Raw genomic sequence first — 72,089 nt, 5'->3', positions numbered from 1 at the left:
CTCACGCTTGAGAATTTGGTTCATCCATCCTTTGGTGGAGGGGGCGGGGGATTTTCAGGGGGTATGTCTCCATTTGGCTCTTTTTTCTCAGGCTTGGTAGGGCTGATTTTGGGGATCTTCTCTGGGGGTGGTCTTCTGGGCCGTCTCCTCTTGGGCTTACGTGAGCGTGCAGAGATGGGCTGTGCTGAATCCAATAGGGGATCCAAATGTAATTTCCCACTCACTGCGTCTGAGGACTCATCAATGTATGCCAGATTCTCTCCAAAGTAGTCCAGAGGCTGGGAATACAGGGCTTCTGGGAAGGCGTTCTCCTTATCGACATCCTTCTCTTTACCCTCTACTACCTGCTCCGACTGTGTGGCCTCTGACCCTGTCTCAGACCCTGACCCCGACTCGGAATCGTTGGAGGAATAAGAGTATGATGACGATCCAGTCTCTGATTGGCTGTTCAGCTGGCCATTCCCCGTCACCCTGTCCCCCTCCCCAGGGGCCCTGGTCCCAGACACATGACCCGCCCCATGGCCCCGGCTGCGAGGACCATGGCGATGCTTTCGCCTCCGTCGTTTGAAGGGGTCGTCTGGCATGCGGAAGTCCACGGACATGTTCTGGATGTTCTGACCCCAGTCAGTGGTACGGGCTCTGAGCTCCTCCATCTGGGAAGAGAGAGAGGAAAGAGATCAAATCAAGTCACAATTAATTTAAAGTGCATTTAATAAAAGTCACAACAGAAAAAAAGAGAGTTGATGAGAGAGGAAGGGAAGATCATAGAAGAAAACAAGGTGGCTATAGGTGACATCAAATGTATGGTGCAGCCCATTTGCTTTAAGCTTGTACTCTCCCATTCCGGCCCCCCACCTCAGCCCTGGTCTTCTTGGACAGGACCCGAAGCCAGTTTGCAATCATGGACAGGATAGAGGCAAAGTAGGCCAGGCCCAGCAGGATCCAGAACCACACCAGAGGCTTGTACCAGTGGTCTTTCCCACCATCTCCGCTATCACCTGACAGAGATAAGCAAGAGGATAAGGATAGATAGGGGTTTACAAGTATAGACAATGGAGAATCAGCAACTTTACACGTCTACAGGTTAGTTTACACGTGGAAGGCGTGTTGTTAATCTCACAAGAATGAACATTGCAGACTACGTTGCCTGAAAACTCTAGGGGCAATGAAACCACACAGATGAGCCAATTAATAATTCAACTGTCGTAGGACGATTGTGAATAATTGAATAAAGGAAGTGGCCAGTTTGGTGACTGACTGTATTTTATCACTCCTGACCGGACTGTTTAGTGCCCTCGTTACGGATACAGTTATCCTGTGTGTGTGTATCCTGTGTGTGTGTTTCTTTTCTCTCCTTCTCCCCTCACAGGTGAAAATCATTACTCCCCAATCAGTCAACAATCAATCATCAATCAGAAGACACACCTCCTCCTATTTCCTGACCTATCACAGTTCCTTCCCCATGGTTTAAAAACCCCATCGTTTGTTCTAGAGCTCAGCTCAGCTCAATCTCTAGCTCAGCTCAATCTCTCTGTAAATGCCATGTCTGTAGGTCTCTGTGTTTCACTCTCGCTTTGTATCTTAACCTCTCTTTTGTTTAAAGCACCTCCATAGCACTTTGTCATCACCTGTGAGTATTGTTTTTGGTTATGGTGTTTGTTTGTTTGCAGGTGGGAAAAGGGGAAACCAAGACAAGTCGCCCATGGGCATACACTACCCGTAGGTGAACTTTGTTAAATACACTAGGTAGAACTGGGCGGACCACCCACTGTATTTTTGGTTAGTTAGTTAGCTGTTAAAGTAGGCTAGTCTAGCTTAGGGGTGTGTTTTTGTATATTTATTGTTTCTTTCCTTGGGTCCAGCTCAGCCCCTTTTCCTGCTCCCCCCATTACCGTGTGTTTATAAATAAACCTAGAGTTTGACGGTAGATTTCTGTTGTCGTGGTTATTTCGTTCACACTTTTACTTTGTCACAATAATAATTTGCATGAGTTATGTTACGGATCTCATTACCATCCCCCTAGACTGTCGGGCCAAAAGGGATTCGTAACAGCCCTAACACTGACTTGCCTCGTTAAATAAAGGTTCAATACTAATTAAAAGCACAGTGGGAACTACATCTGGAGAAGCAGACGTGTATGTGTCTGTGAAATGAAAAGAGGTTTAACAATGAAAGAGTTTCAGCAATGAAAAGAGAGTTTCAGCAATGAAAAGAGAGTTTCAGCAATGAAAAGAGAGTTTCAGCAATGAAAAGAGAGTTTCAGCAATGAAAAGAGAGTTTCAGCAATGAAAAGAGAGTTTCAGCAATGAAAAGAGAGTTTTGACCTTTTGAGACAGATTCCTTGACCCAATCCCAAAATGCAGTGGTGAAAGTACCTGCAACATAGTCTCCAAAGCCCACTGTAGTCAGAGTGATGACAACAAAGTAGGAAGCCTCCAGGAGAGTCCATTTCTCCACCTCCTGAAACACCAGCGTTGGCACAGCAACAAAAATGGCTACCCCCAACAGGATGGAGAGGACAGCTGAGATGACACGAACAATAGTAGGACTGACCTTCCATTTCTGAGGGAGAGAGAGGAAAACATGAAAAAGAGGAATGAAAGAAATGAAGAGACTGATAGACTGAAAAAGACAGAGGAAACACGTTCAGCCAAACAGCTACTGTTGAGTGTATCACCGCTAAGATGAACTCTATTTTGAGGATGGCCTTCCTCAGCCCAGTCCCCAGATGGTCTCCAACTCCAGCCAGCAGGATACCAAACAGAGGGATCCCCACCAGGGCATAGAAGATACAGAACAGCTGCCCCCATTCCGTCTTCGGGGAGATGTTCCCAAAACCTGAGGATGATGGGTTGTAGAGCTTTAGGATTGGGATAGGTAGAGTCAGTGTGTCACAATTGAGTAAACATAGGGGAGATCAGGCTGCTGACCTACCAATGGTGGTGATGATGGTCCCAGAGAAGAAGAAGGCACTAGCCAAGTCCCATTGGCTGGTGAAAGTAGAGGAGTTGCTGCTAGGATCCACCCCCGTTCCCACGGCATCTGCCACTTCCTGGGATGGGAGACATGTTCAGGTCAGGAAGTGAGTTAAAGTGAGAGAGAATGACAACCTGAAAGCCTGATATCCCCGTCATATGTATCTGTTTGTTCTCTTTATGTAATGTACCTCTATGAGAGCCTGCAGGATGTCTGGGCTGACGCAAGTGTAGTTCTCCAGGAACGATCTGCGTGTGTCCTGCAGCTGCGTGTGCTGGTCCTGCTCACGAGGAGCCTCCAGGGCCTGGAACACCACAGCCCCCAGCACTAGGTACAGCAGCACCCCCGCCAGGATACACAGGAGGGTGGAGCAGCGCATGCTCGCACCTTCGTTCAGCCCCAGAGAAGAACGCTTCTTCCCCCAGCTGCCAGTGCTGGTGCGCTCTGGAGCCCAGCTGCAGAACAAACAGACAACACAGCGACCTCATGGAAACAGATCCACATTAGCTTAACTGCAAGGTAATTATTAACCGGGAAACGAAACATAATGCAGACTGAATCCCCTACCATATTACTGACCGGAAACCTATAGAGATGTTGCTAATGGTTACACTACATGCATAGGCTACTGTATACTGTCTGATAAGCAGGAAGGAACCTGACAAACCTAGTGTTGTTTGGGTGGCATCAGGGATGTAGTATGCATTCAAACCAGGAATGGACATGAACTCTACCAGAGATGTGTCTGCGTTAATGATCATTACTATCCACCCCATTCCTCTTCACCCCTCGGTTACCTCTCTCGCTACTTGTCTTTCTCCCTCTTCCAGCTGCGCCTGATGATGGAGTCTCTGGACCCGTAGCTGCTGGGGGTGGCCGTCAAACTCAGAGCCTGGTGTCGAACAAAATAAACATTATGTAACTGGACTGACAGGCATGGAAGAGATTCCTAATTCATCCATGACAACATTACAAAGATCATATTAAAGATCATCAAACTACAAACACAACAATTGCCTGTTCAGAATAGTTCATTGTATGTTCTCCGTTGATGAAATATATTCCCTACATTACTGTTTGCCAATGAAAACATGTGGCTTCCACTGGTACATTGTGCTCTTCGTTGTGAACACAACGTTACCGACGACAGACAATGAGCTGCAACAAGACACCCGTGTAGGTGCTTGCTGTCAACCAAAACCCTGTATGGAAGATGCATCGGTTGTATGCTCTCTCTCTAATGGATCACATTGAGGAGAGAAAAGAACATCAAGCCGGTGTAAGGGTGTAAGGGGAAGATACACAAATGTACAAAATGCACATTCAATAAACATTAAAAAGACAAATAGAGGTGTACGTCAGCAGGGTGGCGTAGAGCATGAAGTAGGTGTGTGTGTGTGTGTGTGTGTGTGTGTGTGGGAGCTATGTCTGTCCATTAACACAGGGGAGAAATATTGTTCTCTACCAGGCATGCCACACTATTAGCAGACTGTGTGAAGAAGGAATACCCCATGACTCTTAGGACCCTGACGTGACAGAGCTGATTTAGTGTAATGTCCTTCCCAAGAGCACATTGGTATTTATTGTCATGAATCCTGCCCTGAAGGCGGCTCTGCAGTGGTCACTAGCTGGCACAGCCACAAAGTCATCAAATCTCATTTTAAACATAACCCTAACCTAAACTCAAATGAAAAAGCACATTTTTGTTTTTATTCGTTTTTACGATATAGCTGATTTTGAATTTGTAGCTGACCCATCTAGCGGAAAACACTAGGTTCTGTTTCCAGATTCATGACAATAAACTTCAACCTGATTCCCAAGCCGCCTCTAATGGTGAATGGTTGGGGAAATTGGTCATTTCGATTTCTAGTCAGCCCAGGTTAAAGACTCCCGGGGCACACTAATACTGTACAGTTAGTTACATGTAGGTGTCATTTAGTCGCAATATTTTTCCTCTGTCTGATTGTCTTTACTGAAATTGTGCAGTAGTAGGCCTTTACTTCAGTACGTATTGTATTTGTGTGACTGTAATATATTACATCTGTGCTATCTCTCCTTCTCATTTTAGATGTAACATTGCTTTTGCAGTCAGCAGCTCCTCTGGCCCTGATTCAACCTGAGACCGATAGGCTGTCACCCACACAGGGAAAGGTACACTACCCAACCAAACAAATTCAGCAGCTGCTCAGGATACACAAACAAATGCACAGACAGACAAGCCTGCATCCTTACGTGCAGCTATTTTGCACATGTACACCGATCAAAATAACTGCCCTTCAACCCTTTGGCCATGTGCATTAGCTGACATCTTCCTTATTAGGGTGACAGTCACATTTCTATACAATTACCAAAGTTGCCGAAAGGCCTTTCCAGTGCAGGCAAATAATCGTTTAGAAACTTTTAACAAGGTTTACTTTGAATTGTTCTTAGTTACAGTCTCGCCAGTTTAACATAACCGTACATGAACATATGTAGTACCTTACTCTCGTGTGAACATGTCATCCTTGAGATACTGAAGTTAAGTGGCTTTAATGCTCAACGTGTTATCAAGCAATGGCCCTTGTAAAAGGTATAGATACTTCACACACAATACAGTCAGAATGCCTGAGACTACATTCTTAAATCACACAGATTGCAGTTCAAATGGGGTAAATGATCTGTTCCAAGGAAACAATTGCAACCAATAGCAATTACAATGCTTAACACATATAAACAGCAAGTCCCCATCGGCCCATAATATCTATCAAACAATAAAACATGAATTATCTCATCCAAGGAACGCAGGATTCTGGGGTCTCTAACAAACGGGGCGAAGCCTGTGGTCATCTCTTACCTCGAAATGAACGATCTTAAAAATCCAGGGTATCAGCAGCTATAGGCAGGGTCTCTTTCACACACTCACACACTAGACACAAAACACTAGACACCGGACACTAGGATAGTAAGTGTGCATAAGCGTGTGGGATAGGCTGTTGCTGAGAACCAAAGAAATGAAAAGATACTCCATCAAACTGACGCCAAGAAAAGAGAGGGAGAGAGGTGAATTAAGAGGGAGAAGTGGAATGAGTGGGAGAAAGGGAGCGAGAGAGATGAAGGGAGGGGTCAATGCAGATACACTGAGCTAGAAAGGGATTTTTTTGTTTGTTTCCTCTACCCTGATTTGGATTGCTTGGTTTCTCCAAGGAAATAAGCATAGAGTAAAAAAGGATATAGAATATGCTAAGCAGCACCCACTAACCTGATTACCACATTGTGGTCCACATCGTGTGAGTGTGCTAGTAAGCATTTCCACTATTCAGACTTACAGTGTAACACTTATTCCTACTTGTGCAATATACTGTAGTAGTGTAGCTCTGTGACTCCATGTGCATGAGCAGTTATCAGTATCAGTGTCTCAGTCTGACAGTGCCAGGATGAATTCCTCTCGTGGAGTTTACAAGAGGTCTGCTAGCGGTACACTGCCAACTCTGCAATGGGCAGAAAGCTCCCCCTCTGCTACCCTCAGCAGACCCCCTCCAAAGAATCCAGCCACTCCCTGGAACTGCTGCTGCTGGGTTTGATATATGCGGTGTGCGTGTGTTTGCGTGGGTTTCTGTGTGTGGTGTGTGTGCAGCAGCAGGGTTGTGGTTATGCTTCCCAGGGGTATCCCGCTGATGGGACTGAGCTCCCAGAATTCCCCAATCAAATATTTCATTCTTACCCCTCTCCTATCTTTCCTGTATATCTTTCTTCCTCCATTCCACTGCTTTCCCCCTCCCTGTCCCGCCCCTCCTCTTTATCTTCCTCTGAAGCCCAATTGGAGGAGTGCCAGTCTATTTCTGCATCCACACCGTTAATGAAACCTTTGAAATACGTTTGTGAGGTATGCATTTTGTACTACATTTGGACTATCTACACACACAGGTGCCCGGTGGCACATTAAGTAGACTAGATTACCTTTTTATAGTTGTCTTGTTTTTTTCCCAGTGCTCTATCAAATAGATTTTATTGTCATTGCACTACCAAACAGAATGCTGAGCAAAAAGAATGGGTGAAAATTAATGGAATTTTCCAAACACAAGGAGGGGTGAAGCATCAGGAATGGGACTGACGCAATTTACCAAACTTACGCTTGATCAACATGAATAAACACCAAATATGTGATTACTATGCATCAATGCTGTTTCATTATTCATGAGAAAATCAGACTGCGGTGACAGAAAACAACACATCAACAATGACAAGCACTATAATCAACAGTAGCTCTCTCTCTCTCTCTCTCTCTCTCTTCTCTCTCTCTCTCTCTCTCTCTCTCTCTCTCTCTCTCTCTCTCTCTTTTATTTCTCTCTCTCTCTCTTTCTCCTTTATTTCTCTCTCTCTCTCTCTTTCTCTTTTATTTCTCTCTCTCTCACTCTCTCCTTTATTTCTCTCTCTCTCACTCTTTCTCCTTTATTTCTCTCTCACTCTTTCTCCTTTACTTCTCTCTCTGTCTCTCTTTTATTTCTCTCTCTCTCTTTTATTTCTCTCTGTCTCTTTTATTTCTCTCTCTCTCTCTCTCTCTTTCTCCTTTATTTCTCTCTCTCACTCTTTCTCCTTTATTTCTCTCTCTCTGTCTCTCTTTTATTTCTCTCTCTCTTTTATTTCTCTCTGTCTCTCTTTTATTTCTCTCTCTCTCTCTCTTTTATTTCTCTCTGTCTCTCTTTTATTTCTCTCTCTCTCTTTCTCCTTTATTTCTCTCTCTCACTCTTTCTCCTTTATTTCTCTCTCTCTGTCTCTCTTTTATTTCTCTTTCTCTTTTATTTCTCTCTGTCTCTCTTTTATTTCTCTCTCTCTCTCTCTTTTATTTCTCTCTGTCTCTCTTTTATTTCTCTCTCTCTCTCTCTCTCTCTCTCTCTCTCTCTCTCTCTCTCTCTCTTCTTTATTTCTCTCTCTCTCACTCTTTCTCCTGTATTTCTCTCTCTCCATCTCTCTTTTATTTCTCTCTCTCTTTTATTTCTCTGTCTCTCTTTTATTTCTCTCTCTCTCTCTCTTTCTCCTTTATTTCTCTCTCTCTCACTCCTTTATTTCTCTCTCTCTCTCTCTCTCTCTCTCTCTCTCTCTCTCTCTCTCTCTCTCTCTCTCTCTCTCTCTCTCTCTCTCTCACTCTTTCTCCTTTATTTCTCTCTCTCTCACTCTTTCTCCTTTATTTCTCTCTCTCTCTCTCTTATTGTACATCTCTCTCTCTTTCTCACTCTCTCTCTTTGTATTTTGTCTCTCTCAATCTCTTTCTCTTTTATGTAGTCTCAATCTCTTGTCTCTCTCTCTCGCTCTCTCTCTTATGTCTCTCAATTCAATTAAATTAAATTCAAGGGGCTTTATTGGCATGTGAAACATATGTTAACATTACCAAAGCAATTGTAGATAATATACAAAAGTAGATAATATACAAAAGTGAAATAAACAATAAAAATGGACAGTAAACATCACACTCACAGATGTTCCAAAATAATAAAGACATTGCAAATGTCATATTATTTATATATACAGTGTTGTAATGATGTACAAATGGTTAAAGTACAAAAGAGAAAATAAATAAGCATAAATATGGGTTGTATTTACAATGGTATTTGTGCTTCACTGGTTGACCTTTTATTGCGGCAACAGGTCACAAATCGTTCTGCTGTGATGGCACACTGTGGTATTTCACCCAGTAGATATGGGAGTTTATCCAAATCGGGTTTGTTTTCAAATTCTTTGTGGATCTGTGTAATCTGAGGGAAATATGTGTCTCTAATATGGTCATACATTGGGCAGGAGGTTAGGAAGTGCAGCTATGTTTCCACCTCATTTTCTGGGCAGTGTGCAGATAGCCTGTCTTCTCTTGAGAGCCAGGTCTGCCTACGGCGGCCTTTCACATAGTCAAAGCTTTCCTTAAGTTTGGGTCAGTCACAGTGGTCAGGTATTCTGCCACTGTGGACTCTCTGTTTGGGGTCAAATAGTATTCTAGTTTGCTCAGTTTTTTTGTAAATTCTTTCCAATGTGTCAAGTAATTATCTTTTTGTTTTGTCATGATTTGGTTGGGTCTAATTGTGTTGCTGTCCCGGGGCTCTCTAGGGTGTGTTTGTGAACAGAGTCCCAGGACCAGCTTGCGTAGGGTACTCTTCTCCAGGTTAATCTCTCTATAGCTGATGGCTTTGTTATGGAAGGTTTGGGAATCGCTTCCTTTTAGGTGGTTGTAGAATTTAACAGCTATTTTCTGGATTTTGATAATTAGCGGGTATCGGTCTAATTCTGCTCTGCATGCATTATTTGGTGTTCTACGTTGTACACTGGGGATATTTTTGCAGAATTCTGCATGCAGAGTCTCAATTTGGTGTTTGTCCCATTTTGTGAATTCTTGGTTGGTGAGCGGACCCCAGACCTCACAACCATAAAGGGCAATGGGTTCTATCACTGATTCAAGTATTTTTAGCCATCCTAATTGGTATTTCGAATTTTATGTTCCTTTTGATGGCATAGAATGACCTTCTTGCCTTGTCTCTCAGATCGTTCACAGCTTTGTGGAAGTTACCTGTGGTGCTGATGTTTAGGCCAAGGTATGTATAGTTTTTTGTGTGCTCTAGGGCAATGGTGTCTAGATGGAATTTGTATTTGTGGTCCTGGCGACTGGACCTTTTTTGGAACACCATTATTTTAGTCTTACTGAGATTTACTGTCATGGCCCATGTCCTGCAGAATCTGTGCAGAAGATCTAGGTGCTGCTGTAGGCCCTTCTTGGTCGGTGACAGAAGCACCAGATCATCAGCAAACAGTAGACATTTGACTTCAGATTCTAATAGGGTGAGGCCGGGTGCTGCAGACCTTACTAGTGCCCTCGCCAATTTGTTGATATATATGTTGAAGAGGGTGGGGCTTAAGCTGTATCCCTGTCTCACCCCATGGCCCTGTGGGAAGAAATGTGTGTTTTTTTGCCTATATTAACCGCACACTTGTTGCTTGTACACCATTTTCCATCAATTTGTATAGCAGACCCTCATGTCAAATTGAGTCGAAGGCTCAATCAACAAATCAACAAAGCATGAGAAGACTTTGCCTGTCACGTTCTGACCTTAGATCTTTTGTTATGTCTTTGTTTAGTATGGTCAGGGCGTGAGTTGGGTGGGTTGTCTATGTTCCTTTTTCTATGATTTGGGATTTCTGTGTTTGGCCTGGTATGGTTATCAATCAGAGGCAGCTGTCAATCGTTGTCCCTGATTGAGAACCATACTTAGGTAGCCTGGTTTCACTTTTGAGTTGTGGGTGATTGTTTTCCGTGTTAGTGTTTGTGCCACACGGGACTGTTTCGTTCTTTCACTTTGTTATTTTGTAGTTTAGTGTTCTTGCAAATAAAGTAAGGTTATGGACACTTACGACACTGCAAATTGGTCCGATCTCTCTTACTCCTGGTCAGAAGAAGAGGACGAGTGTTACAGAATCACCCACCACCAACGGACCAAGCAGCGTGGTAACGGGCAGCAGCAGCGATCTCAGGACTCCTGGACATGGGAGGAGACTCTGGACGGCAAGGAAACCAAATTGGTCCTCTCTCTCTTACTCCTCATCAGAAGAAGAGGATGAGCGTTACATTGCCTTTGTTTTGGTTTGTTTGTTTGTCAATTAGGGTGTGCAGGGTGAATACATGGTCTGTCATATGATAATTTGGTTAAAAGCCAATTTGACATTTGCTCAGTACATTGTTTTCACTGAGGAAGGCTGTTGGCTGTTAATGATAATGCAGAGGATTTTCCCAAGGTTGCTGTTGACGCATATCCCACAGTAGTTATTGGGGTCATATTTGTCTCCACTTTTGTGGATTGGGGTGATCAGTCCTTGGTTCCAAATATTGGGGAAGATGCCAGAGCTAAGGATGATTTTAAAGAGTTTTAGTATAGCCAATTGGAATTTGTTGTCTGTATATTTGATAATTTCATTGAGGATACCATCAACACCACAGGCCTTTTTGGGTTGGAGGGTTTTATTTTGTTCTGTAGTTCATTCAAGGTAATTGGAGAATCCAGTTGGTTCTGGTAGTCTTCAATAGTTGTTTGTAAGATTTGTATTTGATCATGAATATGTTTTTTTCTGTTTGTTCTTTGTTATAGAGCCAAAAAGATTGTAGAAGTGGTTTACCCATACATCTCCATTCTGGATAGATTAGTCTACGTGTTGTTGTTTTTTTAGTGTTTTCCAATTTTGCTAGAAGTGGTTTGTCTATGGATTCTTCAATTACATGATTTCTGACGTGCTGTTCCTTCTTTTTTCGTATTGTATTTCTGTATTTTTTTAGTGATTCACCATAGTGAAGGCGAAGACTCAGGTTTTCTGGGTCTCTCTGGGTTTTTGGTTAGACAGGTTTCTCAAATTCTTTCTTAGATTTTTGCATTCTCCATCAAACCATTTGTCATTGTTGTACATTTTCTTCTATTTTCTATTTGAGATTTTTAGATTTGATAGGGTCAAATATTCTGTTAAGAATTTCTACTGCCAAGTTTATACCTTCACTATTACAGTGGAACATTTTGTCCAGGAAGTTGTCTAAAAGGGATTTAATTTATTGTTGCCTAATTGTTTTTTGGTAGGTTTCCAAGCTACATTCCTTCCATCTATAGTATTTCTTAATATTACTCAGTTCCTTTGGCTTTGATGCCTCATGATTCAGTATTGCTCTGTTCAAGTATACTGTGATTTTGCTGTGGTCTGATAGGGGTGTCAGTGGACTGACTGTGAATGCTCTGAGAGACTCTGGGTTGAGGTCAGTGATAAAGTAGTCTACAGTACTACTGCCAAGAGATGAGCTATAGCTATAGATGTACCTACCATAGGAGTCCCCTTGAAGCCTACCATTGACTGTACATACCCAACGTCCGACAGAGCTGCAGGAGTTGTGACCCGTTTTTTTTGGTTATTGTGCTGCCATCCTGTTAGAAGATAACAGATTATTTTATTACAATGGTTAAATTGGATTTTCATTGTGTTCAATGGTGTTATTTGCCCCCTAGTGGCGCTTTCTGGTACTTAGAAAGACAACGCAAACGGGAAGTTCAGAATTTGTTTTGCACGCAAAGAAGCAGCTACAAACAAAGCTACGGTGCAGGTCTTTCAATGTAGTTATTTATTGTCACGCTTCAGCCTTTGAAAAATATTTGTTTGTAAGTTTGATTCAAGCATTTAGCTAATGATGATAATCTTGTTATTGATAGAGTTTCTTACATATCAATGTTGGTTGCATTTACTCACAAATTGCAATGCCTTTTGTGTATGTCGTTAGCTGTATTACTTTGCTCATTCGTCATGCAAACGAATTGTAAAATATACAATACTGTAGTTTTGTTACTGTTTTTAGTGTAATATGCTTTGTTATTCTACATAGATGGTTATACATTATTAGAGTAATGAAAGGAGCAATTACCATATGGTTAACAATTAGCTATATGGTTTGGCATCATGCCAGATGCATGGTATCTTAGCGCGTGCTTTGTATTTATGCAACTTCAAATGTTTAATGTACATCTACAGTATGTCGGTAGTATGTCGGTGTGAATTGAACACTAAAGTATATTCTTTTCTGTATTTTGCAGTTTCACAACATAAACGTTTTCAATATATTAATTCAAGAAAAGTCACGCCTTGGGAGTTTTATTGAAGACTTAGTTGTTAGCTATCTGTCTAGTTTTGCATGGGAACGCAACTCAAGGGCAGAATAGTGAAAAAACATCCTCACAGTGGGCTCAAGCACAAGAATAACTGCACACGGTGGTTATGTTTCTACGTTCATCAGCCAACAAAGCCTCTTATCCTAGGGAAGACCAGCAGTCTACGATGCAACAACCAGAGCCAGGTGTTCAACAGAGAGAGATGGAAGAGCCTCTTCAGCACATTGGGACCAAGACTCAATCTACAAGATCAAGGTCATCAAAACAGTCAAGCAGATCCTCAACGGCGAGTTCTGCAGCCGTCAAAGCACGCGCCAAGGCGGAGGCAGCACGCGCACAAGTCTCTTATGCTGAGAAGGAAGCTTCTGTGATGAAGCAAAAGGCCAGCTTGTTGAAGCAAAAGACAGAAATAGAGGCCAGCTTGTTGAAGCAAAAGGCAGAAACAGAGGCCAGCTTGTTGAAGCAAAAGGCAGAAACAGAGAAGCAAAAAGCTGACCTCGAGGCAAGTTTATATGTTCTCCAAGTTGAGAGAACAGCTGCTGCTGCATTGGCTGAAGCTGCAGCTTTTGAAGAAGTTGTAGGATCAGAACGCAGAGAGCTTCGCAAAGAACTAGACACCGGGACACAGCCCTTAAGTCCAGTCCAACGTACATGTGAGTACGTACAACAACATGCTAGGCCCTACTTTGCTGAACTTCCATTTGAAGTGGAGAAACAAGAGCTTAGTGTCGACCTAGCTACATGCCATAATCCAGAAAGTAGCAAACAACAGAACATGAGCAGAGACTCTCCGTTCAAAAGAAATGAACAGCAGCATGGTGGAAATGGAAAGCAAGCCCACTTCCAGTCACACACACATAACTTCCCTGAGTCACAAGTGGCACCAGACCTCACCAAGTACCTCCTACGACGTGAGATGGTGAGTTCAGGACTCCTGAAGTTTGATGATCGCCCTGAAAATTATTGGGCATGGAAAGCATCCTTTCTCAATGCGACCAGAGACTTGAATTTATCAGCCAGGGAAGAGTTAGATCTAATTACCAAGTGGCTAGGGGAAGAGTCGTCTGAGCAAGCAAACAGAATTAGATCTGTCCATATTTTCAACGCAACAGCAGGGCTTAACATGGTCTGGCAACGACTAGAAGAGTGCTATGGTACACCCGAAGTGATCGAGAATGCACTGTTGAAGAAAATGGATGATTTTCCAAAACTGGCTAACAAAGACAATCACAAACTAAGAGAACTAGGTGACATTCTTCTCGAACTGGAGTGTGCTAAAGTAGAAGGGTACCTTCCAGGCCTCGCTTATCTGGACACATCTCGGGGGGTAAACCCTATTGTAGAGAAACTTCCATTCAGTTTACAAGAAAAATGGATAGCACAGGGATCCAAATATAAGGAGGACTATTGGGTAGCATTCCCACCATTCTCGTTCTTCTCGAGATTCATCAGGAACCAGGCGAAAATTAGAAATGACCCCAGCTTCACCCTCTACACCTCAACTAACCAGGTGTCCATGAAAAGTGAGAAACCTGCCAGGTACAGCAGCAAGACACCTGTGACTGTATACAAGACAGATGTGTCATCTGAGGCTTCAGACCACCAAACCAAACCCAGTAAGACAAAGGTTGAAACCCTGACCGTCACTGCCCAATACATAACAAGCCTCATCCTCTTAAAAAGTGTTGTGGGTTTAGATACAAAACTCTAGATGAGCGCAAATCATATCTCAAAGACAATGGCATTTGTTTCCGATGTTGTGGGTCAACTCAGCACAGAGCTAAAGACTGTAAGGTTTCAATCAAGTGCTCTGAGTGCGACAGCGACAGGCATCTTGCTGCTCTGCATCCAGGCCCAGCCCCTACAAATACATACACCGCTACAGCAGAGACAGATAATGGCGGGGAGCAAGGTGACGATGCTCTTCTATCTGTCACCTCAAAGTGTACAGAGATCTGTGGTGAGGCAGTCAATCCAAGATCATGTTAAAAAATATGCTTAGTCAAAGCTTATCCGGCTGGGAAAAGAGAGAAAGCTGTCAAAATGTATGTAGTGCTTGATGAACAAAGTAACAAATCTCTGGCCAAGACAGAGTTTTTCAGTCTCTTCAACATCAATGACAACTCTGCTCCATACACCATGAAGACGTGTTCTGGGGTAACAGAGACTTCAGGCAGGAGAGCCGTCAACATCATGGTGGAGTCTATAGATGGACACATGCAGCTCACTCTCCCTACTCTGATAGAGTGTGATATGATGCCAGACGATAGGATGGAAATTCCCTCCCCCGACATTGCGTATCATCATCCCCATCTGCAACCAGTTATGGACAGAATTCCAGCTGTGGACCCAGACGCTCCCATCCTCCTGCTCTTAGGACGAGATATCTTAAGGGTACACAAGGTACGAGAGCAAATCAATGGGCCCCACGACACTCCTTATGCACAGCGACTCGACATCGGGTGGGTCATTGTGGGTGAGGTCTGTCTGGGAACGGCTCACCGACCAGCCAATGTTAACGTGTTCAGGACAAACATACTTCAAAATGGTCGCACATCCTATCTGAGCCCTTGCCCTGACATCATCCAGGTAAAAGAGAACTACAACAGCGTAGCTCAGAAACACATCTCTCCCTCTACAGTGCACTCGAGAGATCCAATCACAACTGTGAACACAGACAGCCTGGGATGTTCCGTGTTCGACAAAACACAAGACGATGATAAACCAGCACCATCAGTGGAGGACAAAGCCTTCTTGGACATTATGGACAAACAGGTTTTCCAGGATGATGGAAACAACTGGGTGGCTCCACTACCCTTTCACCCCAATAGACGTCGCCTTCCTAATAACAGGGAGCAGGCCATGAACCGTCTCACATCACTTCGCAGGACTTTAGACAAAAAGCCTGACATGAAGCGTCATTTTATTGACTTCATGCAAAAGCTGCTGGATAACGACCAAGCCGAACCTTCACAGCCACTAGAGGAAGACAAAGAACGTTGGTATCTGCCCATATTTGGTGTTTACCATCCACAAAAGCCTGAACAAATACGAGTAGTATTTGACTCCAGTGCTAAGTGTCAAGGCGTGTCACTTAACGATGTTCTGCTCAGTGGTCCAGACTTAAACAACACACTCTTGGGTGTCCTAATGCGTTTCCGCAAGGATTGCATTGATCACAGATCACAGGATCACAGAGATTACTTAAGGTTTCTCTGGTATGAAGACAACAACCCAGATAGAAACATAACTGAGTACAGGATGAAAGTCCATGTATTTGGGAACAGCCCTTCACCAGCCGTAGCCATCTACTGCATGAGACAAGCAGCGCTACAGGGTGAGAAGGAACACGGGTCAGAACCCAAGCAATATGTAGTGAGGAACTTCTACGTCGATGATGGTCTGACATCAGTAGCTACTACAGAAGAAGCTATCAATATTCTAAGAAAAACACAAGCAATGTTGGCGGAGTCCAAACATGAAACTACACAAGATTGCATCCAATAGCAAAACAGTTATGGAAGCCTTCCCTATGGAGGACCGTGCAAAAGATGTAAAAGATCTGGACCTAGGAGTGGATCCTCTCCCCTTTCAACGGAGCCTGGGATTTTCCTGGAACCTGGAAACAGACAGCTTCTCATTCCAGGTGTCCCACGGAGAGGCATCCTGTCCACAGTGAATAGTCTTTATGACCCCCTTGGGTTCGTGGCTCCAATAACAATGCAAGGTAAAGCCTTAATCAGAGAACTCTCTTCTGATCAGAGTGAGTGGGATGCCCCTCTTCCCACAGGAAAAGAAGAGGACTGGAAAATGTGGAAGGAATCTTTGATGGAGTTGGAACATATGAATATACAGCGGACCTACATCCCAGTCTCCTTGTCTACCACTCAAAGAAGAGAGCTACACATCTTCTCGGATGCCTCTACAGTAGCCATAGGAGCGGTAGCCTACCTGAGAGTTATTGACTCGAATCCATGTTGGATTTGTAATGGGGAAATCAAAATTGGCCCCTCGTCCGGCCCACACTATCCCACGCCTAGAACTGTGTGCGGCTTTGCTAGCTGTTGAGATGTATGAACTGATCAAAGACGAAATTGACATTGATATACATGCAGCCAAGTTCTACACAGACAGTAAGATAGTTCTCGGTTACATCCACAATGTCACCAAAAGATTCTATGTTTATGTTGCCAATAGGATAACTCGCATCAGGAAGTCTACCCATCCAGATCAGTGGTGCTATATAAACACTGGCAGCAATCCAGCAGACCATGCAACCAGGCCCATACTTGCTGTGCTCTTAAAACACACTAGTTGGTTCTCAGGTCCACCGTTCCTGACCCAAACAAACTCGAGTAAAGCCTGAGAACATCAGTTTTGACCTTGTAGAGCCTCACACAGATGCAGAGATTCGACCAGACGTCACTGTCTTTGCCTCTAAAGTTTCTGGAGCTCAACTCGGCTCTCATCGCTTTGAGAGGTTCTCAAGCTGGAAAACTCTCAATCGAGCCACAGCACGAATCATTCATGTTGCAAGATCCTTTCATGAAGGTGCAGACAACACCAGCTGCAGAGGCTGGCATGACTGTAATAAACCATGCGGTACAAGTGAGTTGTCACAAGCCAAAACAGCAATCATTCACTGTGTGCAACATGAAGCCTTCAGAGAGGAATTCAAATGCATTGAAAAAGGAAAAGAGTTCCCAAAGCAAAGTACACTCAAAAAGCTGAACCCAGTGATTGATGAGGATGGGTTGCTGAGGGTGGGAGGCCGCTTATCCTCCGCCGACATGTTACAAGATGAAAAACATCCTCTCATCATCCCACGGACACATCATGTTGCCACTCTGCTGGTAAGACATTATCACGAGCAAGTGGCTCACCAAGGCCGTCATTTTTCAGATGGAGCTATTCGAGCAGCAGGCTTCTGGATTTTTGGGAGCAAACGTCTGGTCTCTGGTGTCATTCACAAGTGTGTCACCTGCCGCAAGGTTAGAGGGAGGCTAGTTGACCAAAAAATGGCCGACTTGCCTGCAGACAGACTCACATCTGAACCACCATTCACCAGCGTTGGACTTGATGTGTTTGGACCATGGAATGTCATAACTCGTCGCACTAGAGGTGGTAGTGCAGACTCCAAGCGCTGGGCGGTGCTCTTTACATGTATGTCTACTAGAGCAGTCCATATCGAGCTTATCGAATCCATGTCCACATCCAGCTTCATCAACGCGCTGAGGCGTTTTTTCGCTATCCGTGGTCCAGCAAAAGTGCTAAGGTCTGATCGAGGTACAAACTTTATAGGTGCCTGCAGGGAACTGGGTATCGACACAAATGACTCAGAACTGACTAAATACCTCTCAGATAAGGGATGTACTTGGATATTTAATCCTCCACACTCGTCTCATATGGGTGGTTCTTGGGAGAGACTCATTGGGGTTGCCAGACGTATTCTTGATGCTATGCTGTTTCAGACGGGCTCCACTCATCTCACACATGAGGTCTTGAGCACTCTTATGTCTGAAGTTATGGCAATCAATGCGAGACCCTTAGTGTCAGTATCAACCGACCCTGACATGCCTACTATTCTCACACCCTCAATGTTACTTACACAAAAGACCAGCGCTACCTCAGCCCCTTCCGGATACTTCAGCATGAACGACCTTCATGGAAAACAGTGGAAGCAAGTCCAGTGTCTCGCTGACACCTTTTGGAAAAGGTGGAGACATGAGTACCTGACAACGCTGCAGAGACGCAAAAAATGGACAGCAGAAAAGCCAAATGTAAAAGTGGGAGATGTTGTCTTATTGAAAGACAGTCAGGCACACAGAAATGACTGACCAGTCGGGCTTGTGGTAAAAACCTTTCCCAGTACTGACAAAAAGGTTAGGAAAGTAGAACTAAAAATTGTCAAGCAAGGAGCTGCTAAGGTGTTTCTGAGACCAATCTCAGAGATTGTTGTTCTTCTTTCTGAAGCATCCTAGAGACAAAAGATAAAAATAGAAAGGACATTATTTGTTTCTTGATATGTTTTATTTAATAGTGGCACAATTTCATTATACCAGGCGGGGAGTGTGCTGCCATCCTGTTAGAAGATACCAGATTATTTTATTACAATGGTTAAATTGGATTTTCATTGTGTTCAATGGTGTTATTTGCCCCCTAGTGGCGCTTTCTGGTACTTAGAAAGACAACGCAAACGGGAAGTTCAGAATTTGTTTTGCACGCAAAGAAGCAGCTACAAACAAAGCTACGGTGCAGGTCTTTCAATGTAGTTATTTATTGTCACGCTTCAGCCTTGGAAAAATATTTGTTTGTAAGTTCGATTCAAGCATTTAGCTAATGATGATAATCTTGTTATTGATAGAGTTTCTTACATATCAATGTTGGTTGCATTTACTCACAAATTGCAATGCCTTTTGTGTATGTCGTTAGCTGTATTACTTTGCTCATGCGTCAGGCAAACGAATTGTAAAATATACAATACTGTAGTTTTGTTACTGTTTTTAGTGTAATATGCTTTGTTATTCTACATAGATGGTTATACATTATTAGAGTAATGAAAGGAGCAATTACCATATGGTTAACAATTAGCTATATGGTTTGGCATCATGCCAGATGCATGGTACCTTAGCGCGTGCTTTGTATTTATGCAACTTCAAATGTTTAATGTACATCTACAGTATGTCGGTAGTATGTCGGTGTGAATTGAACACTAAAGTATATTCTTTTCTGTATTTTGCAGTTTCACAACATAAACGTTTTCAATATATTAATTCAAGAAAAGTCACGCCTTGGGAGTTTTATTGAAGACTTAGTTGTTAGCTATCTGTCTAGTTTTGCATGGGAACGCAACTCAAGGGCAGAATAGTTATGTTGTTTTAGTTGTGTCTAGTGGGGCATATGGGGGGTGAAATGCTGTTACTTTCAGGCAGGTGTTTGTCCCCCTGTGTGCTAAGGGTTCTTGTCCAGTTCTGGCATTTAGGTCGCGAAAGACTAGTACATGTCACTGAGCCTGGAAATTGTTGATCTACTCCTCTAGTATGGCAAAGCTGTCATCCTTAAAGTATGGGGATTCTATTGGTGGGTATAGGTAGCACACATGAGGAAATGTTTCTCTGTTGAGATAATATCCTTATTAATTTTTAGCCGGATGTAAAATGTTCCTGTTTCGACTAATTTAATAGAGTGGGTTAGGTCTGCTCTATACAAAATTAGCATACGGCAGCGTAGCCTAGTGGTTAGAGCGTTGGACTAGTAACCGGAAGGTTGCTAGTTCAAACCCCCCGAGCTAACAAGGTACAAATCTGTCGTTCTGCCCCTGAACAGGCAGTTAACCCACTGTTCCCAGGCCGTCATTGAAAATAAGAATATGTTCTTAACTGACTTGCCTGGTTAAATAAAGGTAAAATTAAATTTAAAAAAAAAAAATACCCCGAGTCTATTCCCTGTTTCACACCTGGTAGTTTGGTGGATGGGACAACCAGCTATCTGTAACCTAGCGGGCAATCAGTGGGTGTGTCTTCTTTATACCATGTTTCTTGTAGGATGACAATGTCGGTATTTCCAATGTCTTTGATGAAGTCTGGGTTCCTGCTTTTTAGGAAGAAGGCAGATGACCTCAGACCTTGTATATTCCAGGGTGAGATAGTAAAAGCTTTTGTGGAACACTTTGTGTTCCATTTTGTGTGGTTTAGGCCCAGACCATCACAGTAGAGAAGATGTTGAGCATCTGATACATACCTCTTAGGTCGCAGGATGGGGCTTGGGCTGGTGTAATAGTGGGGTTTGGGCCTGTTGCTCTGCTCATGGCCTGGGCATATTGACAGCATGTGCTGTCATGTGGAGGTCCTTGTCGCAGGGGCATGGGGTGGGCAGAAGGGGTCTGATATGGTGGAGATGCTTTGGATTGGAGATGCTTTTTTATTTCATCTTTATTTAACTAGGTAAGTCAGTTAAGAACAAATTCTTATTTTCAATGATGGCCTAGGAACAGTGGGTTAACTGCCTTGTTCAGGGGCAGAGCAACAGATTTTTACCTTGTCAGCTCTGGGATTCAATCTTGCAACCTTTCGGTTACTAGTCCAACGCTCTAACCACTAGGCTACCTGCCGCCCCTAACTTAATGTGAGTCTGGAAGTAGAGTTTACAGTCTAACCAGAGACCTAGGTATTTGTAATTGTCCACATAGTCAGAAAGGCGGGCAGGTGCGGGCAGTGATCGGTTGAAGAGCATGCATTTAGTTTTACTTGCATTTAAGAGCAGTTGGAGGCCACGGAAGGAGAGTTGTATGGCATTGAAGCTCGTCTGGAGTTTAGTTAACACAGTGTCCAAAGAAGGGCCAGAAGTATACCGAATGGTGTTGTCTACGTAGAGGTGGATCAGAGAATCACCAGCAGCAAGAACCACATCATTGATGTATACAGAGAAAAGTGTCGGCCCGAGAATTGAACCCTGTGGCACCCCCATAGAGACTGCCAGAGGTCCGGACAACAGGCCCTCCGATTTGACACACTGAACTCTGTCTAAGAAGTAGTTGGTGAACTAGGCGAGGCAGTCATTTGAGAAACCAAGGCTGTTGAGTCTGCCGATAAGAATGTGGTGATTGACAGAGTCAAAAGCCTTTGCCAGGTCGATGAATACGACTGCACAGTATTGTCTTTTATCGATGGCGGTTATGATATTGTTTAGGACCTTGAGCGTGGCTGAGTTGCACCAATGACCAGCTCGGAAACCAGATTGCATAGCGGAGAAGGTACGGTGGGATTCGAAATAGTCGGTGATCTGTTTGTTAACTTGGCTTTCGAAGACCTTAGAAAGGCAGGGTAGGATAGATATAGGTCTGTAACAATTTGGGTCTAGAGTGTCTCCCCCTTTGAAGAGGGGGATGACCGCGCAGCTTTCTAATCTTTGGGGATCTCAGACGATACAAAAGAGAGGTTGAACAGGCTAGTAATAGGGGTCGCAACAATTGTGGTGGATAATTTTAGAAAGAGAGGGTCCAGATTGTCTAGCCCAGCTGATTTGTAAGGTTCCAGATTTTGCAACTCTTTCAGAACATCACATTTCTGGATTTGGGTGAAGGTGAAATGGGGGAGGTTTGGGCAAGTTGCTGTGGGGTTGCAGGGCTGTTGACCGGGGTAAGGGTAGCCAGGTGGAAAGCATGGCCAGCCATAGAAAAATGCTTATTGAAATTCTCAATTATCGTGGATTTATCTGTGGTGACAGTGTTTCCTAGCCTCAGTGCAGTGGGCAGCTGGGAGGAGGTGCTCTTATTCTCCATGGACTTGACAGTGTCCATTAACGTTTTGGAGTTTGTGCTACAGGATGCAAATTTCTGTTTGAGAAATCTAGCTAAATCTTTGCTTTCCTAACTGCCTGTGTATATTTGTTCCTAACTTCCCTGAAAAGTTGCATATCGCGGGGGCTGTTCAATGCTAATTTAGTATGCCACATGATGTTTTTGTGCTGGTCAAGGGCAGTCAGGTCTGGAGTGAACCAAGGGCTATATCTGTTCCTGGTTCTACATTTTTTGAATGGGGAATGCTTATTTAAGATATGAGGAAAGCACTTTTAAAGAATAACCAGGCATCCTCTACTGCCGGAATGACAATATCCTTCCAGGATACCCGGGCCAGGTCGATTAGAAAGGCCTGCTCACTGAAGTGTTTTAGGGAGCGTTTGAAAGCAATGAGGGGTGGTCGTTTGACCGCAGATCCATTACGGACGCAGGCAATGATCGCTGAGTTCCTGGTTGAAGACAGCAGAGGTGTATTTAGAAGGCAGGTTGGTGATTATGATATCTATGAGGGTGCCCGTGTTTACGGATTTGGGGTTGTACCTGGTAAATTCATTGATAATTTGTGAGAGATTGAGGGAATCTAGCATAGATTGTAGGACGGCTTGGGTGTTAAAACCTCTTGCTCCTACCTGACACGCAGGCGTCCCATCTAGACATCTGGAAATGCAAATGCACTACGCTAAATGCTAATAGTACTAGTTAAAACTCAAACGTTCATTAAAATACACATGCAGGGTATTGAATTAAAGCTACACTCGTTGTGAATCCAGGCAACAAGTCAGATTTTTAAAATGCTTTTCGGCGAAAGCATGAGAAGCTATTATCTGATAGCATGTAACACCCCAAAAGACCCGCAGGGGACGTAAACAAAATAATTAGCATAGTCGTCGCTACACAAACCGCACAAATAAAATATAAAACATTAATTACCTTTGACCATCTTCTTTGTTGGCACTCCTAGATGTCCCATAATCACTATTGGGTCTTTTTTCGATTAAATCGGTCCATATATAGCCTAGATATCGATCTATGAAGACTGTGTGATAAACGGAAAAAATAGCGTCTTATAACGTAACGTCATTTTTTAAAATTAAAAAAGTCGAAGATAAACTTTCACAAAACACTTCGAAATACTTTTGTAATGCAACTTTAGTTATTAGTACACGTTAATAAGCGACCAAAATGATCACGAGGCGATGTATATTCTTTAGCTGTCCGTCTGGAAATAATGTCCGGGTAAATCTCAACCAGAGACCGGAAGAAATGGCTTGTCTCTTCTTCGTTTGACCAAGAAACAAAGCCTAGGCAAATGACAAGACTGTTGACATCGTGTGGAAGCTGTAGGTATTGCAACCTCAGCCCCATTTATTGTGGTTCGCCTTTATCAATGGGTTGAAGTGGCGGATGGATATATATTTCCATTTTCAGTGATCAGATTTTCCTGCGCTTTTCGATGAAACGCACGTTCTGTTATAGTCACAGCCGTGATTTAACCAGTTTTATAAACTTCTGAGTGTTTTCTATCCACACATACTATTCATATGCATATACTATATTCCTGGCATGAGCAGCAGGGCGCTGAAATGATTCTCAATTTTTAACAGAATGTTCGAAAAAGTAGGGGGTAGGAGTAACGGGTTAAGGATGTCCCAGTTTAGGTCACCTTTAGGTCACATTTACATTTACATTTAAGTCATTTAGCAGACGCTCTTATCCAGAGCGACTTACAAATTGGTATGAGCTCTGAAGATAGATGGGGGGCAATCAATTCACATATGGTGTCCAGGGCACAGCTGGAGGCTGAAGGTGTTCTATAACAAGCGGCAACGGTGGGAGCTTTAACCAAGTTTATTCTTCCCAAGGGTTCTTGGCTTTATGGCTTCTGTACAGCTGAAATCAGGCAGCAAAAACATTTCAGACATCACAGTTTATATGCATCCTACTTAAGACACTCCTCCTCCTTACAGTTTCTGGCTCCACAGGAAAGAAGGTAACCAGATACCAACTCTGATTACTCTGTACAGCTGAAATCAGTCAGCAAAAACATTTCAGACATCACAGTTTATATGCATCCTACTTAAGACACTCCTCCTCCTTACAGTTTCTGGCTCCACAGGAAAGAAGGTAACCAGATACCAACCCTGATTACTCCCTTAAGGGGAACTGACCTCACCCCTCACCCCCTAATCCACAGATATCCATCTGTCTTCCCTATATCAACACATCGCTCTCCTCTCCTCCATCAAACACATTCCAAAGCCTCCTTGCTTTTTACAAACTCTTTCTTTTCAAGGCCTTGTCTCTATCATTTATTTCATATCTCAATGTTCAAAGTTAAGCCGATTCCAACACTGGAAATGTGGATTTTTAGAAGTAGAAGCTCAAATTATTTGGGCACAGACCTGGATAGTATGACAGAACTCTGCAGGCTATCTCTGCAGTAGATTGCAACTCCGCCTCCTTTGGCAGTTCTATCTTGTCGGAAAATTTTATAGTTAGGGATGGAAAGTTCAGGATTTTTGATGGTCTTCTTAAGCCAGGATTCAGACATGGCTAGGACATCTGGGTTGGCAGAGTGTGCTAAAGCGGTGAGTAAAATACACTTAGGGAGTTAATAAGGGAGTAGGATAAGGGTACGGCTAAAGGCTATAAGAACTGGTCGCCTAGTGCATTCGGAACAGAGAGTAAAAGGAGCAGATTTCTGGGTGCGGAAGAATAGATTCAAGGCATAATGTGCAAACAAGGGTATGGTAGGATGTGAATACAGTGGAGATTAACCTAGGCATTGAGTGACGATGAGAGAGGTTTTGTCTCTAGAGACATCATTTAGACCAGGTGTGGTCACCGCATGTATGGGAGGTGAAACAAAAGGGCTAGCTAATGCATATTGAGCAGGGCTGGAGGCTCTACAGTGAAATAAGACAGTAATCACTAACCAAAACAGCAATGGACAAGACATATTGACATTGGGGAGAGGCATGCGTAGCCGAGTAATCATAGGGACCAGTGGATAGCTAGGCGAGCTGGAGACACGGCGATTCAGACAGCTAGCGGGCCGGGGATAGCATGCTAGTAGAAGGGCCTTAGGGGGAAGTCGCAACGGAAGAAGTCTGTTATGTCAGCAGACCAGTCGTGTTGCATCGGCAGGGCTCCGTGTAGGCATTAAAAGGGTCCAGGCCAATTGGCAAAATAGGTATTGTAGCCCAAGAAATTGGCTGATGGTCCTCTTCAGCTAACAGTCCGATATACTCTAGACAGCTAGCGGGCCGTGGCCAGCAGGCTAGCGGATGGGCCTTCAGGGGACGTCGCGACGGAGAAGGCTGTTGAAACCCCTTGGCTGGATTACGTCGGTAGACCAGTCTTGATGGATTCGGTGGGGCTCCGTGTCAGCAGCAAAAGGGCTCCAGGCCATTTGGCAAAATATGTATTGTAGCCCCAGGAGTGGCTGATGGACCTCTTCAGCTAGCCAGGAGATGGGCAGTTCCAGGCTCACTGGTGCTTGCTTTGGGACAGAGACGTTAGCCAGGGGGTAGCCCCTCGGATAGCAGCTAGCTAGCTGTGATGATCCAGGTGAAAAGGTTCAGAGCTTATGGTAGGAAACTAGACATGTGGAGAAAAAGCAGTCCGGGATACGCTGGGTTGAATCGCGCTGTGCAGACTGGCAGGAGTTGACCGGGCTAAGGTTAGCTGATGACCGCTAGCAGTGACTAACTGACTACTAGCTAGTAACTAGTTAGCTGGCTAGCTTCTGTTGGGGGTTCCGGTTCTAAAGTACAGAAAATAGCAGATCCATACCACATTGGGTGAGGCGGGTTGCAGGAGTGTTTGTTGAAACTGAGCTTAAAAATATATACGAAATAAATACGAAGGAAAATATATATATACATGGGACATGACAAGACAAAGACGTCTGAACTGCTACGCCATCTTGGATTCGAAAAAGATGTGTGGGTGTTTGTCAAGAGGGCTATCAGGGGAGCTGACAGGAGGGCTGTTAGGAGGGGGTGGGGTCTGTTTGGTTGGTGGATCCTATGTTGTCTGTCCCATTGGGGTGTTGAAGTTGTGGACTGGGTCTGGATCTGAGGTGGGCTGTTCTGCTGGCTTGTCTCGGGGAGTGTCCTGCTCTCTGTCACACCTCAGCTTTCTGACCTCGTCCTTCAGTGCCACGTGTGCCTCTCTAAGTTCTCTCCCCTCAGTCCGTAGAGCAGCCAGCTCTCCCAGTCAGCCGTCCATCTCCACCTTCTGGGTCTTGTTGGGGGGGGGGTTGTTGTGCAGGTCTGTTTTGTGGGTTTGTTCTTGATTGTGTGGACTAGCTCTCTGAGCTCCACCATGTCTCCCTCCAGCTCTGTGAATTGATCCCTCTCAATGATGGAGGAGCAGTGCGGTTGTGGACCTGGGTGTGTTCAGTGCAGGACAGTTTGAAGAGCTTTTCCTGCTGTTCTCTCTCTTTATCCAGTAAAAGTCCAGCTGGAACTGCATGAGGATGCCCTGCACCATTACTGTCCCAGACTTGTAGAGGTTGTTTCCCCAATGTCTATTATTCTGAGTTTCCACCCTATGCCAATACCCTCTCTATCGACATAGGGGTAGTATGCTCTTATAGCACTGGGACGGTCTGTGTGGAAAATGAAGTGGTTTACATCCCCCTCTTTGTAACAGTCAGCAAATGGTGTCTCTGGGTTGTCCTTGATGAGCTTTTTTTGTACTTATTCCTTGCAGGGTTATTTTTAATAAACTGTATTGTAATGGACTCTAGACAGGGATACGCCATTGGGGCTTCAAAGACTTTTGCATTTGGGTGGGGGTGGAGGCTGTGAAATGCTTGTGCCATTGTTGAGCTCAAGAGTTTTCACACATCAGTGCTAATTGAAGGTGCCACCAGGTCTGTTCTGTCCTAGCAGATTGGTAGCTTAGTATACTTATTTACTTTAGCTTTATATTACAAAATTACCTACAGATTGTCTTTTAATTTTGGGCTTCATAAGTAGCTTTAGAATATTACTCACTCAGTTTTATGTTGGATGGTATTTACAGGTTTCTTTGAGTTGCTTCCGCAGGTTCTCTCTCTCTCTCTCTCTCTCTCTCTCTCTCTCTCTCTCTAAAAAATGCCACTTTGTTGAACCCTGGATGAAGCAGAGACTGTGGACCGTCTCTAAGAATAAAAGGTCAGATTTGCAAATAACTGATGTACCTCCATGTTGTTAACTCTGGGCCCATTGCCATCATTGTCAGTCAGTATGAAATATATTAGTCGCTTACTCAGTTTAACAAGGCTTTGACACCAAAACACAAACTTTCTCCCTCTATCTCTCCTTTGTCACTGCATATACTGTAGTCATCAATGTTAGCTATGTTAAAATGCAACCCAGTTTTAAGCAGAATAAGCACAAATATAATGCTTGCATGCAAATAGAAAGACTTTTTATCAAGAAAATGCTTGGAAGTTATACCAATCTTGAGAAGCACTTTATTCTATACTGTACTGCTGGTATGGTACACTGGCAGACAACGAGAATTTGATTAGTTACAGTACAAATACCCACCAAAGTAACTTTAATGCACATTTAGCTTCGTCAATTCAATCTGTGAGAGCTTGCAGATCCCCTTTGCTCACCAAAAAACTGAACTGAGTCCAACTGCTATGAAACAGGAGTCTTATTACCCAGAGGGCTGGGAGCCTGTAAATCAGGGCCAAGCACAGACAGAGGCATAGAGGAGATATACTGCATATACTGCCAATCTTGAAGTAAACATAAAAGAGAAACTGATTAATCAGAGAAAGAACAGGAATATACAATAATCCATATACCGCTGACAATAATCAGAGTCTGAGTGGAGACTGGAAATTTGAATATAAAAGTACAGAAGAGGGAAGGAGGGAAATACAAGTGCAGTGGTATGCCTTGAGCCAATCAGTGGCCAGTTGACCACCCAATCAAAACACCCTACCCTGTATTAAACTCTAGATATTTGATGGGGCAAAATATTGATGTATTTCTGACAGAATATCAAGGGTCAAAGATTTCAGTTCAATCTGTTGGATTTGAAACAGCCCCTGATTAATTTCAAGAGATCAGCATGAAAATCAGAACTGAATTGGAAGAGAGAACCATTTTATTTAAAAAACCTGAAATATCATGTCAATACTGTCAAACACGGTTGTTGTAATGTCATCGAGACCATCACAACTTATCTTATCATTTTTACAAGGACAATATAAGAAAATGTAAGAGTCCTTCCTTCTGTTCCCTCATAGATGACTGCAGTACTCATATTCCCAGTTACTCTTCTCCTAGTTGGTATCTTAGTATTCTCTGTCTCTGCAAGATGTTTACCTAAACAAAGAGAAGCGAGACAAAGCAGAGAGAGTTCAGAGAGAGAGGGGCAGATTTACAAGGGATGGGCAATAGATGGAGTCAAAAACCAGCAATTACATGTGAAAAGGAGAGAGTGGGTGGTGATGATGGGAGAAAGGGGAGGGGCTATAAGAAGAAGTAAAGATGAGGTGGATGATGACTTGACTTCCATAATGAGCACTGTTTTCAATTAGGGCATTTTTGCATCTAAGCCTCCTTTATCCCATTTATGATGATGCATGGACTTCTGGGTCTGGAAATGGATTTGTTTGCAAACGTCTGCAATTTTGTCCCATTTGGTCGAAGATGAGCTTGCCACACTGAAAACCAGAAGTGAAATATTACCACAGATAGAACAATCAGACAGATATTTCACCGAATGTATAAAGGTGAAGCTTCCGCTTGGTGTTTCCGCTCATTACCAAATATGGTACTGAGAGGAAGCCCAGTGGCCGGCAGTGATAAGGGAATGAGAAGTAGGGAGAGAGAAGATGGAATGAGATGTATCTTGGCCAACTTTCTGCTAATTTACTCATCGATTAAACATTTCATCTCAATTTAAATTTCTGTTCCCAAAACTAGAATCTGTTACGAATAGAGTGGACAAAGTTTTGTAGACTTTACCCTTTGCCAAAGGCATGCAAAGGCAGATTGAGTTTTTGCAGATGCACACATCACAGAGCAGGCATTCCCCAACAGAAATAACTGCAACGTTGGTTGGTAGACTCTTTGTTAATGAAGTAGCCTGTGATAATGTGGTTACAATTATAAACTCAGACTTCATTTCACCATTTCTATCAAATGAAGCTTGCCAATGGCAAACATCTATTCAGTATCAACTACATTTCCGAATGTTTTTTCTCAAACTACTCCAATCAGTCCAGTGTTCAGTGCATGGCCTAATGGAATTGTGGCTGAACTGAGATCTGTTGTTATCAGTGCACATTTACCAATTAATCAAGGTTTGACGGGGTCCAGCATGCCAGTCAACCTGCTGTCTGGCAATCAAAGGAATGTCTGGTGTGATTGATGGAGGCGCGGGGGGCTGGGCACAGTAGCTCCTGTAATATGACCATGCTGTTTATTGTTCTGCCTCTTTACGGCCTGAAAAAGTGAGCGTCGGAAATCAGTAGCCTGTGTGAGAATAAACAGTTTAATTTCGAGAACTCAATCCTCTGTTCTGGACATTCTTTCATGTATTACTTACGTAGGTAATTACAATACTAAGCATCTTTATTCACAGTAATTATTTCTGTAAAACCGTAATTGGATTCAAGCAGTCACAGAAAGAAGTGCATCCCCATATGAGAGATGTAGTACTCAGGAGGATATATTGTTTGGCAGTGACAGCAGTCAGAGCCTATGTAGTAATCATCTGGCTTCAACCATATGCGCCTACTGTTTTGGCTACTTTAACATTCATTCTTTCTACTCCAAAATCCCCCTAATAAATAGACTGGAGATAGCGACTGTGATTCTGCTCAGATGGCAGCATTTATTCCCAATCTAAATCAAGGCACGTTAACCTGTCACTGGCTGGGGAAATGCTGGTCCAATCAATAAGGGTCTGACATATTAATATTATTCATTATTAGTAGCAGATTAGAATTTAGACATCCGCCTTTCTACTCACTGGGCACAGAACTATTACAGGGCAAAATAATGTACATTGTCTCCCATTGGCTCTTTCATTGTTATTATTAGATTCCTAATTATTCATGATGTATTATATTCATTGGATATTTTTAAGATAAGAACTCTCACTTTAACTGACACTGTAGTGGTTTTCCAACAGCAAGGCTCAGATAAACATGGCAGTTGTGATTGCTTATAAAATATTTTCTTTATAAATGTCTAAATAAACTCTTTATACCCCCATATGATACACTTCCTAACTGAAAACATGTGTGTATAATTAATTGGTTAATAGAGAGTGATCCCAAATATCACCTTCATTTGTATCCCCTGTAGCTTTAGAATCACAGCAAAGTTGGTTCCTGTTTCAAATGTCATGAACTATCAAACTCACCATTCTCTCTCTTTTTCTCCATACATAATCTTTGTCATGTCTAGGACAAGGAAGCTGGTGACAGAGTTGGAACCGAAGGTGGGCGAGGTGTCTCGTATCTTTCACACAGTGCTGTGTGACTGCCTGGACAAGGCAGAGGGAGACAAGGACATGAGAGTTAGGGGCCGCCCGCTGAAGTCTGAAACGCAGCAGGTCCTCTCCTCCATCACCTTCCAGACCTGCATCAACCCCATGTGGAGCAGGACAGCAGGCCAGGGGAACACAGGATAGGAAGGGTGGTCCAAAGATGAGGAGAGAGAAGAGGCAGTCATAGAGGTCAACAGGAGGTCTAGGAGCATGCCTGAGAAACCTGGACTTAGGGGTAGACATAACATAGTAAAGGTAAATCTGGTTCCCTCCAATTAGTTTGATATGTTAATGTTTCATATTGGTATTAATTTGTGGATGTCCATCATCCATTTTGTATGATTTGTTATACAAATTACATTTTGCATGATACGTTAAGAATTGCAATTCGTACAATATGTTGCACATTTTCAGAACGTATGAGATCTTACGAATTCCAATTTGTTGTGGTTAACATTATGGTAAAAGGGTTAATGTTATGGAAGGGTTAGCTAATATGCTATGTACTGTAGTTGCAAAGGAGCTTAAAAAGAGGTAAGTTGCAAAGTTGGTAATGAACTAAAATGCTAAAGTTGTGGGATTGGGATTCAAACACGAACCTTTCAGTTGCTAGATGTTCTCGTTATATGCCCTACCAAACACACTGTTTGAGTTTCTTTTTTAACCATACCAAACATAACATACTAATTTGAGTGTTCTGAGGTTTACATTTACTATGTTACGTCTAGTTTATGAGACCAGGCTGGCCTGAGATATGTCCTGTGGAGATGGGCGAAAGCTAGGGAGGGACAGATGGAGAAATAACAGGAGAGAAGACAAGTCGTCAAACTGGGCAAACCTCATTATCAGAGCAACAAGACAAATTTCACTCAACTTATAATAGTGCCAATATACAAGTTACATATTCTGTTTCCTAATGGAAGATTTCATTATTCTGAAATAGATGCCTATGTAAATAAATCAGAAATGTAAATTTATTTATTTTTTATTTTTATTTTACCTTTATTTAACCAGGCAAGTCAGTTAAGAACATATTCTTATTTTCAATGACGGCCTAGGAACAGTGGGTTAACTGCTTGTTCAGGGGCAGAACGACAGATTTGTACCTTGTCAGCTCGGGGGTTTGAACTCGCAACCTTCTGGTTGCAAACAAAGTGTTTCTGACTCATTTAGAATGAACCCTAAACCTGATAATGCTAAACCTACTGCCAAAATAAAGGAAACACCAACATAGTGTCTTAACAGGGTGTTGGGCCACAACGAGCCAGAACAGCTTCAACACACTTTGGCACTCCCTGATGAAGGCCATGCAGCCGAAACGCGTCGGATTTAAAAACTTTGTTTCTATTGAACATGCCCTACAAATAAAGGCATTTGAATTAATTATATGAAGAGTGCCTTGGTCCTCCTCACTTCTTGATGACCAATTCACCCCTTTTACCAAAGAGCACCTTCTGTCTACCAAAATGTACTACTGTGTACCTTAGTAGCGCCTCCCTTGCTCCTCTTGCACCTTGGCATGGATTCAAATGTCTGGAATTTTATTGGAGGGATGTGACACCATTTTTCCATGAGAAATTCCATAATTTTGTGTCTTTGTTGATGGTGTCGGAAAACGTCTCAGACGCTGCTCCAGAATCTCCCATAAGTGTTCAATTGGGGTGAGATCTGGTGACTTAGATGGCCATGGCATATGGTTTACATAGTTTTATGCTCATCAAACCATTCAGTGACCACTTGTGCCCTGTGGATGGAGGTATTGTTATCCTATGGGTCATAGCCATAGTAGCCAGAATAATGACCTGCCCAGCATTTTTATACATGACCCTAAGCATGATGAGATGTTAACTGCTTAATTAACTCAGGAATCAAACCTGTCTGGAAACACCTGCTTTCAAAATACTTTGTATCCATAATTTAATCAAGTGTTTCCATTATTTTGGCAGTTACCATTGACAATGAAAAAAACAACTTTAAAATAGTTACTTTTTATTTTCACTTTTACATTACTCATTATTTGCAACAAAGGCATCAGACAAAATACAGAACTGAGGGGCATCAATAACATTTCTATGATCTACAATACTTCCTCCAAGATGTCCAAAGACAGAGAAAATGGGTAAAACAGTAACTGAAAAGTGGTACAATGAGTGCAGGCTAAATACATTGGGTGGGAAAAATCCAGAAAATTTCCATTACAATATTACTTGGCTCCAGAATTTGAGCTAAGCAGATGAGTGTGTATATTAGATTTTTTTTTCTTCCAGTGTCTTTCTGAGTCATTGCCTTGAACAAAAAGGACTCTAGAGCAGTGCAGGCTGGTGGGAGGCTATAGGAGGACGGCTCATTGTAATGTCTGGAATGGAATATGGTTTCCATATGTTTGATACTGTTCCATTTTTTCCTATTCCATTACAATGAGCCTGTCCTCCTATAGCTCCACCCACCAGCATCCTCTGCTCTGGAGACATAACAAATGAGAATTTCAACAATTAATTTAATTTGACAGATACCAAGATTTAAAAACATTAATGTGATAGTTTGTTTACATTATCTATAAATAATATATATTTTTTTCTCTTTAAGAGATGTGGGGGGGGGGGAGAGAACACGGTCTGTAAAACATCACTCATCAGGTGTTATGTGCAGGCCATGATTTAACATACTTTAAATAACCGGTAGAGCTGCAACGGACATGGAATTTTGGATGATGTTATTGGTCAGCCAAATGACCGAGGTCACCGTTCAAAACATTTTTTTTGTGTGTTTTTTTTAAAGACACATTTTCTCCTCTCCTAACTGCATGTTCTGCACATACAGGATCTGACTAGAGAAAATAAAAGCATAGTCAGAAATACTGGCAATGCTTCACTTACACAGTACATTCATTTATCTCAGGTCAACCACATCAAGATGACTGTCATGATGGATGTCCTTTCATGTGCATGATAGCATTGTGCAACACAACGCATGTACAGTTTAAGTTATGTGTTGCCAAAACATTTCCCATCAGCTTTTCTAACCATCAAAGAAGAGAAGTGCATTCACAGCCCTAAACTCCTAGAGGAGGTATTACTATCTGGACCTCTGGCAGTCTCTATGGGGGTGCCACAGGGTTCAATTCTCGGGCAGACTCTTTTCTCTGTATATATCAATGATGTTGCTCTTGCTGCTGGTGATTCTCTGATCCATCTCTACGCAGACGACACCATTCTGTATACATCTGGCCCTTGTTTGGACACTGTGCTAACAAACCTCCAAATGAGCTTCAGTGCCATACAACACTCCTTCTGAGGCCTCCAACTGCTTTTAAATGCAAGTAAAACTAAGTGCATGCTCTTCAACCGATTGCTGCCCGCAGCCGCCCGCCCGCCCGCCCGACTTGCATCACTACTCTGGACGGTTCTGACTTAGAATATGTGGACAACTACAAATACCTGGGTGTCTGGTTAGACTGTAAACTCTCCTTCCAGACTCACATTAAGCATCTACAATCCAAAATTAAATCTAGAATCGGCTTCCTATTTCTCAACAAATCCTCTTTTACTCATGCTGCCAAACATACCCTCGTAAAACTGACTATCCTACCGATCCTTGACTTCGGCGATGTCATTTACAAAATAGCCTAAAACACTCTACTCAGCAAACTGGATGTAGTCTATCACAGTGCAATCTGTTTTGTCGCCAAAGCCCCATATACTACCCACCACTGCGACCTGTATGCTCTCGTGGGCTGGCCCACACTACATATTCGTCGCCAAACCCACTGGCTCCAGGTCATCTATAAGTCTTTGCCTGGTAAAGCCCCACCTTAACTTAACTCACTGGTCACCATAGCAACACCCACCCGTAGCACACGCTCCAGAAGGTATATTTCACTGGTCATCCCAAAGCCAGTCACCTTTACTTCCAGTTCTCTGCTGCCAATGACTGGAACAAATTGCACAAAATCACTGAAGCTGGAGTCTTATATCTCCCTCTCTAACTTTAAGCATCAGCTGTCAGAGCAGCTTACCGATCACTGTACCTGTACACAGCCAATCTGTAAATAGCACACCCAACTACCTCATCCCCATATTGTTATTTATCCTCTTGCTCTTTTGCACCCCAGAATCTCAACTTGCACATTATCATCTGCACATCTATCATTTCAGAGTTGATGCTAAATTGTAATTATTTCGCCTCTATGGCCTATTTATTGCCTTACCTCCCTACTCTACTACATTTGCACACACTGTACATAGATTTTTCTATTGTGTTATTGACTGTATATTTCTTTATGTGTAACTCTGCTGTTTTTGTCGCACTGCTTTGCTTTATCTTGGCCAGGTCGCAGTTGTAAATGAGAACGTGTTCTCAACTGGCCTACCTGGTTAAATAAAGGTGAAATAAAAATTAAATGTTTATTTTGATTTGAAAACAAAAAGAAAGTTAATCCAACTGCAATAATCTTCTATCCTGCCATCATCATCATCATCCATTTACTCCATACAATGGAGGATAATAATATTTTTCATCTCCTTTCTACCTCCCATACAGCTATTATTAACACAACTGCATCGTGACACATATAGAATTGTTTGTTAGTAGTGGTCTTTTCTTTAAAATCACAAGAGAAAGTCTAAAAAACAAAGGAGAAACAAAGAGGGAACACACCACCCATCCAGCTACTCCTCTGTTCCCCACACATCCTCTCTATTCCCTCCCCACTCTACTCTCCTCCAGCACAATTCCTCCCTTTCTCATCCTCCTTCCTATCATTCTTAGCCAAGTGCCTCCTGGTCCTCAGGCAAAGAAGACCACAAAGACGATGAAGAATACTATGAGGATGAGGAAGATTTTGACCATGAGCCAGCGGTTGGATGAGACAGATTGAAAGTACACGAGGATCTCTGAATGTGCTATATCTACGTTGAGCTGGCTGTCCTTCACGTGGGCATCAATTCTGCAGGAAAGAGGATGGGAAAAGGGGAGGACAATGAGTGTCAGAGGTTCCACTAGCCTGCTTACCACTGCACGCCCCGTCTGATCACAGTTAAGATATGTAATCTCAACAAAACACTGGAACAACTATGTCATATCAGGGACAAAGCATCTCTACCAGCAGCTTGATAATCTCTGTGTATCTTTCCATTTATCTCTCACCTCTGCACAGTCTCCTCCTCCTCCTTTTCACCATGTGGGCCCGCTACTGGAATATAGAGCCCAGCTCTACAATGGTGCTCTCTATGTTCTGCATGGTCTCTGCACGCCTCTGGATGTACAAGTCCTGTACAACACACGCCACAAGAGTTAGACCACTTAGCATGAATGCCAATTATTTAGCAACAACCAGTATTATTGATTTAACACATGAATCCAGAAACAAGTCCATAAAAGCGTTTGCATTTAAAGTGGACAGTGTGTCAAGCTTTAAATGTAATTGTTATTATTGTCACCATCCCTTTAACGCCACATAGTCAAGAGGAGCTGAGGTAATACCTGTTCATTGATGAGCTGCAGCTGTTGACTGGCGCGGAATTCCATATCTACAGAGACCTCACCTGTCTTTTTACAGTCGTCCTGCATTAACAATGAGTTACCTACAAGAGAGAGTAGTAAGTCAGGCTGTACCGTTTCCTGTTGTTTTGTACATTAGAGCTGATACGAGTTTTCCCTCACTGAAGTTGCTGGCGTGGAGATTGGAGGAGGATATTGGAGCTTGAGAAAACTGATCTCTTCTAGTTTTCTGCTCTTTGAGGTTCTACAAAGGGAAAAGAGTGTGGGGGCGAGAAGACAATCAATGTTTAAACCCTTTATGAACCAATAAATATACTGTGGGGTCCAAAAGTATTGACATCCTTGATAAAACAGCAAGCTGTTTAACAACTAATGTGTTTCCTCAAAAAGGTAGGGGTTTTCATTTCAACCTCAAAACCACCACTTGTGTACGTGGGCAAAGAGCTTTATTTTCATGTCATATGACCAAAGCACCGGTTCCAATCCATGTGCCAGTGCCGTTTAGCAAACTCCAGGCGTTGTTAGATGACATGAAAAATGGAGCTCTTTGGCCGTGTACACCAGTGGTGTGTTTGGCGTTTAAATGAGAATGCATGAGCAGAAAATAACCCAATATCTACTGTGAGATATGATGGGGGATCTTTGATGTTATGGGGCTATTTTATTTCCACTGGTCCTGGGCCCTTTGAACTTTACAGAGTACTAGGACATTTTAGCCAAAAACATGGTTGCCTCTGTTGGGAGGCTGAAACTTGGCTGCAAGTGGATCTTCCAGCAAGACAATAACCCCAAGCACACATCAAAATCTACATTTTGCAATGGCCATCTCAGTCTCCGGACTTGAAACCCAATGAAAACCTGTAGTTTGAACTGAAGAGGGCAGTCCATAAGTACAGACGAATGAGATCAAGGATCTGGACAGATTGTGTATGTAGGAATGGTCTAAGATGCCTGTCAATGTGTTCTCCAATATCATAAAAACATTTAAGAAAAAGTATCAGTGCCATTATCCTCGCAAGGTGAGGTATTGAAATGTATTGAAAACAGGGGTGTCAATGATTTTGACCCCTTCCTTTTTGAGATAATTATTACTTCTTTCTCTAAGCAATTGTATTAGTTTAAAATAATATATTGTCCCTTCTTTTTTTTGCATACAAAATACATGTAAAAAAAACTAAACTAAACTCCAACATAGTGTCTTAATAGGGTGTTGGGCCACCTCGAGCCAGAACAGCTCCATGCACTCAGGCATAAATTCTACAAGTATCTGGAACTCTATGGGAGGGAAGCGCCATAAATTCCATAATTTGGTGATTGTGATTGTAAAATGCTGTCTCAGGCATTGTACCAGAATCTCCCACAAGTGTTTAATTGGGTTGAGACCTGGCTACTGAGAAGACTACGGAATATGGTGTACATTGTTTTCATGCTCAGCAAACCATTCAGTGACCACTCATGCCCTGTGGATGGGTCATTTTCATTCTATGGGGGCATAGCCATAGTAGTCAAAATAATGGCCTGCCCAGCATTATTATACACGACCCTAAGCATGATGGGATGTTAATTGCTTAATTAACTTAACACCTATGTGTTTCCTTTATTTTGGCAGTTACCTGTAGCTCAGTATTTTATACAGTCATTTTCGCTGATCTTTCTCAAGGGTGTAAATAATTTCGTACCCCACTGTAAATGGAACAAAAACATTGAAACTAGTCTGGTCAAAAGATTTACTGTGAAAAGAGGTGTGTGTCAGCATGCCTTACCTCAGTCCTGACCTCCAGCACGGACTTAGTCGTTTGACATTGATGCCAGTTTTGACTAGAACAGAAAAAGGCTGTTATAAATTAACGCAACATGTAAAAGTCTACATCGGATAAAACCAGTGGCCTATCAGAATGCCAGAGCGTGGAAGTTACCTGGAGGGAGACAACGATGGTGTTGGAATGTGTCTGTAGATGTTTGCCATTCTGACTTTGTCTGGAGAGCACAAGGCCCTGCAGCTGTGCTATCTGTTTATTCAAACTGTTTATGTCCTGTACAAAGAAAACAAAAATAGACAGTTTACTTTTACATCTCAAAAGGCATCTAATAAAGTGTGCGTGAATAGCATTCATAGCATTCAGCCTTATTCTAAAATGGATTAAATGTTAAAAAGATCCTCATCAATCTACACAATACCCAATAATGACAAAGCGAAAATAGGTTTTTCGAAATGTAACCAAATGTATTGAAAATAAAAACAGAAACACCTTATTTACATAAGTATTCAGTACCTTTGCTATGAGGCTCGAAATTGAGATCAGGTGCATTCTGTTTCCGTCCTTGAGATGTTTATACAACTTGATTGGAGTCCACATGTGGTAAATTCAATTGATTGGACAAGAATTGGAAAGGAACAAACCTGTCTATATAAGGTCTCACAGTTTACAGTGCATGTCAGAGCAAAAACCAAGCCGTGAGGTCGAAGGAATTGTCCATAGAACTTCGAGACAGGATTGTGTCGAGGCACAGATCTGGGGAAGACTACCAAAAAATGTCTGCAGCATTGAAGGTACCCAAGAACGAAGTGGCCTCCATCATTATTAAATGGAAGAAGTTTGGAACCACCAAGACTCTTCCTAGAGCCCTGCGAAACTGAACAATTGTGGGAGAAAGGCCTTGGTCAGAGAGGTGACCAAGAACCCGATGGTCACTCTGACAGAGCTCCAGAGTTCCTCTGTGGAGAAGGGAGAGCCAGAAGGACAACCATCTCTGCAGCTCTCCACCAATCAGGCCTTTATGGTAGAGTGGCCAGACAGAAGTCACTCCTCAGTAAAACACATGACAGGCAGCTTGGAGTGTGCCAAAAGTCACCTAAAGGACTCTCAGACCATGAGAAACAAGATTCTCTGATGAAACCAAGATTGAACTCTTTGGCATGAATGCCAAGCGTCACGTCTGGAGGAAACCTGGCACCATCCCTACCGTGAAGCATGGTGGTGGCAGCATCATGCTGTGGGGATGTTTTTCAACAGCAGGAACTGGCAGACTAGTCAGGATTGATGGGAAAGATGAACGGAGCAAAGTACAGAGAGATCCTTGATGAAAACCTGCTCCAAAGCACTCAGAACCTCAGACTGGGGGCGAAGTTTAACCTCGCAACAGGATGACGACCCTAAGCACACAGCCAAGACAAAACAGGAGTGGATTCGGGACAAGTCTCTGAATGTCCTTGAGTGGTCCAGCCAGAGCCCGGACTTGAACCCAATTGAACATCTCTGGAGAGACCTGAAAATAGCTGTGCAGCGACACTCCCCATCAAACCTGACAGAGCTTGAGAGGATCTGCAGAGAAGAATGGGAGAAACTCTCCAAATACAGGTATGCCAAGCTTGTAGTGTCATACCCAAGAAGACTCGAGGATGTAATCACTGTCAAAGGTGCTTCAACAAAGTACTGAGTAAAGGGTCTTAATACTTATGTAAATGTGATAAAGTTTTTATTTATTTATAATACATTTGCAAAAATGTCAACCTGTTTTTGCATTGTCATTATGGGGTATCGTGTGTAGATTGATGAGAGAAAAAACAACAATTAAATACATTTTAGAATAAGGCTGTAACGTAACCAAATGTGGAAAAAGGGAAGGGGTCTGAATACTTTTTGAATGCACTGTATAAACACTGTAGCATAACATTGCATAATGACGGAATCTAATAGAGGCCTATGTCTCTCCTCACCTGTTTAACGACGTAGGTTAACTCCTCAATCTCCACAGCTTTGTCATCAAAGAGGGATTTCCTTTTGGCAACTTGGAAAGATAAGAATCAGTAAGTTACATAACCTTTACCATATTGTGGACACTAATCACATTAAATGTTTTATCTGAGAGTGCTTCCTTACATATTGTGAGTTTTTCTAGTTTGGCAAAAGTGTTACTCAAGTCCTTTTCAATCCTCCTAAACATAAATAAACAAACAGTTAAGTAGGCTATATGGATACTGACAGAGGGGTATATAAAAATATGCATCTGTTCTCATAATTAATTAGTGTTTATAACACAGTGTAATGCTACTAACTTTGCCATGAGGGTAAAGTCACTGTGTTGTCTGAAATGGAGTGGACCCCATCCGGGAGAAAAAGGAACCTCAATCAACATTGATCAGTGAAATTAAACTGGGTGGTATGCAATTGTAAAGTACATCCACACCCATTGTAGGGAAGCTAGAGAATGTTTTGATTCTCGACATTCGATAGTAGTTCCGAACATACATACAGTCGTGGCCAAAAGTTTTAAGAATGACACATTAATTTTCACAAAGTCTGCTGCCTGTTATGAAGAGTGATCAGATGAATTGCAATTAATTGCAAAGTCCCTCTTTGCCATGCAAATGTACTGAATCCCGGAAAAACATTTCCACTGCATTTCAGCCCTGCCACAAAAGGACCAGCTGACATCATGTCAGTGATTCTCTCGTTAACACAGGTGTGAGTGTTCACGAGAACAAGGTTGGAGATCACTTGGTCATGCTGATTGAGTTTGAATAACAGACTGGATGCTTCTAAAGGAGGGTGGTGCTTAGAATCATTGTTCTTCATTTGTCAACCATGGTTACCTGCAAGGAAACATGTGCTGTCATCATTGCTTTGCACAAAAAGGGCTTCACAGGCAAGGATATTGCTGCCAGTAAGATTGCACCTAAATCAACCATTTATCGGATCATCAAGAACTTCAAGGAGAGCGGTTCAATTGATGGGAAGGCTTCAGGGCGCCCAAGAAAGTCCAGCAAGCACCAGGACTGTCTCCTAAAGTTGATTCAGCTGCGGGATCGGGCACCACCAGTACAGAGCTGGCTCTGGAATGGCAGCAGGCAGGTGTGAGTGCATCTGCATGCACAGTGAGGCGAAGACTTTTGGAGGATGGCCTGGTGTCAAGAAGGGCAGCAAAGAAGCCACTTCTCTCCAGGAAAAACATCAGGGACAGACTGATATTCTGCAAAAGGTATAGGGATTGGACTGCTGAGGACTGGGGTAAAGTCATTTTCTCTGATGAATTCCCTTTCCGATTGTTTGGGGCATCCGGAAAAAAGCTTGTCCGGAGAAGACCAGATGAGCGCTACCATCAGTCCTGTGTCATGCCAACAGTAAAGCATCCTGAAACCATTCATGTGTGGGGTTGCTTTTCAGCCAAGGGAGTGGGCTCACTCGCAATTTTGCCTAAGAACACAGCCATGAATAAAGAATGGTACCAACACATCCTTCGAGAGCAACTTCTCCCAACCATCCAGGAACAGTTTGGTGACGAACAATGTCTTTTCCAGCATGATTGAGCACCTTGTCATAAGGCAAAAGTGATAACTAAGTGGCTAGGGGAACAAAACATCGATATTTTGGGGCATTGCCAGGAAACTCCAGACCTTAATCCCATTGAGAACTTGTGGTCAATCCTCAAGAGGTGGATGGACAAACAAAAACACAAAACTTCTGACAAACTCCAAGCATTGATGATGCAAGAATGGGCTGCCATCATGTGGCCCAGAAGTTAAATGACAGCATGCCAGGGCGGATTGAAGAAGTCTTGAAAAAGAAGGGTCAACACTGCAAATATTGACTTCTTGCATCAACTTCATGTAATTGTCAATAAAAGCCTTTGACACTTATGAAATGCTTGTAATTATACTTCAGTATTCCATAGTAACATCTGACAAAAATATCTAAAGACACTGAAACAGCAAACTTTGTGAAAATTAATATTTGTGTCATTCTCAAAACCTTTGGCCACGACTGTACATGGCCTTTCTATGTTGCTCACCTGTCTCCCCTGTAGTGACCTGCAGACAAACTGGAACTCATTGGTGCGGTCCCTGCCAGACATGTTGCTTATGTCCACCATGGGTCAGGTGGAGGTGGACTAGGCGCTGTGAGTTGTGGGTCCTGTGGCTGGATCAGCAGTGACTGGGTCTGGGCAAGCCCTAGGTACACCCCTTCCTGGCTGTTCCTAGGACCGTGGCAACGACGTGTGTTCATGGATGCTCAGATACATCACCTTTTGGAGAAAACAGAGTCCCACTTCAGACATCAGTACATCACTCGGGCCGAACTCCCTGCCATCCAGAACCTCTATAAAAGGCAGGGTCAGAGGAAGGGACTAAAAATTGTCAATGACTCCAGCCACCCAAGTCATAGACTGTTCTATCTGCTACCTCACAGCAAGCGGTACCGGAGTGCCAAGTCTGTGACCAAAAGGCTCCTGAACAGCTTCTACCCACAAGCCATTAGGCTGCTGAACAGTTAATCAAATGGCTACCGGGACTATTTACATTTATTTTAATTATTTTGCACTCTCTTTGTAATGGGTCTATGCACACCCACACCCTCACACATACTAAACTGACTCCAACACACACACTGCTGGTGCCACTCTGTTTATTATATATCCTGACTGCCTACTCACTTTTACCCCTAGCCATAGGTACATACTGTATTACCGCAACTTCCTTGTACCCCTGAACATAGACTCTGCACGGGTAGTCTTTGTATATAGCCTCATTGTTTTGTGTTGTCATTTCCTTATTTATTTAGCAAATATGTCTTCATTTGTAACTCTACACTGTTATAAATGGGCATGTGAGTAAGCATTTCACTGTACTTCAAGTCAACATCTGTAGTATTTGATGCATGTGATCGATACAATTTTATTTTGGTTTGATTCACCTGACTCTAGTAAGAATTGTGTTAAATGTTTCCATCAAAAAGACTTGTAGAACCAAGATGACAAGTACATCAATTTGTCCCAGGAAGCATTGCATCTGAAATGAGACAGTAGCTGCTAGCTAGGCTGTCAACAAGTTGACCGTTTCACTTGTGTTGTTGAGGATAGGATAAAGCCACCCAGAACAACCATATACAGACACTCAGCAAATAAATATAAATGAATGTTCTTCTTTAAGAACGTTCTGTGTTTGTTACAATCAATACATGATAGAGTAGTGTACAACAGTGTTTCCAAACCCTGGTCCCTCCCAACAGTACACATTTTTATTGTAACCCTGGACAAGCACACCTGATTCAACTTGTCAACTAATCACCAAGCCCTCAATTAGTTGAATGAGGTGTGTTTGTCAAGGGCTACAACAAAACTGTGTACTGTTGGGTGTACTCAAGGACCTGGGTTGGGCAACACTGGTCTGTCTACAAGACTATTCTTGAAGTGACTTTGCTTACTAAGAGATAAAAGAACAGAGTAGTCAATGGAAAAGTGAGAACCAATGTGTGAGGTAAGTGACCGTTAGGTAAAATAGTTTAAGGCCCCCACCAAATCGTGATTCCCAGAATAAGGATACAGTTATGTTACATAATGTGCCTGACATGCAAATAGGTTGAATGTCCCATAGCTTTATGCCAATCTTTAGGGTCAGGGTTATTAACCAAGTCAACCAAGAACCTGCTGGTAAAAATAAGTCTAAAAAGATCAACAAAGCGCAGTAATGCAAAATAGAACGATCCAATGATGTAAAATCCAGATTACAACTTGTTGATTGACCTAATACTAGTTGAGGTACTAGCGGTCTATCCATTGAAGGCAGAACACACGCTTGTTAGTTAATATAATGATTGGGGGCGTCAGGTAGCCTAGAGCGTTGGGCCAGTAAACTAAACATTTCTAGATTAAATCCCCGAGCTGACAAGGTAAAAATCTGTCTTTCTACCCCTGAACAAGGCAGTTAACCCACTGTTCCCAGGCTGTCATTGTAAATAAGAATGTGTTCTTAACTGATGACCTAGTTAAATGAGTTGGCCTAACAGTAACCGTCGAATTATGGTCAGAAGAAGCTACTTTATTCGTTAACTTTAGCTGGCTAGTTTAGGTACCTCATTACACACAGCCGGGCGGCTAATATTATCAGAATCCACAAACTATAATCTAAGACCAACGGCATCAATATTCATGAATGTTATTTTCTTCTAGATGTATCTAGCTAACAAAATATGGAATGGCTCTGTGTGGGTGGTGAGTGAATGGCAATATTCTCAAAACAAACCTGCTGCTAGTTAGCATTCTGGTTACCAAAACTGAATTAGCCTAGCTAGCTACTACTAGGTTAGGTAACAATATAACGTTAGCTACTGTAGTAGTTAGCGTTACAGTAAAAACATTGGCACCACAAAAACAGTCTGGATACATAACTAAGCATGTGTTATAAGGGTATCTTTTCGACCCATGGTGAGGTTTCAATACCAACTATATTTTACCGGTAAGTATATGGATCGCTACTTATTTATCATTTTTATTTGATCACTCCACCAAATACAGTATAATACGAAGATGGGCTAAAACTGCTTCTCTAATATAATACCGCGTTCAAAACAAATGGGAACTTGGAAATCTCCGACTTCAGTGCGTTCAAAACAAAACAACCGACTGGGAAAATCGATTTGAACCGTCATCCAACTCGGAATTCCAATTCAGGAACTCTATCTAGAGCTCCGATCTGAAGATCACTGATGTCATGATTTTACCTCGTATCTTTCCGAGTACCCAGTTGTTTTGAAGGCGGCATTTTACCACAGATGGCACATTGAGACAGATATTTCACCGGTTGCGTTTCCACTATCAAATATTGTAGTAAGAGGAAGTCCAGTGGTTTGCAGTGGCGGAAGATGGAACTAGATGGATTTTGGCAGACATTCTGCACATTTGCTCATCGAGGAAACATTCTCTGAATACTGTTCTGTTCTTAAAACTAAAATATGTTATGAACAGAGTGGACTAGGTTTTGTAAACTTTAATCTTTGACAGTTTTTTTTTAAATCGCGTAGTTTAGAAAGATTGCAAAGGCGAAGAATGGAGTGCGTATGCATTACCCGAGTAAGCGTTCTTTAACAGAAACATGCAAATACTTGCTAGAATATGCCAATGATTTCTTGCTAGCTCTGCCCACCTCCTTGCTTGTTCTGCCCACTGTGACTAATTTGTTCCCATTGGAAACGACAGGCTAAAGTTTGTCTAGGATTAGTTATAAAAATATGTCATTACTAAGGCTATGGGTTCATCATCTATACCCAGAGTTCAGCGTCAGGTCGACAGGCTGAGACAAAATTAGGAAAAAAATCCAGAAAATCACATTGTAGGATTTGTAACGAATTTATTTGCAAATTATGATGGAAAATAAGTATTTGGTCACCTACAAACAAGCAAGATCTCTGGCTCTCACAGACCTATAACTTCTTCTTTAAGAGGCTCCTCTGTCCTCCACTCGTTACCTGTATTAATGGCACCTGTTTGAACTTGTTGTCAGTATAAAAGACACCAGTCCACAACCTCAAACAGTCACACTCCAAACTCCACTATGGCCAAGACCAAAGAGTTGTCAAAGGACACCAGAAACAAAATTGTAGACCTGCACCAGGCTGGGAAGACTGAATCTGCAATAGGTAAGCAGCTTGGTTTGAAGAAATCAAATGTGGGAGCAATTATTAGGAAATGGAGTAGCTCAGTTGGTAGAGCATGGCGCTTGTAACGCCAGGGTAGTGGGTTCGATCCCCGGGACCACCCATACGTAGAATGTATGCACACATGACTGTAAGTCGCTTTGGATAAAAGCGTCTGCTAAATGGCATATATTACAATATTATACAAGACCACTGATAATCTCCCTCGATCTGGGGCTCCACACAAGATCTCACTCCATGGGGTCAAAATGATCACAAGAACGGTGAGCAAAAATCCCAGAACCACACGGGGGGACCTAGTGAATGACCTGCAGAGAGCTAGGACCAAAGTAACAAAGCCTACCATCAGTAACACACTACGCCGCCAGGGACTCAAATCCTGCAGTGCCAGTACATGTCCAGGCCCGTCTGAAGTTTGCTAGAGAGCATTTGGATGATCCAGAAGAAGATTGGGAGAATGTCATATGAAACCAAAATAGAACTTTTTGGTAAAAACTCAACTCGTCGTGTTTGGAGGACAAAGAATGCTGAGTTGCATCCAAAGAACCTACTGTGAAGCATGGGGATGGAAACATCATACTTTGGGGCTGTTTTTCTGCAAAGGGACCAGGACGACTGATCCGTGTAAAGGAAAGAATGAATGAATGAAAACGTCCTTCCATCAGCAAGGGCATTGAAGATGAAACGTGGCTGGGTCTTTCAGCATGACAATGATCCCAAACACACCGCCCGGGCAACGAAGGAGTGGCTTCGTAAGAAGCATTTCAAGGTCCTGAGTGGCCTAGCCAGTCTCCAGATCTCAACCCCATAGAAAATCTTTGGAGGGAGTTTAAAGTCCGTGTTGCCCAGCAACAGCCCCAAAACATCACTGCTCTAGAGGAGATCTGCATGGAGGAATGGGCCAAAATACCAGCAACAGTGTGTAAAAAACTTGTGAAGACTTGTGAAAACATTTGACCTCTGTCATTACCAACAAAGGGTATATAACAAAGTATTGAGAAACTTGTTATTGACCAAATACTTATTTTCCACCATAACTTGCAAATAAATTCATTAACAATCCTACAATGTGATTTTCTGGATTTTCTTCCCTCATTTTGTCTGTCATAGTTGAAGTGTACCTATGATAAATTACAGGCCTCTCTCATCTTTTTAAGTGGGATAACTTGCACAATCGGTGGCTGACTAAATACTTTTATAGTAGCTGTTCTCTCTGCTACCGCATGGCAAGCGGTACCGGAGCGCCAAGTCTAGGTCCAAGAGGCTTCTAAACAGCTTCTACCCCCAAGCCATAAGACTCCTGAACAGGCAATCAAATGGCTACCCAGACTATCTGCATTGCCCCCCCCCCTCTACGCTGCTGCTACTCTTATCTAGGCAGTCACTTTAACTCTACCTACATGTGCATATTACCTCAACACCGGTGCCCCCTGTATATAGCCCCGCTATTGTTATTTACTGCTGCTCTTTAATTGTTATCTCCTTTTTGTTTTTTTATAACTGCATGGTTGGTTAAGGGCGTGTAAGTGTTTCACTGCAAGGTCTACACCCGTTGTATTCGACGCACGTGACAAATAAAATTTGATTTGAACGCACTGGAACACAGCCATAGTCTTGAAAATGTACTTATTTATAAAGAAAGAAGCATATCATTGACTTATTGGATAGCAGACCAATTACTCCACATACATTGAAAAGTAAACAATGATAGATAGTAAACAATGATACACATGATAGATATTATCATTAACAAAAAACAAACAGAATAGCAATGACACTTATTTTATTGATCATTTTAGGGTTGTAGCAGGTGAGAAGAAGCATACTGTTTCCTTTTTGGATTACACTGAATTAAATGTTATGGAAAATATTTGTAAGTTTGTATATACATTATTAATGTGGAGTTCCATGGTTTTCTACATTTTCTAAATACCAACCAGTGTGTTAGTGTGCAATCCCAAGTTCTTGATCTTAATGATTAATATGAAACTAAGGCTTTCAGACAGCATCTCTTTTGCATCTCAAATCATGCCTATAATTCATTCACACAACATGCCAGCTCATGGAAATATCTAATTACGAGGCCTCTCAACATTGGTCTAGTAATAAAGACCCTTAAAAGGGATACTTAGGGATTTTGGCAATGAGGCCCGTTATCTACTTCCCCAGAGTCAAATGAAGCAGATACCCATAGACTTCCTGTCATTGCGCTAATGCTAGTTAGCATTGGATCGTGAAACTACCTCTAACTTCCTTCATACCGGACACAGAGACATACAAATGGTATCCCACTAGTTCATCTGACTCTGGGAAACTAGATACAATTCAGAAGTATACCTTTAAGCAAAGATTGTGCAAAACGTTTACTACAAGGTGAGGACATTTTAAAATTTACAAGAAACCTAAAAATATATATTACGAACCCCTACATGGTTGTAAAAACTTGTGTTACTACAATAGTTCAATGAAATGGAATGAAAAGGTTGATGGAAGCCTGGGATGGTTACTAGCTACGGAGGATGAACGCCATAACACACCAATAATGTCTTTCATATCAGAACTAAAGAAATCTATGGAATGGAAGTTATGCATTACTGTTCCGAAAAGTCGATGTGAAAGTGAACCTCAAACGGTTACTTCACGTTTCACTAACAATGTTGCTGGTGATGTTTTTATTTTCTGCAGAACAGACTTTGGGATTTTAACCCAAGGTTTGTAGTCATCTAAGTATTCATCAACAAAACATCATTATGGTCCGAAGCAGCTGTTGTGGTGGAGAGAAACCAAAATGGACCAAAAGTTACCAAACCCCCAACTGATCAGAACAGCTTGATCATACTCTCTCTGGATTTCCCAACTCCAACCCATTTCACTGAAAAGTGAAACAAAATTCACAGTGAATATATGAGCAATTATGACAATAAGACTGTTTTAGAAAGGCTGCTTAATCCCCATACTTGTTTTCTTGACTAACCTGGCACTTGCAAGAAGTCCTCGATGAAGCGGATGTAGCTTTGTGCCTGAGGGGGCAGCTCCTCAAAGCACCTCACATCCTCAGTGCTGCAGCACCATCCAGGTAACGTCTCATACTTCACGGACACCCGTGTCAGCACGTCCATATTGGCTACAGAGGGAGAGAGAGAATGAGATGGGAGTCTACCCAGCACACAGGTCAAGCCAAATCAAGTGTGTCTAATGGTAAAGTGAACAGAACAAGATCAGATTAGTCCTCCCAGACAGGGAGAAATTTACCAGGAAAACTGGGAAGGGGCTCATCATCAACAGAGTAGGCTACACCGACTTTGATCTCTGACAGCGTGTCCAGGATGTCAAGCTTGGTCAGAGCGATGCTGTGGGAGAGGAACAGTCGTGTCAAACATGATTATGGAATCAACATTGTGGAGGGATAACACTGTGCTCCAATTATTGCAAGGCATACAGTATGGAACACATCCAGAAAGAAGAACACAAGGAGGACAGACTGAGCCTTACGCAGTGAAGCCGTTGACCATGTGGGCATATCGGACCAGAATCAGGTCCAGCCAGCCACAGCGGCGCTGCCGGTCCGTCGTCACACCAAACTCCCTCCCTCTGGACTGCAACAAGTTGCCAACCTCCTGGACCACAACCAACACAACAACAACAGTCAGATCTGGGATTCACTGTAAAAAACTGAATGCAAATATGAAGTACTGGAATAGACGGTATGTTTATGCCACAACAAATTCATACTGCAAGACTTTGCAAGACTTTCATGCTGCACACAACATTGATTCCACACAACAAATTCTGTCCACTCACATTGTCCTGCTCAGTGGGGAAAGCTCCTACGCCTACCCGGGTGGTATAGGCCTTGACCACACCATACACCCGCCCCACATAGGACGGGGGCACACCCAGGCCAGTGCACACTCCCCCAACAGTGCAGTTAGAGGACGTGACAAATGGGTAGGTACCTGAAAAATACAAATTATTCCACCTCCTTCAAATTATATTCCAATGGCAAACAGCAGAAGAGCATAATCATTTTACCATCTCAACCCTTTCTGTTCTCACCAAAGTCAATGTCCAGGAGGGCTGCATTGGCTCCCTCCACCAGGATCTTCTTACTGGGCCCAGTGAGGGCCTTGTGCATGAAGTACACCCCATCTGTTACAAGCGGACGCAACCTCTCAGCATACTCCTGGAAAATAAGGAAAATCAGTGACTAAACACCTAGTGGAGCACAGAGAAACTTCAGCATCTTCCCTTTACATTTTCTGTTCACTACTGGAAGACTATCAAGAGCTGTGCTGCAAGGAACCAGCTCAATTGAGACGGTACCAACCTGCATAAAGAGACTCCTCAAAAACAAGACATAACTGGACTAGCATCCCTGACCGCATCCTGGGCAGGTGATGGATAAGTCCAACATTTTATTTAAGTAAAGATATGTCATTCAAGCAATATTCTTTTTACCTTCAGTTGCTGCAGCTCATTGTCAATGTCAACATTGAGGTTGGGGTACATAGTCAAGAAATGCTCTGCCAACACACGGAACCTGTGGAAGAAAAGGACATCCACTAGCAATCAACATCAATGACTTAAATAAAGTTCAGGCTTGAAAGCATCACCATGCATTCTTTAAAAAAATGTTGTACTGACTTCTCCTCAAAGACGGTAAAATCAGACACAAGGTCACAGACTCTCAGTCCATTACGAGCAGCTTTGGAAGAATAGGCAGGTCCAATGCCCTTTTTGGTGGTTCCCAAACTGGAAAACAAACAGTGGATGTTCAGGAGTGCCACAGAAGGAATATACAATACTGCCTTGGCAGTAGTTTAGAAAGGCTACCATGACTTCATTTTTTAATAGCTGCAATCACGGACCATATTTATTTGTTTGACATTTTGTAGGATCTCGTTTTCAAGTGTCCAAATGAAAAAGAAAATAAACAATACTTTGTAACAAGAAAAGCATAAAAACATACATTTGCTGTTCAACTACTAATAGGACTACAACTAATAAAAATGACATTTTTGCAAATAATAAAACTAAGTACGTGGACGCTATTTCAGCCACACCCGTTGCTGACAGGTGTATAAATCGAGCACACAGCCATGCAATCTCCATAGACAAACATTAACAGTGGAATGGCCTTACTGAAGAGCTCAGTGACTTTCAACACGGCACCATCATAGGATGCCACATTCCCAACAAGTTAGTTTGACATACTCCAGTCAACTGTAAGTGCTGTTATTGTGAAGTGGAAACATCTAGGAGCAAAAACGACTCAGCCTCAAAGTGGTAGGCCACACAAGCTCAAAGAACAGGACCACAGAGTGCTGAAGCCGAACAGCCGCACACAAGCCTAAGATCCCCATACGCAATGCCAAGCGTCAGCTGGAGTGGTGTAAAGCTCGCTGCCATTGATCTCTGGAAACGCATTCACTGGAGTGCTGAATCACGCTTCACCATTTGGCAGTGCGACAGACAAATCAGGGGTTGGCAGATTCCAGAACGCCACCTGCCCCAATGCATAGTGCCGACTGTAAAGTTTGGTGGAGGAGAAATAATGGTCTGGGCTCCTTAGTTCCAGTGAAGGGAAATCTTAACTCTACAGCATATGACATTCTAGATGATTCTGTGCTTCCAACTTTGTGGCAACAGTTTGGGGAATGTCCTTTCCTGTTTCAGCCCAACAATGCCCGCTGCACAAAGCGAAGTCCATGGAGGCTGTTATAGCAGCAAAGAGGGAGGGGGGGGCCTCCATATTAATGTCCATGATTTTGTAATGAGATGTTTGATGAGCAGGTGTCCACATACTTTTGGTTCTGTAGTGTATTTAAAAATCTCCACATGGTGATGTTTTTAATAGTATAGTAAAATTAAGAGGGCTCGTCTTCACAAAAAGTCTCATAGATCAGCACTCGTACTCAGACATGCTTTATAAATATGAGCCCAGATACTCATCACTTTGTCATACAGTAAAACCCACGCACTTCTTTCCCGCCTGTAGCTGTCTCTGTTGTTCCTGAATCCCATCAACAGCTTGGTGGAAGTTGAACACTATGAACAGACGAGGCAAAGAAAAATAGTAAATTAATGTAAATTGCAAAACACTAAACCATAGGTTTGCAAAACATACAACCAAGTCATACAGACTTACCAATGTGTGCACGGTCAGAAATCTTTAACCGCTCCTCCCATCCTTCCAGTCCTGGACAAAGACAACAAATAGCAGGTCTTGTTCCACTTCATTCATCCATCACCCTTTTATCCCTCATCGTTCCTGCAAGCCTCTTTTTTTTGTGCAAATACTTACCTTTGCCTTTCTGCAGGTTATTTTCAGCCTCCTCAAAGAGCCCAGGCAGGTGTATCACAACCCCGTTCCCTGTGGATAACCAGTTCAGTTAGGGATGACTTGAACAGGAATCCAAATAAGTGAAAGCAGCTTGGAGGCTGAAGTGCCAGTGAGAGGGTCAACCCACCAATAAATGAGACAGCCTTCTTGTTGAGCACTCCGCTGGGCAGCAGGTGAAAGTCATACTCCACAGAGTCCACCACCACTGTGTGGCCTGCGTTGTTGCCTCCCTGGATGAGACACAATATTTACTTGAAAACCCAAGAGGTGCACAAGCGCAGTTCTGTTAATAATTAGCAGCCAACTGGTAGGGCATCATTTGAACGGCAACAAAAACGGAAATGTAGTACAACATATGGACACGTTGCACACCAGCATGGGCCATCCAACACATCCTAATGCCTTGGGCTTCTCTGTTGCAGCAGCCAGTGCCATTATCTAGCTTGACTGCAAATAGGGCACTGATCACAAGGTCAAAGTTAGTCGAATGAAACCAATGTAGGTAGTGTTTCACCACGGGAGCTGAAAAGGATATCTCGATAACTCCATTTCGTAACTACTATAGCTAGTAATCTCTAGATTACACATGTTGGGAGTCGTTATCAGCTACCACACTAGATAGCACGTTTAGCTAGCGAACCACTGTACAGTTCGTTTGTAAGCTTGCATGATGTGGCTAATAGATGACTAAATATTGTTATACACTAGTTATTATTGGTTTTGTTTAGGCCTTGCTAACGCAGCCTATCGACTTCCGTATTTTTGTGAAGTTCAAATGCCGTGTGTTTTGCTGGGTTAGCGAACATTCGGTTGCTAGTCAGCATAGCTAGCTACGTACCTGACACCTGCATACTAGGTCTGCGTCCATTGCTAGCAGGTCAACCACTTTTCCCTTTCCCTCGTCTCCCCATTGCGCACCGAGGACCACGGTTACTTTATTCCGAGGTTCCTTCGGAGTCCGCAGGGACTCGACCTGTCCATTCTCCCGAGGTCGCTTGAAAGCAGGCTCTCCGTTCAAGGAGGCCGTTTCTTGGCCATTAGGCATTGTGCTGTCTGCTGCCATGCTGCTCTGTGCGTTGCCGGAAGATGAAATGAGCGGGTTTCTCTTAAAGGAAGTGTGCTTTTTCACACTGGTCCTACTTCAATTGAAGCAGGCAGAAAGGTACTGAACTACGAATTTGAGCTTTTACTGGGCAATGTTTGATCCATTAACAGAGCAGACAAATGTATTTGAATAAACATTTTATTTCAGAAGAGACAAAAAAAATGTACATATTAACATTTGAGGGCTAGAGCCACTTCTACATACAACACTTAAGCGACTTTGGCATTGAAGGCTAGATGTGACCGCCAGGGATCAAACTGGGATTTTTAAACTGGTACTGCGCCCCAAATCGTTAATTGATTTTCCATAAATACATTTGATCAGATATCTTGCCAATGCATACTGTATGCCCGACCCACCCCATTCCCTGGAACCAGTGAGTGGAAAGACAATATTTTGTTGTTGCAATCGAAAGCACTATACTGAAAAACCTCAAGAGTATGGGCTGGATATCTGAGATAAAAGATAACTGCACAAAGTTTAGCATAAACTAGATCACGTGTCATTTTTCTGTACATAATATATGGTTTACTGGAGCGTTCAGACAGATGTTCAAAAAGAGACCAGGTAGTCAAGGTCATCCAAGACACTAGTTTGTCAGTGTTAAATCCGTGACAATACGAATGTGTCTATATTCCCTCAGACTAAGAATACTTTGCTTTACAATGGCGTTAGGAAAAGCTAAAGATAAAGATTTATAATTTATAATCAAAACCATTTGTAAGTAGAATAAAAAATTGACTACACTGACACAAATCAAACTTAATGGAAGACTAGGTTTAAATAAAATGTTAATGAGTTACCCTTATTTCTTTGTAATCGTTTGATTTGTTGACGGACCTGTGAAGTGAGAAAAAAAACGAAGGAATGGCCATACAATAAATTGAAGCACAATCAATTCAGCAGGTCCCAAAGTGGTGATTGAACTTGATACATGATAACTACAAAGGCCTTTTGATAAAGAATGGTAAGACAAATAAGTACTAAGGAAGATAAGGGATTCAGGTGAAGTTAATATATCTAACATTTTTATCTTTGAATGGACTATGTTAATTATCATAGTCAGTCTAACATTAATTTCACCCCAACACCATTATCATAGCCCTACCCAGACTGCCACCCCCTCTATGGTCTCACATCAGATGGAATTATTCTAACATAACATGCAGTTATGCAGACGGCTGTTGCGCCATTTGACAACACCCTAACCAGAATGATTCTCCTCAAAACACACATTTACTTTGGCCAAAAATGCACCTTTCCCTTTTAACTCATCCCACTCACTCCAAAAAACCTCTGAGCCACCATCTATTTATTCAGGCCTGCCCATATATGAAAGAGTTCCAATTCTACAGTCCCCTTTTGGAGGGAGGGATAAGGTGTTCTGGCAGATCAGTGGGAAGCTCGTGTCCCTCAAGCTTCACCTTGATCAAGTGATTGGCAAGGGCAAACTCGTCATCGTCCAGGTATCCATCCTTGTCTACGTCGGCCAGCTTCCAGATCTTTCCCAGCACTGGGTTGGGCAGCTTGGACTTCACCATTTCCTTCTTGGCCAAGGCACCTGACACTTTGCCGTTGACAGGAGACAGGGTGTAGAAGATCTCGTCGTAGGTGGGTTTGTCTCGTGCCACCACCCACTCCAGCTCATCAATGCCCTCGCCTGCACCCTCGCCGTAGCCATGGCCGAAAGGCCCGTTCATGGTGCCCTCAAAGGCGCCACCCTGGACTGACTGGCTGGGCATGGCTGCCTCCTCCTGGCGGACGAGGGTCATGAGTTTGGCTATGTCATTGGCTAGCATGTCCTCAACAGCCTCCAGCAGCTTGGGCTTCACTGCCTGGAACTTACTGAAGTCCTGGTTAGCCAAGATCTCCTGTGTGTTTATAAAAGGTGAAATGAGGTCAGGGGAGTTCTAGTCAAGGAAAGGTATATGCAACGCTCATCACAACTACTGATATCACTACTTCGATGGCTACTTCGGTTAAAGGGATACTTCGGGATTGAAATCATGGACACCATTTTTATGTCTGCATCCAGTATGAAGGAAGTTAGAGGTAGTTTTGCAAGCCAAAGCTAACTAGCATTGGTGCAATGAGTAAGTCTACGGTATAGACTAGCATGCTAGCAGTTGCCATCGACTTCCAGTCATTGCACTAACACTAGTTATAAACTTTTTTCAAACTGCATGCAGAGACATAAAAAAAAAGGTATTCACGAGTTCAGCTGACGCTGAAGTTCTCATTTAACAGAATTACTACCCCCACTGGAAAAATAAAGAATGTATATTTGTGTACCTGCATCTTAGCTAGTTTGGGGAAGTCTCCGGGTGAGATCTGGTGCTCTTTCTCAATCCTTGTGTAGATCTCTCCCAGGTTAGCAATCAGTTCCTTCTTCTTATTCTCCTTCCCAAACATGTTGGGCATCTCCTTTTTTAGAGAGCTGATGATGTAGGCGTGGACCTGGAGGGAGGAAGACTAAATTAATCATATCTGGACCTAAACACGGATAGATTTTTGGCACTGAGGGTTATACAATACAGTAGAGTAATTGTTTCCAGAGATAAATATTAATAAACCCAACATTTAAGACCTAGGTCTCACCTTGGCGAGGCGAGCCCGCTTGATGAGGTCATTGAGCTTCCTCAGAGCAGCATTCCGAGGTAGCCCCTGGATGTCCTTGAAAAGGTCCTGTTCCTCTGCCTCAAAAAGCTTCCGGTTGTCTGCGACCAGGAGCGGCTGAGCCCAAAAAGAACCAATGTACACCCGGATCACCTCTGGCGTACCGACAATTTTACCAAGAGACCACATGAGGGCGCCATAGACCCTCATCAGCTGCTGTGTGCCAATCTGATCAGCCTTGTTCAGAACCACCCGCATCTTGTCCTCATGGTTCTTCAGGGAGCGGATCACCTCGGAGAACTCATCCGAGATGTCTAGCTTGTGGGCGTCGAAAAGCAGAATGATGCGGTCAACACGCTCTGCAAACCACTCCAGCACTGCAGCAAAGTCATAGCCTGACGAGAGGAAAGAGGAAAATGGTGTTTGTCATAAGGGGTATGAAATCGTCCATAGGAATTACAACCTTTTATCAGAAGTTTAACATTTAATCAAATGAAAGTGGTACGAGATGTGGTCAACAAATTACAGTCCAACAAGTTTATTGGATCTGTGATTATGTAAGGAGTGAAAACATGCAGATAAATCCACACCAACTTGATTTAGAATGTGTGAGCCGCTCCTAGTAAGTGTGTGTTTGTTTCTCTATGCATATTAAATCAGCTCAGATTCCAGTGCCACTCCAGCTTATCCGGTCTCTATGGTCCCGCTCCCGCTCCACACGGCAACAGACAGACCCAGCGAGATACCAAAAACAGGTATATTTCACAAGGAGACAAAATGTGTTTTTCCTCTGCCAGGAAAACCTTGACTAAATACCCTCCATCTTCCTTCCCCTCACACTGACACCAACACTGCCCAGAGCAGAGCTGTGCTCTTTACCCATGACCGACAGAGCATAGAAATGGATCAAGTGGAATCCATTTCATGTCACTCGACACACCTAGTAAAGCCTTATGAAATAGATGTGATGATGCAAGCAAGTTTAGGCCTCAAATTTCATCATGTTCTAAAAAGATAAGCGTCAGGACATATTCATGGTTGTTTTCTAGAGCACAATTTGCTGAACACTAAGCCTAGCTTATATTTCAGTTCAGAATAGTACAGGATTCATGTTTTCAAGCATGCAAAAGAAAATCAAGAATGAATGAGATCAAATGCTTTATGCATGACATTTGTCCCATCAAACAAAACATTCAGTAACGTTTTAAATGTATTAGGCTGGGTCCATTCCATTTCCAGGGGATGTCTTCTATCCACCTCCACACATGGACATATCCCCCCTGAATGACAAACAGGAAAGAGCCGTTGGATCATAAATTGTGCAGTGGAGACACTGGGCCCACAAAGAGACCTCTTCCTCACCTTAGAACAGTTATTTGTTCATTCTGAATTGTACTAGAGCGCAGTAGGGCACCACTCTGCCTTGTCATGTTGTGCTGGAGGTGGAGACAAAACACTGATACTAGTCATGCTGAAAGTAGTTGTAATTTCTAATAAAGGGATTGGCCACAAAGGCCATTTTTTGTTTTTTTTGTATTGTTTTGTTTTTAAAAATCGGGTTTGGGATGTACAAGGCAGAGAACAGTCTGATTCAGCATTCCATTTAAACAGCAAGAAACAAAATGTACATCTCACCGGCTCTTCCCCTCACACATACATTAGAGCTCCATTGGGAATGTTGCAGAGCTATTCCTTTATATGAAATACCTAAGTAAGGTGTACCTACGCATTGATTTATGATCTAACTTCTGCTGATTAAACCAGAAGAGAAGCCCTATAAAGACATCCACCTGTGTGTGTGTGTGTGTGTGTAAAACCTGACCTTCCTTTTTCCTGTCTGTCCCAAGATTAGGGCTCAACTAATCATTAGCAACTGGGGAATGTCCAGAGACTAGATTCAACAATGAGTGTCACTTATAACAGTACAGTAGTTGGTTAGAATCATGTTATTCACTAGGATAATAAGCACAGTGTCCTAATATGTTGGCTGTAGTTTAGTTTATTAGGATCCCCACTGCAAATGCAGCAGCTGCTCTTCCTGGGGTCCACATAAAATGTACAAATACGTGACAAAGCACAGAACAGTTCTAGACAATAACTAGTATGAATCTAATCCTAGTGAAAGACTGAAAAGGTATTCTTCCATCAGTCTGGTTTTTGTGTCGATGTTGGCAGGATGTGTGATCTCTGCACCGATCCAATGAGGGCGTGACCTGGCAAAGTCAAGAGTCCACGAGAACAGCTCCTCATTATCTCTACTCACTTTAAAAAGAGGTATATGCTGGTAATAAAGAGGTAATAAAAGACCGGGATATCAAATCTACATTGAGGTGATAGAAGAAAACACCACTGCCTGTCACAATTCTTATCATTTCATCTGAAGGTTAATTGTTACCACACCATATTTTAACCTAGTGACCAATCTCTGGAGAAATCAAGGCCAACTTGACTTAAAAAAAAGGTGAGCGCAATCACAAGGGGGATGAAGGGACATACCACCCAATCAACTGTATGTCAGACTTGTCAGGCCTACCCCAAACAAAAAAGGCATTATCTAATCATCTTAGTCAGTGATCCACCTGATACAGACAAGGTCAAGGGTCACTATTTCAAGTCAAGGTATTCATAAAGTGTGTTCTTCTACTCCACTTCTACTTTTTAGTTCATGGAAGCTGAGAGAGAATTGCCCCCAACCCTGATGGAAACTAATTGGTTGAGGTGAAAGTGCATCTAAACGGAAGGTATTTTTCAGTTTTGCTTTCTCGGCACAGCATACCTTCTTCCTTCCTTTTTGGAAAAGTGAAATATCCGCAATGAACACACGCATGGAATTGACAATGGACACCAAACCTACAAAGATTGATTTCTAATTTCAATGTAATGATAGAAATGGGGAAGTACCTAGGGTGACAATGAACACTGCATGCTGATCTGGCAGAGAAAGTCAGTGTCATACTCAGACGCCTATGAAGCATACAGTAGAATAGGAATTTGAGACCATCCTTGCAGGGCTCAGAAATAAGACATGCTTAGCTGCCTGTCCAATAGCAACAGGCCTGTTTGTTTGCATCTGGCCACGTACACGGTAAGACATCACGCATTGTTTTCAAAGACTGACAGTGGTTGGTTCACTGTCATCACTTCCTACAATGTGGTCCTCTTCCTGATTTATACTAGTTGGTCAGAGGACATGAACCCCACTGCCTGGCCTTGTTTCAGGAGTTACATGACTGGTTCTTTGGTACATGGTATTGCCACAAACTCAACTCTTTCCCCCTGCCACCAGGGAGAAACATTAGTAATATCCTGGTTGATCGAACTGGAGCCTGGGCAGTACGACACGTCTCATAACTATCTCCTCTGTATCACTATGGTAAATAGTCAGCTCTCCACACCAACGGCCCATTCACACAGCAGTTAACAGAAAGGCTTAGAAGAGGAAGGATCTAGGAATATGTTCACAGAATGGGCATTTGAATTCCACAATTCAATGGTGACCTATTTGTTTGCAAAGGGCCTGCTTTTGCAACATTTTGAAATCCTGTATTGCCTCCGGTTAAACGGTTCACTGTGTGTATGTACGCATGTGAAAACTAAACTTGATACATTTCTGAAATAAAAACAGGCATAAAGTGCCAATGACATGACCACTCCTTCTCCTTTAAGGTTAAGGAACCAGCCACGTTGCAGAAGCAGTCTTGTCACCGGTTAACCACATGGGTTCAAATCTCTTCCAGCTCACTTGCTGACAGCTGACACAGCAACCCCTTTAATTACCAGCCTTAAAATTTGCCAAGAATTGTCTGAGTGTGAGGGAATGCTATTGACACCCGACACCCGGGAGAAAGCTTGGAGTCACCGAGGACCTTCACCATGTATACAGTAAATAATGAACGGTCTGTCTAACTGAACCTTGCAAGATACGCTAGAATGACAAGGATATCGCCTCATTCACCTGCCTTCCCTTCACAGATGAAGTAGTAGCCTAGATTCACTGCTGGGACCCTCCCGGGGGAAAGTCCTTATAAGGAAAAGGCCAACAAACACCCCAACAGTAAGGCAGCTAAATAGCTTTTTTTCTTCCATATTGTCAAGCATGCCACAGGATTACGATTAACAGAAATGTAAAGCAGCCGTGGAGCAGACAGATCGAGTCAGAAGACTTGAGGAGATTATTAACTTGCCCTTGCAAGGTCTGAGCCAGAGCAAATGGAGACAAGTATCACTTTGAGGCTGATAAAACACTACGATGGCCAACAAAGACATTCTGGTGACAGACCCTATTAGATTAATTCATAAATGAAAAACAATGGTGGGAAATGAAGCGGAAAGTAGTTGAGTGGGATGAGAGAATTTGTGATCCAGTCACAGGGACAATGGGGAAGTATATTGCAGTGACCCTACATTGACTCTGGTGTGGGTTTCCTGTGTGTGAGTGTGCGAGCACGTGTCTTTGTGTGTAGTAGTGGTAGTATGCGTGTTCTAGAGAGATAACTCAAACTGAGTTAACTACGACCAACCACCTAATTTTCCATCATTGAGTAATGACTGTAGCAAGGCTTCCCCTTTGTAATAAACGGCACTGAATTGACCACAATAAGTACTTTACAAAATGTTGTAACCTCAGTACTGCATCATGGTTCAATATACTGTGTAGGAATGTCAATTCAAATCTTCCCCATTTCAGTTCTGTGGTCATGCGAGTATGCATGTGATTTACTATAGCCCACAGTGGGTTATGAGAAGTGTTCAATCCTCTCCAGGAAGTGTATGAAAGCCCAGCGTAACATCCCAGTCCCTGACTCCAATCTACAGTTAAGTGCTTTGTAAGTACGGTACAGGACACCATCTTTCGATTCTCTTTAATTCCCCTGGACTTCAAACACTCATTTGATCTCCTGCCTTCAGCACTCAAACATCAAAGAGTTCTAAACATGCCAAGTCTACTTTTATTTCGCCATGGTTGTAGTAACAATAAAGACAGCCCCACTAAGTTCACTTTCTCCCTACCATCACATCTCTTATATCCCCAGGAAGTGTTTTTTCACCCTGAGGTGACCCAGTGGCGGTTGGGCGAGCCCAACTATTCACCCAGGATGCCTGCACCAGGATGAAACAAATGAAGCGCAAACACCTATGATTAGTGTAAATAACAACCTTAGTTTTGTTCTTCAGCTAACTCCATTGTCTGGCTTGCTGTGGCTCATCTTTATAGACATTGCACAGCTGATGGTCTGAGGCACACACACATCCCATCACTCGCTCCCTCTCCCTCATTCGCAACCACACTGGGGTGAAGGGTAGAGGGCAAAGAGTAAGCCTCACTGACTTCGAAAAAGTTTTTCAAAAACTTGCCCTAGAGATCAATTTATGCTTTGGATGAATTCAAAAGGTTCCATTCTCAACATTGAGTTGAACTGGCAAACCTTCCCTAATGGCTGTGCCACACTGCTGCCCATGAGTCAGCTTTTTTTCCTCTTCTTACCCTCCATCTTCCACCTCTGTCCCTCAGAGGCCACCACCGTTTCCTGGCAGCCTCCCTCTGTCAGGTCATTTCTCACAGTGGGACGGCACTCACACCCATTCTGTCGTCATGGTGTACGGCAGGGGGAGGTTCTGACATGCTCTTCACAGTACTCGCTAATACACTTGCTCTAGAACCATGCATGAGAGGCAGTGATCTGACGCAGATCACGCAGGAATTCAGAATGTCAGAGGCTGTTCAGCAGTAATATGAAATAAGACTGTTATAAACACAGGCCTTGTAATGCAGATCATTCACTGCTTCACTAGGATGTACCAAATGTCTACAGCAATTATCTGCATTCTCAGGGACACAAAAACATGCCAAATGAAATTGACCACATTACATGATCATTGGACCGGCCAACCTTAATGTAGAACTGTGGTCCTTTTTCAGTAAAAAAATAAAATAATGAGACAGAATCAAGATGGAGGAAGAGGGCAAAAGGAGAGTCATTGAGAGGGGGAATAAGGATGCAGAAAGAAAAGATGGGGAAATCAAAAGAACCTTAATGGTACAATGAATATAGGCTGTTAACTACTAACCTCTGCTGATCCTCTGCTTTTCTCCAGACAGGATTCCTGGGGTGTCAATGATACTGATGCTCTCCAATACAGCGTTGGGCATCTGAGCACACACAAACCTGGGAGAAAGATACATTGATGATGCCTAACTACACAATAACTGCAGTATTTAACCACAAAAGTGTCTTCAGAAAGTATTCATACCCCTTGACTTATTCCACATTGTTACAGCCTGAATTCAAAATGGATAAGGGAAAATCAATTTTAATACATCTACACAGAATTCCCCATAAGGACAAAGTGAAAACCTGTTTAGATATTTTTGCTAATTTATTGAAAATGAAAGCACATATGTATTCACACCTCTGAGTCAATACATGTTAGAATCACATTTGGCAGCAATTACAGCTGTGAGTCTTTCTTGCTAGGTCTCGAAGAGCTTTAAAAACACCTGGATTGTACAATATTTGCACATAATTCTTATTCAAATTCTTCAAGTATTATTAAGTTGGTTGTTGATCATTGCTAGACAGCCATTTAAGTCTTACCATAGATTTTAAAGTTGATTTAAGTCAAAACTAACTAGGCCACTCAGGAACATTCAATGTCATCTTGGTAAGCTACGCCAGTGTATATTTGGCCTTGTATTTTCAGTTATTGTCCTGCTGAAAGGTGAATGTCTCCCAGATCTCTGTTGGAAAGCAGACTGCCAGGTTCTCCTCTAGGATTTTGCTGGTGCTTAGCTTAGTTTGTATCCTAAAAAAACTCCTAGTCCTTGCCGATGATAAGCATACCCACAACATGATGCAGCCACCACCATGCTAGAAAATATGTAGTGGTACTCCGTGATGGCATGGATTTGCCCCCAACATAATATTTTTATTCTGTACAAGCTTCCTTTTCACTCAGTTATTCTGCACTCTGGCACACAGCTGAGTGCTCTGAAATTGGAATTGATAGCCAGAGTGAATTTATGAACGCACCCCTAATGACTGCAATGTGTGACTGCGGCCCACAATCGAGGCATTCCTGCATGTGGGTATCCCTGCATCTGCATGGATGCCCTGCCCCCACTCTCTACCTGACAGCTGACATGAAAATATATGTTTCTTATCAAGTACACTGTGAAACTCCTCTGACTGGTAATATCACTGATATTCCTGCAATGAAAAGGAGGGGGCTGATTCATGAAGGTGACTCATCTCGGGACTGGATTGTGAAAATGAAAGTAAGTTCATTGAGTTCTTGGGTGTTTTCCTGGTACACCAGGAATTTCTTATAGACCATAGGAACATTAGTGGAACTAAGACATTGGATAAGAGTGGGTAAAGGGGTGTGTGATGGGGAGAGTCTAATGACAGTAAATCTGGGACTCTTTTTGCATTAACATTTTAATAGCCCCTCCCTGGCAGATATGTTGAAACCCCTCCACCCTGTGGTAGCACTCAATAAATACTAAGCTTCTACCAGACTAGACACCCTGTGTAAAATTCTTGAATTTATAGTTGATTTTCTCACCAACATTCATGCACTTACAACAGGTATCATTATTCCAATATATTTTCCCCCTTACCCATCTACACACAATTCCCCAAAATGACAGTGAAAACCTGTTAAGATTTTTGCTAATTTATTGAAAATGAAATACAGGAATATCACAGTTACATAGGTAGTCACACCGAGTCAATATACACTACCGTTCAAAAGTTGGGAATTTCTAAGTAAACCCTTTGTTTTTGAAAGAAAAGCACATTTGTCCATTAAAATAACATAGAATTGATCAGTAAGAGCGTAGACGTTAATGTTGTAAAGGACTATCGTAGCTGGAATCGGATGATTATTAATGGAATATCTATATAGGCCCGTTATCAGCAATCACGCCTGTGTTCCAATGGCACATTGTGTTAGCTAATCCAAGTTTATCATCTTAAAGGCTAATTGATCATTAGAGAATTGTTTTGCAATTATGTTAGTACAGCTGAAAACTGTTGTGCTGATTTAAAGAATATAACGCTGGCCTTCTTTAGACGAGTTGAGTATCTGGAGCATCAGCATTTGTGGGTTCGATTAGACGAAAAATGTCAACGCGTCATGTTGTCTGCCAGTGTCTGTTGGAAAGCAGACTGAGGAAAACCTGGCTCAAGGATTTTGCACCTGCTTAGCTTAGTGAGTTTTTTTTATTTTTTTATAAAAATAAACTAGTCCTTGCCGATGATAAGCATACCCACAACATGATGCAGCCACCAACATGCTTGAAAATATGAAGCGTGGTATTCAGTGGTGTTGGATTTGCCTCAAACATAACACTTTGTATACAGGACACATTTTTCGCAGTTTTACTTTAGTGCTTTATTGCCAACAGGATGCATGTTTTGGAATATTTTTATTCTGTACAGGGTCACTACTTTTCATTTAGGTTTGTATTCTGGAGTAACTAAAATGTTGATCCATCCTCAGTGTACTCCTATCACAGCCATTAAACTGTTTTTAAAAGTCACCATTGGCCTCAAGGTGTATCCCTGAGCGGTTTCCTTCCTCTCCGGCAACGGAGTCAGGAAGGACGCTTGTATCTTTGTATTGACTGGGTATATTGACACACCATCCAAAGCATAATTAATAACTTCACCATGCTCAAACGGATATTCAATGTCTACTTTGTTAACCCATCTCAAATACGCAAATTTGTTTACATCCCTGTTAGTGAGCATTTGACATTTCCTTCCACCTGACTGGTGGGGCATATCAAGAAGCTGATTAAACAGCATGATCATTAACATAGGTTCACCTTGTGTTGAGGACAAAAAGGCCACTAAAATGTGCAGTTGTCACAACACAATGCCACAGATGTCTCAAGTTGAGGGAGCATGCAATTGGCATGCTGACCACAGGAATGTCCACGAGAGCTGTTGCCAGAGAATTGAATGTTAATTAGTTTGAGAGAATTTGGAAGTATGTCCAACCTGCCTCACAAACGCAGACCAGGTGTATGCAAGACAAGTAATTACTGGAAGCTTTGACACAAACCTACATTCTCCAACACCTTGCGTCTTGTAAGAATAAGTAGTAAGCCTGTATGATCTTTCCAGCTCCTCTAGAAATACTGTTTTTGGAGACCCTCCAATCGAGGCACAAAACCATATGCTACACTCAAGACAACGAGCATACCCAAATAATTTCTGTCCACTCTGTATGCTAGAAAACTATTTACAGAGAGAGCTCCAAATCACATGTAGAAATGTTGTGCAATTAACTAGTCCTTAACACCAGACGCTGAACACATGATCCCTCTATGAACACCAGCATGTACTTGAAGTAGCTTTCATTTTTCCCCTCCACCCTCAGTACACTTGGTAGAGACATTCGAGACAGACTTACAGATCTGCTGTCAGGCAATGAAAACGTAGCAGTCTTGTGTGAAGGGCCTTCAGTGGAGTGATGTAATACAACTGTACATTACCTCACCACGCATGGGAATATTTTTTCCCCCCCTTTCCTCTGTTCAATTTGTTTTTCCTTCCCTCTCCCCTCACTCAATGTGACTGAGGAGCAGGAATGTCCTTATTTTTTTGGCAGAGCTCTTATCTTTCTAACTCCTTAACTCACCTTTCCAATGATCTGATTCCCTCATCGTATCTGGATGCATGTGCATAACTCATGACTAAACCACTCCGTGTCACTCACACAGCTATCATTCCCCAATCCTGAAAAATACTTGCCAGTTGTAGTCATACAAAAACATTAATGCCGCAATTTCAAACCGCCACATATCACCCAGCCAGGCAGCCCGAGGCACACCCTTCTTTGATGTTTCCCTCCGATTCTCCCCAGCCCCATCTATGTTGAGTCTCATCTGAGTCTCCACTCCCTCTTCTTTTTACCACATTTACTCTCATCCAGAATTCCTGGCATTCCCTTGGTCCAGTTGCCAACACATTCTATTCGTGTGAGCTGCAAACTCAAAACCGAGAAATGGACTCGTGGTAGGCACAGACATACAGTAGCATACACCACCCTGAAAGGTTCATCATGCATCTGGAGTAAGGTTAGGAGGTTAAAGGTTAGAGATGCAGAGTAGGGCTGGATAAAATGGAAGGTTATGGATGACAGTGCATGATTGCCAAGAGTGAAAGGAAACACGTTATGGTCACAATGAGCAGGCAGCTGTTTGAAGGAAAGAGAGAGAAACAGCTGAGTCAGTAAGAGTTCTTTCTGCCAAGGCAGAGCTTGAGTACAGAACTGACTCAGGTCTTTCCGCTCTGAAAGCCTGACCAGTCGACCCACCTCAGAACAAAATGGCAGGGATTATGCCTTTGTAATCTTTGGTAATGATGGAAAAATGCTTTAGGTATAAATTTAAAAACAGCTGAAACCTGATATCAAGTATGTTAAAAAGATAATGGACCTTTATTTTTAAATGTAGTCTGAGAATTAAACATCTAGACATTTATGAAAATGTAAAATTCCAAAAACCATGATCTTAGCATTATTGACTTCATGTTTGAGCAAAAGATCATTAGCCATGGCAAAAGGCATATAATTGCAGGAAATTAGCTTTAAAATTGCAACATTTTCTCTCAGCTGCATGCCAATCTGTAGATTTACAAGACAGTCGCTTTAAAAACTGCAAAAAATGTCTCAGCTCAATGGAGAAATTTGTAGAATCAGGAAATTGGATAAAACATTTTATTTTATTTTAAATAGTCTCTACACTGCCAAGATGGGGGACTCAAATTCTCTAAAATGTAGCCGTGCCAACAGGCTGACAGTGTCAATATTTTTTATTTTATTTAACTAGGCAAGTCAGTTAAGAAAAAAGTAATTTACAATGACGACCTATCCCATCCAAACCCTAACCCAGACGACGCTGGGCCAACTGTATGCCGCCCTATAGGACTCCCGATCACGGCCAGTTGTGATACAGCCTGGAAATTAACCAAGGTCTGTAGTGACGCCTCTAGCCCTAAGGCAGTGCCTTAGACCGCTGCGCCACTCAGGAGCCAACTTGCCACGACCTCTGCAACGACCCCTACACCCCCTTTTGATCCAGGAAAAAAACCTGAAACACTATTGGTTAACCAGTCAGCTCTGTACAATCTACCACAAACACACATTTATACATTACAACTTATGGTGTATTGGCAAGACAATATTTACTGGGTATTGTCCTAACTAATTTTTATGATTTAGAAAACAAAATCTGAACAGCCCAAAAGCAGTGAGTTAGCCTATACACTGAAATTGTGAATTAACCGGGTGAAATGTTTCAGGCAGGGTGGTAACAGCCTCACACAGCCAAGTATAAACACAGCTGGTCAGAACTATTGTAGCATTTCATCATTGCTTCCACAGGAGAGCATTACCACTCCCTCCACACTAAGTCAGTCATGACGGATGACTTTCAATACAGAGGATCCCATTCCTGGAGTAGCTGAAACAGTGTTTCCTGACCAACTATTGGGGTTTATATCATGTTTAACTGATGCCAGAAACATACACTCATAAGTCTGTAGTGGTTATGTTTCTGGCATCAGTTAAACCCCAATAGTTGGTCAGGAAACACTGTAGAATCTCTGTCCAGGTATTCTCCATTAATGTGGGAATCAATGTAGCTATGAGAGCAATGTCAGTTAATAATTGATTGAACCAGACAGCCACTAAGGCAGTTTGTACCAGGAGAGAGGATGCACTGCTCCTTGGTTTCTATGGGACCTCTGAGGAGAGGTGACATTCTACAATAAAAGTCCCCTACTTACATACAGTGTAATGAATAGATTACATATTCTCTGAGGGTCAGCGCAAGGTTCAGACTAGACTGTTCGTTCATACATAGGTCTGTATGGGAGCATTATAAAAGCAGAGGTGATAGAAAAGTGTGTTTGGTCAAGCTAACAAGTTTACTGCATGAACAGTCTCAGTCAAAGGACATGGGCAGACCAGAGGGGGCTTTTCAAAGTTCAACACAAACTGACAGCCACTCCCCTCCCTCCCATACTGTCACACACTGAACATCTGATCCGAAGACAAACAATTAATTTAAAAAACCACATACAGAGAGAGGACATTTTTTAAATAAATAATAATAATAATTCATGGATCACTGATGATCCTCTGACAAATAAGATATGATTATCCTTGGACTAGGGGTGTGCACAATTGTTCTTAACGTTTAAACTGCCATTTGTTATCTTTAACGATAAAAATAAAATGACATGAATTCACAATTCAGATATGTTCTGGCATATAACATCTAGGGGGCAGTGCAGTTCAAAGTCCTGGCTACTTATCAGTCAGTGCTCACCTTACTGCTGTCCTCCACCCACTCAGCAACGATGGTAGTTAATGCCGTTTTAAGTTCTCTGCGATGTCCCTCTCCATGTTCTCAGTACATGGGACATCATGTCCCACCTCTCATCAATGTGATGGCTTACTGCAGTGATGCGTGTTGATACATCCAACAATCTGTTATCGCCAAGTATGGTGTTTCAGGGCTCACGCGTTGTACTCACAAAACAATCATTGTACAATTTCTCCATCCAGGCCTCATGTTTTTATTTTATTTTTCAACATGGCATCTTGTAGTCTGGTTCTAGATATGACATCAGAGCAGTGGAGACAACATCAGGGTTGGAAATTAACGCAGGCCAAATACAGGTATATTGTCATTGGCGGGTCAGAATGTATATACTGTTTAAAATTTTAATCCAAAGTCCACATGTAGAAGTTGGTCAAATTGACAAGAAAGGCTAATAGTGTGACTGTCCTCATATTTCTTGGTCAGTTACATCTTTTTGTTTACATGCTAAGTTGTGTTTCAATGTTAGTTTGAGTTTCTGCAACCATCTGTTGCTAGGAAGACACCCACAATGAGATTTTTCATCACAGAAAAGGGAGTGCCCAGTTACCCCGGTAACAGCCCATCCTTTAAAGGGCCAGCTGAAAATGTGTGACTCTCCTAGGGTGTGTTCATTCACCGTGGAGTGCCACAGTACACTCAGTGTGAGGGTTCTGGGCGTTTGTAAATTCAGAACGTTGTCAGATTGAATTTATGGAGAGAGCGTTTCACTCTTGGAGCATTCAGAGAGCACACTGGATGCTCTGGCCAGGTGTAGCGTTGATCCAAGTGTTCTGACCTCAACAGCAGTCAAGCACCCAAGCTAACTGGCTAACTTTCTGGCTACTTCCAGACATAAGAGAATACCTCACTGACTGTTTAACTTGACCAAACAGAGCTGGTTAGGCTGTTATCTAAAGTGTTGCTGACTAACTGTGCTGATGGCAACAATTGAATGCCTTTTTTTTTGCAGATGTTTACTGACAACGGTCACATTCAAAGGGTGTTGCACATTCGTAAATTCATCAGTTACTCAGCACTCTGGCACACCCAGACGAGAGTGCTCTGGAAATCAGAATAGATAGGGGGGTGTTCATAAATTCATTCTAATGATCGCAATAATGTGTGATTGCAGCTCGCAATTCGGGGCGTTCCTGCATCTGCATGAACAAACCTCCTTGAGCATCCCATTGATTTCTGCATGGACGCCCCACCCGCACTACAATTTTTCCAACTGTTAACAAGGATGACGTGTGGAGCGCTTTATATCCGTGGAAAATAATTTGAAAGAAGCATATCTCCTCATACAAACATTAAAACATTGTTGCATTAGGTTCTTGTTTAATTTAAAATGTTTCCTTTTATGATGGCCAGTTAGTGGTAGTTGTGATAACTGCACTGTCATTTTAATTTTGTTAAATTAATTAAATATTATTTTTTACATAAGAGTTAATGATTCCAATGTTTTTCACACCTCTACTTGACCTTTATTACAGAGGAGCTTGCTAACTAAGATAGCCAGCTATCCTCTAACAGTGCTTGCTCAGTAATGGACAAAATTAACCTAACGTTACTCCTTACATGCTGACCACCCACACCAGACACGATCAGGACACACAGGTTGAAATATCAAAACGAACTCTGAACCAACTATATTAATTTGAGGACAAGTTGAAAAGCATTAAAAATACATGGCAAATTAGCAAGTTAGCTTGCTGTTGCTAGCTAATTTGTCCTGAGATATAAAATAACAGCCTGATGTTTATCTGAACTACACAAGGTCCTCTACTCTGACAAATCCACAGATAAAAAGGGTAAGCTCATTTCTAGCAATCTCTCCTCCATCAGGCTTCTTCTGACTCTATAGGGCAGTTGGTAACCAACTTTAAGGTGCATTACCACCAACTGAACTAGAGTGTGGTGTGGTCCTCAGTTCATCTTTCAATCACCCGCCGTGGGTATATGCTTCTAAAAACCAATGAGGAGATGGGAGAGGCGGGACTTGGATTGCATCAATCGTCACAAATAGAACCAATAACTATATTAATGCCTGGCTACGTAGACACACACCAGCAGTGTGGGTGCAATGATTGAATAACATGCATGTGTACATTTATTTGGCAACGCTCATACACGCGACGGTGTGGTTAGCATGTTACAGTCCAAGAAACGTAGACATTCTGTTCAGTGGCGAATTTGCTTTGCCAGCCAAAACAACCAACTACCCCACCTAAAACGTGAATCGATTCTCAATTGCAGTATGTTCTAGAAACAAAGCGCTCTACTTCATATCACAAATGAAAAATAAAACCACTTAGTGTAAATGGTCAGGTTAACAGTTGCAGTCAACAGTATTTTTCAGTGAACACAGGTGGCTTCTGTCTTCGGTTTACACAGGTGTTACAGCCAATTAGCACAGGTAGTCGACTGTCTATAAGGCCGCCTGGGAATCCTAATCCTAAAATGTTTTTATTTGTATTTTTTTGCTGATATGAAAGATATGTTCCTTATGTTTCCAAAACACTACCGAAAGCGATGAGTTTGAACTTTCAGAGCGAGCGCCGGGGCTCTTAACAAAACATGCCAGGCCAGAAGATACTATCCTAAATAGGCGCTAAACGTTAGCGACAATGAATGGGCTAACTCAGCCCATCCTTTTAATTCCCTGGGGGATTCATTAAAAACATTCCCAGTTATCCTAGTTAGATAGCTTGCGATCTAGCTGGTTACACGGGACCTGGGACTCACCTGTTAAGAAAGGCGTTACCAAAAGCGTTGAGTTTTCTGAAGGGTTTTTTGGGGTCAACTACTAGAGCGTTGCCTGGGATCAGCCCTTCCTGCTCTCCATGCATGACCGCTATGAAGGAGTCGGTGGTCGGTTCGGGCCCTATCCGCATCCCGGGAAAATCTTGCTCCATAAGATGCCGGATAAATGTGGTTTTACCCGTGGAGTATTGGCCAACCAAGAGCACCATAGGCTTGTTGTCAAAGTCGGCATCTTCCAAAGCCGGTGAATGGAAATCGTGGAAGTGGTAGGTGTCTTCCAAAGGAAAGAGTTTGGTCTTGTACAGTTTTTTCAGCCCCTCCGACACATTTTGGATTAGTTCTGGGTCCTTCTTGCCACTCCTTTTGAACATGGTGCCCGAATTCAGAACTATTGTATATTTACTTGTCGTCTCAATCTAGTAGTTCAATGTAGTAAAGTTGATGATATTGCTGGCTAACGACTCTGTGGCTGTCCCGGACGCGGTAATACGTTTGAATGAGTAAATTTGTTAGCCTTCTACCCTTGTTTAGCTAACTAACACTCGAACTGAAACTACAAGGCTCGCTAACAGCAAACCAAGAAACTCCCTTGAAGACACCCACTCCTCTGTGCTTCTACAATCACAAATCCGGTGTCGCGCTTTCCTAGTTGAACGTCAGAAGGCTAGTCAATTTATGGGGGAAATGCAAGAGGGGTTGGTTTCAAATTAAAAGCCTCCTCTCTACAAAAATGATGAGCACATGCTTTATGAATTCGCAAGGGAAACCTCAACCATTCTGGTCTGACCTGTTAGTGACAGTTAATAAACTGTTATCGTTCACATTTATTACAACCTTGATTTGAGCAAAGTACATTGAAGCAATGTAGCCTAATAATTCCCTAAATGTTTTTTTCCTCCTGGGAAAAACAGCTATGGAATTATTTTGGGATTTTTTTTGTTTCATTTTCCCAAGGAGAAAGTGTTTTTTTTTTTGCATTACCCACTTATGTTCTTGCGTGTCTGCATTCTCAGTCAGTCATCTTTCTTTCTTCATGGAGTTTACTGTTGAGGTCAAAATATTGACATTGTTCACACACACACACACACACACACACACACACACACACACACACACACACACACACACACACACACACACACACACACACACACACACACACACACACACACACACACACACACACACACACACACACACACACACACAAGCAGACAGTGATAAACTATTAAACTATTAATAATTACTATTTGAGGTGGAAAATCTGACAGCTGACATGAAAATATATGTTTCTTATCAAGTACACTGTGAAACTCCTCTGACTGGTAATATCACTGATATTCCTGCAATGAAAAGGAGGGGGCTGATTCATGAAGGTGACTCATCTCTGGACTGGATTGTGAAAATGAAAGTAAGTTCATTGAGTTCTTGGGTGTTTTCCTGGTACACCAGGAATTTCTTATAGACCATAGGAACATTAGTGGAACTAAGACATTGGATAAGAGTGGGTAAAGG

The 72,089-nt window shown here is 42.5% G+C and overlaps 3 protein-coding genes and 1 pseudogene across 3 annotated transcripts in view; all 4 read right to left on the bottom strand.

The window, feature by feature from the left end:
- Positions 1 to 6,039, bottom strand: part of LOC123993846 (potassium channel subfamily K member 4-like) — a 6,852-nt gene extending 813 nt beyond the window's left edge. The window contains exons 1-8 of the mRNA XM_046296314.1: positions 5,810 to 6,039; positions 3,774 to 3,868; positions 3,167 to 3,431; positions 2,935 to 3,052; positions 2,678 to 2,838; positions 2,376 to 2,562; positions 856 to 998; positions 1 to 653 (exon numbers count right to left, since the gene is read on the bottom strand). The exon at positions 1 to 653 is cut by the window's left edge and continues 813 nt beyond it. Coding sequence (XP_046152270.1) covers positions 21 to 653; positions 856 to 998; positions 2,376 to 2,562; positions 2,678 to 2,838; positions 2,935 to 3,052; positions 3,167 to 3,355 — 1,431 coding nt within the window. The 5' untranslated portion in view covers positions 3,356 to 3,431; positions 3,774 to 3,868; positions 5,810 to 6,039 and the 3' untranslated portion in view covers positions 1 to 20. The remainder of the gene's footprint in view (positions 654 to 855; positions 999 to 2,375; positions 2,563 to 2,677; positions 2,839 to 2,934; positions 3,053 to 3,166; positions 3,432 to 3,773; positions 3,869 to 5,809) is intronic.
- A 28,706-nt stretch (positions 6,040 to 34,745) lies between these two features.
- On the bottom strand, positions 34,746 to 41,787 carry LOC123990540 (annotated as a pseudogene).
- Positions 41,788 to 47,131: 5,344 nt separating this feature from the next.
- Positions 47,132 to 52,808, bottom strand: LOC124007638 (adenylosuccinate synthetase isozyme 2-like). The gene is made up of 13 exons (XM_046318303.1): positions 52,547 to 52,808; positions 51,836 to 51,938; positions 51,670 to 51,738; positions 51,514 to 51,564; positions 51,347 to 51,413; positions 50,010 to 50,117; positions 49,824 to 49,905; positions 49,422 to 49,548; positions 49,167 to 49,321; positions 48,858 to 48,982; positions 48,618 to 48,715; positions 48,340 to 48,489; positions 47,132 to 48,237 (listed from the first exon to the last, which is right to left on the bottom strand). Exons 1-13 carry the CDS (start codon positions 52,769 to 52,771, stop codon positions 48,185 to 48,187), a joined length of 1,413 nt encoding a protein of 470 aa, XP_046174259.1. The 5' UTR covers positions 52,772 to 52,808; the 3' UTR covers positions 47,132 to 48,184.
- A 127-nt stretch (positions 52,809 to 52,935) lies between these two features.
- LOC124007634 (EH domain-containing protein 1-like) lies at positions 52,936 to 71,233 on the bottom strand. The gene is made up of 5 exons (XM_046318290.1): positions 70,557 to 71,233; positions 61,499 to 61,596; positions 55,412 to 55,824; positions 55,106 to 55,270; positions 52,936 to 54,684 (listed from the first exon to the last, which is right to left on the bottom strand). Exons 1-5 carry the CDS (start codon positions 70,943 to 70,945, stop codon positions 54,163 to 54,165), a joined length of 1,587 nt encoding a protein of 528 aa, XP_046174246.1. The 5' UTR covers positions 70,946 to 71,233; the 3' UTR covers positions 52,936 to 54,162.
- Positions 71,234 to 72,089: the final 856 nt, after the last annotated feature.

This window comes from Oncorhynchus gorbuscha, linkage group LG02, assembly GCF_021184085.1.
Source record: "Oncorhynchus gorbuscha isolate QuinsamMale2020 ecotype Even-year linkage group LG02, OgorEven_v1.0, whole genome shotgun sequence".
NCBI classification, from domain to species: domain Eukaryota; kingdom Metazoa; phylum Chordata; class Actinopteri; order Salmoniformes; family Salmonidae; genus Oncorhynchus; species Oncorhynchus gorbuscha.
This window is presented reverse-complemented; position numbering and strand designations above follow the sequence as displayed.

Excerpts from the sequence above, each read along its gene's own strand:
- LOC124007638 (XM_046318303.1), bottom strand. The coding sequence starts at position 52,771 with ATGGCAGCAGACAGCACAATGCCTAATGGCCAAGAAACGGCCTCCTTG. Across the intron at positions 51,565-51,669 it reads TAACCTGCAGAAAGGCAAAG|GACTGGAAGGATGGGAGGAG; the intron begins GTAAGTATTTGC and ends GTCTTTGTCCAG. Across the intron at positions 49,322-49,421 it reads CCTCCTGGACATTGACTTTG|GTACCTACCCATTTGTCACG; the intron begins GTGAGAACAGAA and ends TGTATTTTTCAG.
- LOC124007634 (XM_046318290.1), bottom strand. The coding sequence starts at position 70,945 with ATGTTCAAAAGGAGTGGCAAGAAGGACCCAGAACTAATCCAAAATGTG. Across the intron at positions 61,597-70,556 it reads GGTAACGCCTTTCTTAACAG|GTTTGTGTGTGCTCAGATGC; the intron begins GTGAGTCCCAGG and ends TCTTTCTCCCAG. Across the intron at positions 55,825-61,498 it reads AAAGCAGAGGATCAGCAGAG|GCTATGACTTTGCTGCAGTG; the intron begins GTTAGTAGTTAA and ends TCCTCTCGTCAG.